The sequence below is a fragment of the Elaeis guineensis genome, chromosome 3 (assembly GCF_000442705.2).
Source record: "Elaeis guineensis isolate ETL-2024a chromosome 3, EG11, whole genome shotgun sequence".
In the NCBI taxonomy this organism is placed as follows: Eukaryota; Viridiplantae; Streptophyta; class Magnoliopsida; order Arecales; family Arecaceae; genus Elaeis; species Elaeis guineensis.
In genome coordinates, this window is record NC_025995.2 from 56,624,411 (window position 1) to 56,696,499 (window position 72,089).

At 39.0% G+C, this 72,089-nt stretch overlaps 1 protein-coding gene and 1 pseudogene across 2 annotated transcripts; both read right to left on the bottom strand.

Moving 5' to 3' along the window:
- Window positions 1-13,906: 13,906 nt before the first annotated feature.
- Window positions 13,907-57,564, bottom strand: LOC105033123 (ATP-dependent Clp protease adapter protein CLPS1, chloroplastic). Of its 2 annotated transcripts, XM_073253780.1 has the most exons (4): window positions 57,340-57,564; window positions 49,348-49,498; window positions 17,364-17,453; window positions 13,907-14,400 (listed from the first exon to the last, which is right to left on the bottom strand). In XM_073253780.1, the coding sequence occupies exons 1-4, from the start codon at window positions 57,401-57,403 to the stop codon at window positions 14,139-14,141; spliced, it is 567 nt and encodes a 188-aa protein (XP_073109881.1). In that variant the 5' UTR covers window positions 57,404-57,564; the 3' UTR covers window positions 13,907-14,138. The 2 variants fall into 2 exon arrangements, with proteins under 2 accessions (XP_073109881.1, XP_010906089.1); XM_010907787.3 differs by lacking the exon at window positions 17,364-17,453 and having other exon boundaries at window positions 57,340-57,532.
- LOC140856009 (uncharacterized) lies at window positions 20,240-22,682 on the bottom strand (annotated as a pseudogene).
- Window positions 57,565-72,089: the final 14,525 nt, after the last annotated feature.

A 72,089-nucleotide genomic window follows, 5' to 3' on the forward strand; every position in this document is an offset into this window, starting at 1 on the left:
TACTTTTATAATTCTTAACATCTTTCATTCTAGCCTCTAGATCACATATAGTTTTGTGGATAGCACAACAAACTATAGTGTTCTAGTTAAGTTGACCCTTCAATCCCATATAGTCATACTTAAACAATACTATCCTTATGGATAGCACAATAAAGCAATACTATTCAAATATGTCATAAGCATCAATATGTACTTGATCAACATCATGTCAATTTCTATAGTAAGCCTTGTGGATAGCACAACAAGCTCACTAAGATCTTGACATACTCTATCAACCAAGTTTGAAGGAAGGCCCTTGTAGTATCTACATCACTAATCAATCTAAATCTAAAATTTAAAAAGATCAAATTGGCCAGGTAAGTAGGTAGGAGGCTCCTCGTAGCTTTTCTAGATACCAATAGAGTTGGCCAGGCTAGCATACGGACCTAATTAGAAAATCATCTTTCATACTTTTTTTGACACCAATTGATCTTAAGAATTTGACTTTTGATTTAAAAGTGAATTCCAATATTACAACTTAATATAATTTTACGAGGAATTTTAAACTGATCTCGAAACATCCTAACTATATAACCACATAAAATGTACACTATAAATTATACAAATTTGCATGCTTCTACTATTCAAAATAGCAATCACATTATCATGCCAAAAAATATATAAGGGTGCAATCAAAGTCATAATATATGACTAACAAATTCATATAATATAACATACTCTAATCTAATTAGGCATGCATAACACCATTATTAGCTATTCATCGATTTAATCATCATGCAACCATGATAATAAAATTTAAATTATCATAAATTTATAATTTAATAATTAAAATTTAGAATCATGATTTATAAAAGTCAAAAATATTTTTTTGAGTTTGAAAAATCAATGCAAAAATAATGCTACATTTTTTGCAGGATATGAACAAGAACAACTCTAAACTACTATATTGCACTTATTAAATCAAATCAGACAAGGGTGACTCTGATACCACTGTTGGGTTCTGGCCACATAGTGAAAAATAATTTTTAAAATTTTTTAAAATACTCAAATCAATAGCTTTATCAAATAAAACTATCGAGCCGAACCCAAAATCCTAGAATCACCTTGCCAAACATGATTAAAGCAAATTCAAATATGCAAAGAGATAAAATATTATACTTTCATCAAAATAAAAAAGTGGCATGTTGGTGTTCTCTATAAGACCCCAAGGTACAAGTCCTCCAACGGTGATCCACACAAAAGTTGGCCAAGGTCCTTCCCAACCGATGTGCAGTTGCAGCCTTATCTTCTCAAGAACACTGCCAGATTCAAACTTACGTCACGATCACATCAACGCCCAAATCCTTTTGATCTTGCCATCAAAATGATATCAAGAAGACAATTTCAAATTCCACATAGCTAGAATTTAATTTTTAGCTTCAACACATGAAAAAACCAAATCCTAGGGCACTCTAGCAACACTTGCTGAAAATCTCACCACCCTTATAGCAAATTTTGCCACTCAAATTCTCCTTTTTTTTTCTTAAATTTTTTTCAAATTTTTTATTATGATTTTCACATCCCTTCTCTCTAGCTCACCGAAATATCTCACCCAAAAGTCATCTAGAGCATCCTCTATAAATAGGGGACTAGGGGACGTTACATGAGATGAAGGGGCACCAACTTTTGGCGCTCCAACTTCCCACGTGCCAAATAAATTCACCGAGTGAATTTTTGGTGATTCAGATACTTGAAGAAAAAGGACTCTTCCTTCTCTACATGTCATAAAAATTTCATTAATTTTTGGTGTTAAAACATAGGATTTCTAATTTATCTTCTAAGGCAACGCGTTTAATAAAGAGCCTTCTTTAAGAAGGACTCTTTATTTCTCACTCTGATTTGAGGTGGGCGGCAATTATATCTTTGTGTGGCTTTTGGTGAATGTGGAAGAGTCCTTCTCCACTTAAAACTGGTGCAAGTTGGATAAGGACCCAATCCAAATTGACCCAATCCCATTAGGTCAAAGCCAACTGGTCTATGTTAGCTTAAATACTTTGAACCAAACCAATTTGGGAACTTGGATTAATACAATCTGCTAGCATATCAAATGAACCCATAGAATTTACATTAAACTCTAATTAAATTAGACCAAAACTAAATCTCAAAGTATGTGACCCATTGAGTTTCAAATCTAGCCAGCAGTGGATCCGGACTTTCGACGTAACCCTAATCCGATGAGATTAGGTCACCCGAAAAGTCCAATCAACTTGGACTCTTCTAAATTGATTTCAGAATCAAATTCTTTCAATTTTTGTTAAGCCCACAAGTCAAGATTGATGTCTAGCAACATGTCATGATTATCCAAAAGATTTGAATTTTTGATGAAAAATTATCAAAATATCCTTCAGTGGTAAGTTTTCATGTAATTCAATCCTTCAGTTAAATAACATTCCAGATGAGCTGTGGATATGGAAATATGTCAAATTTAATCACTTATCTTTATGTATCTCGATCTAAAGGTGATGATTCAATTGATGATATATTAAAAATCTTTTTCTAATTATCACTCTGCTTTGATCAAAGACTTCCAGAATCACTATCCTATGAGATCATATAAGATGTTTGCTCCCCTTATTAGGAGTGACTGATCTCTTATTGATCACTCACAACCTCCATGCATACTTCACCATATCCATAACACCCCACACAAGGATTAGAGAATCAAGTTAGGTAGTGAACCAAAATATGGATCCATGTACACAAAGTACCATGGTAACCTCAAGTCAAAGGATCACTTACACACTCCCACTAGAGAATTATCAGTTGACATATAAATAAGACTCCATCTGATTATTCTCTCGTAGATCAATTCAATGAACTCATTCTCTAATGAGCACACATATCCTTGTATTAGTGTCACTACATAAGTGGTTGTGAAATCAACCATCCTCATTTTTGAGTATACATAAGACATGTCAGTCTTACCGGTATCATTGATCTCCAACTCAATGGACCAACGACTAGGAATATTTTAGATCAGGGCTTTTAAGGATTTAGGTCTCACTGGCGTGATCTCATCACGGCTCTAAAATCATTGTCCAGATCTATGAAGTTCATTATAATCTTAAAATTAATAAGATGCAGCATATAATGAATCAAAAATATCAATTTTATTAATAATATTAATGTCAATTACATGAGTTTGAAAGATAAATTACAATAAACACTCTATCGCATCCTATATGCGATTAGCTTGTAGGGTATAATTCTTTCATCTCCTTCTTGGTATGATATCTAGAGAGAGTCTCAGGAGATCTGGACTCTCCGAGTCATGATTCATCTAGTTCAAGTTGGATTTTAATCAGATTCAAATCGAGTCCGAATCGAGTCAAATTCGAAAGGCTGTCAAGCCTGATCCAATCACGCTTGAAATCTAAATCTAATTTGGATAATTGAACCAATTAGTATTAAATTAAATTAAATCTAATTAAATTTAATTTAATTTAAATTAAGTAAAATTTAATTCATAATTTAATCAGTCTCAATAAAATTATAATATTTATAATTAAGTCTCTGTGCTAATAATTAGCAGCTATCAAAACTGTAACGATTACAAATTACAGTTTCTAAAATTCAAACTATCAATTCGATTGATAATTTGAATATGATCTAAGCTATTGATCAGATCATGCTTCTTTTGTGTGCGATCTCTCAAGTTCTATTCTGTCTGATAGTGAGACATACCGTGATCTCTATCACAGTATCATCGAAACTCTTTTTGATGTGCTGAAACGATTCCAACTCACCTCAACAAAGATCGTTGATCGAAAATGATCTTAATAAGTTCTCATGATCCACTAGTGACGTCTAGCAACATGTAGTGGTAACCTAGCAAAACAGAAAAATGAACCCCTAAGTGCAGTTATCGTGTAATACAATCTTTCTATCATGAGTCCCGACTAGACGGAGGTCATGGAGAACTCATCAAACCCCATCGTCAGTCATATGCTAGATTAGCTTGACTCGAGTTTATTTGTGAATTTTATAGAAACTCTTTTTTAGTATTCACACTTACTCTGGCTCAAAATTTTTTGAACTAAGTCTTACGAATCGCATAGGACTTCTCCTTTTCTATCAAGATCGATAAATTTTATCTAGGTGCATCCTACTCCAAACAGCAAACCTGAATCTACAATAGCCAACATACATAGTAAGGATCCGAATGGCTAGGAATCAAGAAAATGTGCAGTCAAACTAAGTAGTCTCGCTGCGAATAGCCAACATATCATAGGTCAAAAGATCAGTCACACCACTACAGCATCAAGAAAATCACTGACGAGTGAGTAGACATCCAAGTGATTTCTCGTATTGGTCACGCTCAGTGTAAGTTATTCTCTAACAACCACCAGTACTCTCACCCCAGTGTCTCTACACCATGGACTTGAGACTCATCTGCTCTAAAGAGAGATGATCCATGCACCAATCTTGAATGGATTGATCACTATCTTTTGTGATGATCTTTCGAGCGAAAGTATTTAAAAATTAACTACTAATGATGTATGTCTCAAATTTTTAATACTTTGAAAATATACAAAATTATCTTTGTTAATTTTTAGGATAAATCATGGACACAAATATATGATTGGTTATAAAGGCTACCCATCAAGTATAAAATATGTCCTAGAGAAAGGTATGTGTCAGCCAAGATTAGCTTTTAGGGTATACATCTAACAATCATAACCTTAGGTCATATCTAAATCAGATCATAAACATCACATGCAATATAAAAAATTAGATTTTTATCAACGACCAGCATAAACTAAGACAATCTTTTCATTATAAGGGATAAATCCTACAGCAAGACAATCTTATTTCAGTTAGTGCGATCAACTATTAATTAAATTCAGATCTAAGATATCACATATCAGATCTAATAAAATTAAATTTTAGATTTAATATGCACATATAACATGTCATAACGAACCTAGGCTCTGATATCACTGTTGGTGAACGTAGGTGATTTCATATATGTATTTCAAAATTTTTTTGAATAAATTATAGTGAAAGATAATTAAATTAATCAAATTGATCTAACATGCATATGATCTAATCATCAAATCAACCTACTCTAGGATCTATAATATGATATATTGCATATAAAATCTGAAATAATCACATAATAAAATCTGTATGCATGGATGTAAGCAGTAGATCACATCTATTTCTAATCTGAGTTCAGAACTCGATATCTGAGCACAAGTCGATGATCGCCACCATTGAGAGATATAGTAAGAATGATCTTTGCTGGTTGCTTGCAGCCGCACATGCGTTTGGTCTCTACGGGAAGTTCATTCGAAGCTCCGATCTGATCGATCTTCTCAAGAGTGCTAGCTCGTGCGAAGACCTTCTTCTTGGCTAATCTGGAGCTCTTCTTCAAATCTTTGGAATCTTTTTAGAGGTTGAAGATAGACTTCTAGAGGAGATGAAGAGGTGAAAGAAAGATGGAGAAGAAACTATTTTTCTCTCTTCCCAAACTGTAAGGTAGAAACCCTAGAAGACTAGATTTTGCGCACACCTCAAGAGAGAGGACTTTCCTCCTCTTTTTCATGCCAAGAACCATGCCCCAAAGCCCCTCAACATGGAGAACTCCTTCTCTACTATCTTACACACACAAAAGTGAGAAATAGACCCCTTTTTATTGGCGTGTAATAGGGTTGGGTGAAGAGTCCTAAAGATCTTGGACTCTTCAAGATATATCACCATTCTACAAATTTCACACCCCAAAAGAAACAAGGGATGCCCCTTATTTTATTTTTCTATGTGAAATCAGATCCTAATCTAATTTCTCATGATGAGAAACCCCCATGTTGTCAAATAAAATAAGAGGAATAAAAAGAAGTGGCATAGAGAGGTTATAGATAATGTCAAACATTATCTAAAAGGTATCCTATTTCTAATCAGATTTGAATATACCATTTAAAATCATATCCCATCCAATTTTAGATGTGAGAAAGGGAAGGGGAAAGATCTTTTGCGTGAAGAAATCTTATGCAAAAAAACTTTTGGCATGAGGGGATATGGCATCTTAAACTTGGTGGCGCATGGGAGAAGAGTCCAATCTTTTATGGACTCTTTTGTTTCCTTATTTAAATCCAAACCAAATCATATTTGATTTAGCCCAAATAAAATAGATAAAATCTAATCTAATTAAGCTCATAAATTTTTAATCAAATTTTAATCAAATTAAGAATTGATTAAACCAAAATCCTGATCAAATCAGGAATAATTTTTCTTTAGCGATTAGGTCATCTCATAACCTAATCGGGTCAAACCTTATTGAATCTAATTCAATTAGATTTTATTTAATTCTCTTTGTTCAATCAAATTGAGCTAATCAATAATTTAATTATTAATTAATTCTTCATTAATTCACTAACATTTGGTGAATAAATTTATTATAACTTTTGTATAAGATTAATCATCAATCGAATTGATGATTAAGTTCTTGAATGATTTTCAATCGTTGATCAGCCATATGATCAGTCAGAAATTTTTTTTGAGTGTGACCTCATAGGTTCAAAACTAAGCCGATAGCATAAGAATAAATTTTTAAACCAATTGATGTAACCATCTAGCAATGATGATCTGACATCCAGATAGGTCGAATAATGGCGAAGTAATATTCAAGAACCTAATGACGTATAGTTATCGTATAATTTATCCCTTTGATCCTAATGATCGAGGATGGTCTAAAATTTAACTGTCAATCCTAAATAAGTCATCCACATTGTATTTCAATCTTTCAAATCCATCACATAATTATATGGATCCAGATTTTGCTAAATTGAAACACATTGATACATTAACTCCTACTAATTTGGAGGAATCAATCCCATCTTGACTCATGTACTGATTTAGCAAGTACTTGACTGCATCCAGAAATCTTTCATCACTGAATTATAAACTCAGATAGTCCGACATCAAAGTACAATGAGTTGCTTGCAAGTTATCGTGATAATCTCAAGTCAGAGGGACACTTATATCCATACCCTTCATGAGCTATCTTTGACAGCAGAATGCTCTGCAGTTTGTCATGTTCAGTGACGATGTACTCTTACATCTCACCTGTATGCCATACCATTGTCTCCACACCATTTGGTTACAAAGACAACCAATGCATATACAATGACCTATACTTGATATCGCTATCGTCCTAGTAATAGCGTATCGTTTGGTTGCGAACCAATTTAAAGACTACGCGATAAATCTTCCTTTATCAATCAAAGTAGTCCTAAGGACTTCATCACAATATAGGAGTTTGTTAGAAGATGTAATTTTGTGATGAAAAAGATCAAATAATTTTTATTATTTATCAATTCATATATATTTATAATTAGCACAATCATCAAATGATTGATTTTAGGATATATTTCCCAACATTATGACCCCAAATACTAAAAAAAGGGCTGGTGTAAAAACAAAAGAGTTGCAATGCCAAACTGAGAATTGTCCATCATCTTACAAAGTAGACTAAGTGGGTAATTACAATCTCGCGAATCAAAAGTACTTTTTCATGATCTATCATGAAAAAGGAAATAAGGAGTAACATTCTCCTAATGATTGTATATCACATATTGTTTGGGCAAACCTTAGCTCTGTGTCCACAATGCATGTGGGGGCAAGGCAAAATCTTACATCTTTTGATTGCCTAGTCTTTCCCTTCTGCATGTGGTTTTCTACTGATACAGGATGGAAGATGGATAACAAGCCTCTAGATAGGTCATGTGATTGCAATCATGCCACTAATGTTGGCAACCAAAAAGAGGTAAGGATGATAGTGGACCTTACCACTTTGAGCTTTTTTAAGGACTTTCATTGTCAAAGTGTCACCTTCACAAAGGAGATAGATGGGGTTACAAATTTAGACTACAAATTATAAACTAAAGATAAACTAAGATAGAGTAAGACAAAGCATGATGAAGATTAAAGACAAATAAAGTCAACTAGTGTTTGATTGGCCAAGGGTGCTTTTTTCTTGCATAATAATTTTGTATTTATTAGTGGCTCCTATTAACTACTAGAACAAGTGTCACACTCAATTTTGACACTTGCTTTTGCTATTTTATACCATATGGCCACTATTGCCATGTATGGTAGTTATCTTCCTTCTAATATTCTTATATTCTGGGTAGTGCTACCGCTACTCTCATATTCTGAGTAGTAAATCAAATGATATTACTTAGTTATATTAGTTTACTCATGTGTACCACTATTGTTATACATGACAATCACCTTCCTTCCACTACATATTCTAGTAGTGCTACCATGCCTCAACATACTAGGTAGTATTAACTATTGCTCTATTGAAGGCCTAGTCTTAGATCAATAACTCTTGCTCTTTTGGTCAATATCTTAGTTACTTGATCTCTACCCTTATTGTATCAGCTTCATTCTTGGTGTATTAACACACTTTTTTAATATTTACTTAGAATTTGGCATCCTTCTGGTAGTACTTGGCCTATCAACCATGTATTGAACCCACTGCGCACTACTTCATCTTGCTAATCAAGTACAACTTCAACCTGCTGACTATATACAACCTACAGGCTAAAGTATAACTTCAGTCTAATGATCGAGCACTTAAACTTGATGATTAATTCTCAATTAGTACCTAGGTACTTATCAAAGATTGATAATGTTCAGAAACCACTTATTCAGCCCACATAAAATGTCTCTTTTGAAGACCTACTATGGATCAGTTTATATAGATTGGCCTTCAAAGCCTTATTCTTAATTGGTCTTTGGGGTCATGATTATTAGTCTAGATATGGTGTAAACAATGGCCCTACATCCCATCAGTTGATGGTTAAGAGGGTGATGGTATGTATAATTTTGGAATTAGTAATAATCCAACTTGGCTAATTTGAAAGAAAGCTAATTGAAATCTTATAGATCCATCAATTACTTTCTTTAACTTACTAGTTCACCTTATAGCAAAGGTGAGTGTGAGCAAAAGGGATAGACCATGGCAAATTTGGTAGAGGTAAGATTCATCATGTGCTTGTCCCACAGCTTATGGGTATGGCAGATATGGCTAATTTGAGGGAAAGTACCCAATATGGTTAATACCTCAAAGCTCATAGATTTGGAGGAACATAGGCCATAGACTAATTAATAAGTTACCCCCAGTATATAAACTTAGCATGCCTGGTTACTGATGAAGCAGAGGTGGTTGTACTTATTGGGATGGTTTCCCCCCATCCTAGGAATAGGAGAAAGGTGCACCATGGGCTGATTGAATTATTTCCTCCCATCTACTAGTATTAGGGCATAGCCAACTCCAGAAGTAGAGATCTGTATCGATATGGTTCCATTAATATCTCTTCTAGCAAACATCTATAGATTAGGATGGTCAAAGCCTAACTTGGGCTCGAGTATCAGCTTGAGGTTGACCCAACTATTAGTGGTGACATGTTTAGTCTGACTATTTGATCCTACATTCACCTATAGAGTGACTCTCCTTTGCCTCAAACTTTAGATCTTGAAGACTCTCCAAGGTAATATTTGACCATGCCTTTCTTATAGACCATAAAATTCGAATGTCAGGCTTCTTAAGGATCTTGATAGTTCCATATTATGTGCCATATGAACAATATTGTTGGTCAAGTTCATCATAGGATATACTAGAACATATTATGGCACTAGATATTGATCTCATATCATCAAGCCAAGTCTCTCAATTTGGTTCACCATTCAGGCTGAAGATATCTCATATCGTATAACAAATGATCTCAAAATAGCAGCCAATTGGCTAATAATAATTTTCAGTAAGTCTCACTGCCTCTCATCCACACAGAACTTAAACTGTGAGACGATGTAGGGACTGCCTAATAGATAGATCATCCCTGTTTGAGGAAGATGGCTTTCAAAGCCAAGATTCTAAGTAGAGGTCTACTAGCCATGTACTTTGATTCCTCATGGAGCCTAAGGGCCTTGTCCATTCAACCCCATCTAGCAACTCTAGAGTTCTTCAGTAGTGTGGTGAAGTAGATTGCCTACCAATTTTGACAACTAAATGTTATTTCTGTTGTGCAGTCATGTCTCAGTAGCTACTCGTGCATTCCACTAGGTGTGCTAAAAAAGAACTTGTTCTCCTATGCATGATCTCCAACCATGAGGGGATGGAAGGTGGATGACAAGTCTCTTACCAATTATATGATTGTGCAAGCATGTTACTAATATCTGAAACTGACAGAAGTAAGGATAGTTATGGGTCATACTGTCTTAAGCTTCAAGTTTCACTAGCAATGTGCCACCTTTATGTAGAAGCAGGTAGTCAAGGCTACAGATCTAAGTTAAGCTATGATAAAGTAAGACATACTATACTAAAGATAAAAGACAAATAAAAGATAATGGATGTTTGAATAGCCAAGGATCCCTTTTTGCTAGTATTAAATTCTGAACTTATAAGTGGCTACCATTAACTGTTGTAATAGGTGTTACCACTAAACTTTGGTGCTTATTCTTATTATTTTATGCCATATGACTACTATTGCCACGAATGGTAATTATCTTCCTTTTATTGCTCTCATATTCTAGGTTACCACTTCTTTCATATTCTATATAGTAGTAAAATAGGTATATTTATACTATTCTAATACATATTGGTTTGCACTATATTTTTGTTATGCATGATAATCACCTTCCTTTCACTACCCCTGTATTCTAGATTGCATTACCATTCCTCCTGATAAGTGCTAGCTAGGGATATCTTAGGTTTCACTTCATCAAAGGCCTTGCCTTAGGCCAAAAGCTCTTATCCTCTCGATCTACATCCAACTTGTGTTCTTAGTGTATCAACGAGCATCCTTGGTGTATGGATCTATATCCTTGGTGTTTCGGGTTGGTGTGTCAATTTGCATCCTTAGGGTATTAACCTACTTCTTTGATACTTAGTTGAACGTTGGTATCCTTCTAGTAGTAATTGGCCTACCAGCCTACTATTCACCTACTTTAGCCTACTAACCAAATGTAGCATTGATTTGCTAATTAAATAAAATTTGGCCTGCTGGCTAAGTATAACTTTTGCCCACTGGCAATGTGCTTCATTCATGCTGACCAATTCTCAATCTGTACCTTAGTAAGGTTTACTGGTCAGTCTATTTCAGATGGCCTTCCAAGATCTAGTGTTGATCATTCTTTGGATCATGATCATTGGTCTAGATGTGGTGTAAACACTAGCGAAGGAAGTCACTGCATTACATAACAAAGAAGACCTACTTGTTCCAGAAAAGCTTGGGCAATTCTAAACCTTCCACAAGTTCTTACTTTTTAAGTAATTTGAGAAGGAAAGAAGGCAAAGACTATGCATGCACCAACTATAAAGGAGGACTCCCAAGTCAAAGATCAAAGAAACTATTAAAGGCATGTGGAAGGACTTTAACAACCTTACTCCTAAAGAACTACTTGATGGATTACCTCTTTTCTAGGATATCTAACATGCCATTGACTTCATTCCAGAATCTAGCCTGCCAAATTTTGCATGATACTGGATATGCCCAATGGCGTAGAAATAACTCAATAAGCAGATGGTTTGCTAGTCACAAGAGGTTCATAAAAAGAAATCTACATCCTTGTACAATCCTCTTCTAGTAACAAAAAAGGATGGATTATTGTGTTATGCATCGGTTGCAAAGCCATCAAAAAAGATCACATTTATGTATTAATTTCCATCTCAAGAAGTGATGATATGTTAGCTATGCAATCAAAATCAACGTTCCTCTTCAAGGTCGCCCTTAGAAGCAACTCCATATACCCAAATCTGCATTGGATATGAGTGGAAACCTCCGTCAAAACCAAAGAGGAGTTTTATGAATGGCTTATCATATCATTCGGCCTAACTAATACTCCTAGCACTTTCAGGAGGGTAATGCGCCAAGTTCTAAAATCTTTTGCTTGTAGATTTATTGCAGTCTATTTTGATGGTATCCTTATGTACAACAAATCTAAAGAAGGGTATCTGAGCATTTAAGGCAAGTGAGGCATGTGTAATTCGGCAAGAAAAGCTCTAATATGAATATGAAGAAATGCACCTTCATGCAGCCCAAGGTAATCTTCTTCGGGTTCGTAGTCCTACTACGTGGAGTTAAAGCCCACCTTTACACAATAAAGATCACTGTGGATTGGTCCATGCCAACCAACATCCACGAACAAAAGAGCTCCAATGGACTGGTTAACTTTTCTGGTGCTTCAATTGCAATTTTAGCACCATCATGGCACCTATTACTGAATACATGAAGTGAGGTGTGATCCATTGGTCAATGGCAGCAAACAAAGCTTTTGAGATGATAAAAATGATGATAGAAGTCCTAGTTCCGAACTGTTTGATTTCAACAGAACTTTGAAATCATGTGCGAAGCCTCACATATGGGCATAGGTGGAGTGCTCAAGCAGGAAGGGCATCTGTGTACCCATTTAGCCAAAAAGACTATCGCGATGCCCAGTAAAGACACCCTGCCTACGACGTGGAATTCTATTCTATTATCAGAAACTTGAAGTACTACTTTGTGCATAACGGTAATAATCTAGCAATTCCCATACTTTCCATTTAAAGTAATGCTCAAAATTTTTCAGATTCAAAGCACAATATTGTTACAGCAATATCACCAAAAATGACACTAAAATACTAAGGTTCTAATGAAATTAAAATTAGCACTGGATTCTTCTTCTCCATACACATCAGCCACTTCAATGATTTAATTGACTAAGAAAATATTATTGAAAAAAATGATACATGAGATAACAATTTTTAGTTAAAATATCATATTACAATACTTGCATAATAACACACAAAATCCATACTCTTCCCTCATCCGATGCTATCTACCATCTCTAAAGCTTTGCATATTAATTTTTACCCTGCATCCTTCAATATTTAATCCTATAAAATCAAACAACTGGCTTGAAGAAAGGATTGGGGTCTCACCTAATTTATTGCTTCTTGGTGATCTAATTAGATCCGATCTAATATAATTCTAGGCCTCAATAAGGTAGCAGCAGAGGAGAAAAGACCACAGTAGCAAGGACAGAAGGGGAGAGACCACAATAGCTGGGACAGAAGGAGAGAGAGAAAAAGAGAGAGAGACAGAAGAGGGAAAGGCGGGGAGGATGGAGGGTGTCTTTTTAACTTCCTCCAAAATGGAGAGAGAGGGAGAGAGAGAGGAGACAAGGAGGGGTGTCAGGCATGCGAAGAATTGAGAATGAGAGATGAAGATGCAGCAGGACCTCGTGTGGTGGCTCAAATATACACGACAGAGGAGACACATGAATGGAGCGAAGAGAAAGAGAGTGAAGGAGAATAAGTGAGGTGAGGCAGTGAGGATTTCTGGGTGTTTTCAGGGAGCAACAGAGACGTTGCCTCTGTTTTGCTGAAGAAGAGGCAAAACCTTACACGAAGGCCCTGAATAGACTTGAGCTGTTGGCGCAGGTTTCACATTTCCAATCTCTCTTCAATAAACCACAGCAAATGCCAAACACTATCAGCTCGGAACTCAGATTTTGAAGGATCTTTTTTTCACTCTCGGGCTCTTTGATGTCACTTGTTTCCCATTCCCTCTCTCGCCTCTTTCTCCCGATCTCCTTTTCCGAGTTTTAGTGACCAGTGCAAGAAACAATAGAGGTGCCATAAAGTCAGGCAAAACCTTACACGAGGCCCTGAATAGACTTGAGCTGTTGGCGCAGGTTTCACATTTCCAATCTCTCTTCAATAAACCACATCAAATGCCAAACACTATCAGCTCGGAACTCAGATTTTGAAGGATCTTTTTTTCACTCTCGGGCTCTTTGCTGTCACTTGTTTCCCATTCCCTCTCTCGCCTCTTTCTCCCAATCTCCTTTTCCGAGTTTTAGTGACCAGTGCAAGAAACAATGGAGGTGCCATAAAATCATCATTACGTTCATATGGCAACCATAACAGAGTAGCTGTAATATCAACCCAAAAGTACGGGCAACTTAATGCTATATACAACCTACAGTGACATGCTCCATCTCTTTTGGTACGGTAGTTTTCAAGAACACCATACCTATTCATATCGTGTATGTACATATAAGCTGACAAACCTAGTACAGGATTCACCCATACACGACTTACCACCAGCAAGTTAGCACCCACCACTTGCAGGCTCAATTGAGCTTAGAAGACCGTTGCCTCTTAGCTGCATGCAGTGTTCCTCAGCATCTGCTTGAGAACAAATGATTACAACAGCTAGGCCATTATAATGGGCCTCTTGCATGATATTGACTGCATTATCAAGAGTCATCCCAGGGATAACCTTCATCAGAACTTGGACAACATATTCGCGTTTGTTGTAGTTATCATTGTGCAATATAACACGATATGGAGGTGCAGTTTTCTTAGATTTCCTGCAAACCAGACATAAGAAATAAGAAACTCAGCAGCCAGTTTTCCATACCTTGTAAATCATGAAGATGACAGGTTAAATGAGGATCTTAATCATTTCCTGAACAGGGTATAATAATCATACTAAATCATATCTCGACATCTTTCCCCCAAAAAAGACCACTTTTTATCAAAAGAGCAAAACCATTTCACAGTAGCCAAATGAACTATAATAAATACAGAGCTGCATGCACAATGACAACATTCTCCAAATTATTGGAAAATTCACATTTTTTTTCCCTTGGCCAATAATTCTTTCAATTACTTACAGCTAATCAGTTAGTCAAGAATTATTCAATTGTTTATGAAATTTGCAATTGATTCACAAGTTATTCATTGCTAAACCAAGAAACACATGATTTACAAATTAAGGATGCCATAAAATGCTAGTGATGATGTTCTCTTTGCTGTTGCTTTTCACTGTTGTTACTTCAATGCTTGATTTTACCAATAAATGCGTTATTCTTGTAAAAGTTTTCTTCCCGCCCTTAAGTTATTGAATTCTTTCTTAACTTCTCACAAATTCTCCACATTGTACCTTAATTCCAGATCTAAGCCTCCAGGACAACTATTCCTGAGTATCAAACTTGTACCTATGTCTGCAAGGTGTCATTTTCTAGATAAACTTTAGGCTTCGATCAGCAATCAAATTCACACTGTTCCAAATCAAAGATAGCAGGACATGATAAATGTTGCAGGATTTTTCAAAGTCACCAAAGTGTAAGATTCAAGTTCTACATTGTGTTCATTATAAGACATTGTTTTGTAGCACACGTGCTAGTATCACCACACTGAATAGAGCAGCAATGATTGAGTGATCAATTTCACTGCTAATTTAATCATGCTATACATGGCATACATAGATGTCAACCACATGGATCAGGAAACCACAGGTACCTAAGCTGCTTCGTTAGAGATAGCCTTCAGCTTATCAAGGCTAGGAAGCCTTATTAATTGGAGACAAATACCTTTGGATTATAGGGGGGAAAAAGTTGTATTATGCTTGTTGAAGTGGCAGCAATGCCATGATTTTTTTTTGGCTCTCATTGTCTGATTTCTTCTCCAAGGCCTGTCATAGATGTCATTCAACTCTTAGCAGAACAAGAAGCATATTGGCTAAATCCCCAACTCTCAGTTACAAGGCCATGCAGTGTACAGGGTTGTCATTTGTCAGCTTGCCAACTTGTATCTTTCTAGTGCTTTTGCTCAACGGGAAGCTCCTATTAAAAGTTATGGCTTCTCTTCAGGAAGCTTCAATCAGCCTCTTTAAATGAGCTTTAATAGGAGCTTCAACGGGAAGCTCCTATTAAAAGTTATGGCTTCTCTTCAGGAAGCTTCAATCAGCCTCTTTAAATGAACTTATTACACAATGAATACTTTTGATCGGTGGTTAATGGGATGAAAACTTGCATAAGATGAGCTTCAAACTCAACAAAATTGAATCTTCCACAGATTAGTCAAATGCAAATCAATGAACTAAAATCAGACTGACCAGTCAGAATCAGCACATTATTCACAAAATCAAGCATTCCCCCCAAATACATACTTGCATTAGGCAAGTCCTGGAAATCCATTAAAGTCCTATGACTGCACCAACAATATAATGGTTTAAGCAGCCCTCAAATAACTTGGCTAGTTACATCTTAATTAGCTAAAGTAGACATGTTCAGACATAACCCCAACACCCTCCCATGTACCAGTTTATTTTTTCATACTTATTTTCACCATGAAACATGAGCTCTTCACAAGGAGACTGCCAATTGCATAGTTCCATGAAAATGTGCAGGGATTGCAAACTCCACTGTGAATGTGGAGCAACAAGTACATCCACCTTTGTGGCATTTGAACCTTTTTGGTCCATTTGAGATTCCTTCAACTAGTCCAATAACCATCATCCTTTTTACTGAATTAATCTAGCTGTGCCTTGACAGAGATGATCCAAACTGAATTGATCAGACATGGTAAATACACAATATTTTACACCATGATTGGTGCTTTCACTCCATATCAGCACAAAATTTCCTCATCCATGTCATCATGTTTCAACCAACTGGACGCTAGGAACATCTCTTCCTAGGAAAATGAGTCTCGTCCTTTAAATTTCATCTTTTAATAATTGTTATATTTGTCCAAAGGAAATTTTTGGGTTCATCAAAATCAAACAATTCATATAATTTTTGCTGGTGGAGGCCAATTCCTTTTCTGTTAACATTTTGCATATTGATAATTCTTATAATCTTTGATTTGTAGTTGTTTAAAGTTAAACGGTTGCTAAATGCCCATATGATGGCTGTCTATATATATATAGAGAGAGAGAGAGGGGGGAGGGGTGAGAGAGAGACAGAGAAGTATTATTAACTCCAGAAGCATTAGGAGAAAGTAATTAGGGTAAGGTGTAGAAATGCATATGTATAATTTAGAAATAGAAGAAAAGAAGAAACAAAATTTAATGCAATACATTCAGGTTATGTGGTATATTGAGAAGCAACAAGATTACACTATATAAGAGCACAACTTAATTGTTAATTTATATTATAGATGTGATGCTAGAAATATTAAATTGATATTTGATAACATATGCCCATCATTAAATGCATTGCTTGCTCCTAAAAGACCGCTTATACATTCAAAAAGCCATTTAAACAGCTAGGCAGACTAACAGAGCACTTAATGTTTAAAGGAACCACTTTAACCTCAAGGTAGCACTCAGTTGTTTAAGCTGCCTTCAAAACATCTAAACAGCCATTTTCATTTAACTTTTCTTTGTTTTGAGTTTTTCATGCATCCACTAACTTAAATAAATTATGCATAAATTCTTTGAAGATAATTTAAAAAACAATGTAATCAATCTAAAAAGAATTATCCTTAATTTGAATTAATCAAAGTGCAGTTATTTTAACCAAGGAACAGGATGTATAAACAGTACCATATGATTCCAACAAGTTTTCGCACCAGTACACAGAGTGTCAGCTGGGATGCAGTCCCATGTTGTGTCTGTAGCTGGTACCATATTGTTCTGACCAAAAAAAAAAGGTCCAAGGTCCAGTACTGGCATTTGATACCTTGGTTTAAACAGCCACTAAGGTATCAATTATTTTTGTTAATTTTGCCTTCTTTAAGCTTTTCTCACATTCATAATTTAAAATAATTATGCATTAATAAAATGGAAGACTTTTGCAAAAAAAAAATCACTAGAAATCTTTATTTTACAGTATTTTTATAATTACTTTTCATTTACCATTTCAAAGACTAAAACCGTGATCCACATACCTACTGGTCAACAATTAATGTTATTCAACATTTTTTTCGAAGGGATATAAACTATAAAACCCCCTACAGCCACCTTTTTAAGAGGGCTGCCTTGGCAATCTAGAAAGTCCACGTAGGCACCCATATTCACATTCTCCATAATGTTTAAATATGCATAATGAGATTGATTCACGATTTAGTATTGCATGTTGCCAAATTGATAATTTTATTGATTTTTTACATCTTATTTGATCATTTATCAGATCATGACAATCCTTTTAGGTTTCTCCTTTTATTGATTATCTGTTTTTGATTCATTTCTGGGCCATCTTGACCTCTAGGCACCTGCCTAGACACCCACCTAGTGCCTAGATGCTAGTAGTAGTCTCCTGGCTTCTTGGCTACCACCTACAGTTTTTCTAAGACATTGCTTTTGTTCCATTCATAACTTAGCCAAGCTAACAGCCACTTCTTTGAGTCCTCGTGCACCCTCTCACAATATCACATAACCACATAGTTCCTTGAGGTTTGCATTCTCAATCCAATCTTCATGCATGAAGAATCACTAAATCAGAAATTAAGATTTGCCAAGATTAGTTGGAATAGAAATACTAAAAAGGGAAAACCATACAAGAAACAGCATTCAAAAGGTTGAAAACAAATGGAGAGGAAAGTGTAAGATAAACTAATCTTTAAATTGTTCGAGCCTCATGAGCAGCAAGGATACCACGGGCAGGATCCCTTATATTTTGCTATCTGACATGTTCTCCAGATTTTATGTGATGAATTTCTGGGTTTGAGGTTTCTTGGTTAAAGTCAGAAGAAAAATAGACACTAGTCCCATGAGAAAAACACACAAGGATGATCGAGCTAAGAACATAACAATGAAGACTAACAAAAAGACATGTTTTGTCATCATTGCTACCCCTGAAGATTATAAAATGGCATTACTTCTCCATGCCTGGGGACCATCTCACATAACTTATTGTTGGGTGATCTCAGATAGATACTGCTGTGAGAGTATAATCCAGGAATTGGACTGCAGCAAGCCTCAAGCTACTACGCATCTAATCATGACTTGGATGGCCGTGAACAAACAATTATAACTGATTTCATAGATCTAAAGAAGTTTTTGACAATTGCTCACAAAAGCAAAATCGTTGCCTAAGCACAAAGTTATTAGCTTTCTTAAGGGCTCAGTATGAAGAAAGACTGTGGTTACTCATCTCAAAGATAGGCATCCATTTTACGGTGTAGAAAAACATGGGGCCCCTTGAAGAATGTTTTTGCTCTATTGATTACTCTTGTCCAAAGATTCCGGAATAGGTACCGAGCCCCATACCGGTTCCGGTGCAGTCCGATATGGTACCGCATACCGTACCATATCGTGTCGGTACGCCATGGCGCACTGGTTCGGTATCGGTACACCACCAATTTTTTTTGATTTTTTAGTTAAATTTGATTTCAAAAAAAAAATTTATTACTTTTTAAACTACTTTATATCCAAATTAATGTTTATTTAAGTCATATAACAATTCTACCATCCAAAAAAAATAAAAGAAGTCTAAAACACTAAAAGTCTAAAATAATACAATAAATATATCTAAAGTACAAATTATAAAGAATAATATGCTAACCTCAAGATCTCTGCTGATCTAATATCTCGTCGAATGTCTATGTCGCTCGTAGACATCCGGATCATCCGCATGCTCCGGAACAACATCAATCCATCCCTCTAACCAAGTGGCACTGTAATCCTGAATATTCATCCCATAAGGTATCTTCTCTAGATTGTAAGACATATCAGATCTCTTGCTCGTCTGATTCTAAGAGATATCCTCGAGATGATGGTATGGTTAAGGGGCCCATCTAAATGTCTGTAGCAAAATCCGATCCATAAAGTACTCTAGACTGCATAGGATGGTAGTCACTAGAAGCCGATATCTCAGATACACCATATCCATATAGATCATAAGCTGCTTACGGATGATAAGATCCATAGTACGAGGATGATCTAGATACATCCATAGATCCTACTCCACGTGCAAGATCATCTACGGCTGTATCATGCGCTGGACAATCTCTGAGAGGCCGTCGTCTGTATGAGATTGTCTTCTCATGGGGTCTATCAGGTCATCCGTGGTCCCTATGTTGTGTGGCATGTGTAAATTGAGACTCACTAGTGAATCGAGTACCAGCCTGCGACTGTCTCATGAATAGTGATCTCATATCATCCAATCCCTCCCTGATCATCAGATCCTCCAATCCCTTCCTAATCATCAAATCCATGACTACTACCATCACTCTCACTACCGCTACTCTCTGAATCTAAGTCAACTGACTCCTGCACTCTCGAGGGTGCTGCAACTACCGTTTTTTTAATCTTTTCGAGCTCCCTCATTGCCCCTCTGTGACCAGCCTCGTCTCAGCATTTCTCGCTTAAATATTTGACTCTGGGTCTTGAACATGGAGTCACGTGATAAATGACTCCCCTGTGATCCTTCAGGCTGTGGCTAATCAGCAGAAACTATGTAGAATATTTCTTTCTGCCCACTACCCTGAATCCACCCTCATCTCCCTAGCTACCATACTGGCTGGTCGTGGAGGAGATCCCAGCACATCAAGTTTCGGCTCCTGCTGTTGGCCTGCAAGCCATCCAATCATCGGATCCTCATCATCAATGGCACAATCATCTATCGTTGAATCTGTATACTTCAGCTGTACTTCATCCTGCATATATTTTATCCTCAATCTCAAATTATAGTGCACATAAATAAGATCTTTGAGGCACTTCTGACACCCACTAGAGAAGACCGTCTGAAAAAAATGCAGATAATCACACTTTTCAAATTTGGTGCAGACTGTCCAAAATGGATGCACCATTTAGCTGTCAAAAAATTAAACAAAATTACATATCAAATTTTATGATATTAGTAGGCATGTAATTTCAACAAAATCCTCATTATTGATATGTAATTTACTTGGATTCATTTTCTTTTTGCTTACGATAGCCGATGAGACTTCAAAGCTATCTGTCCCCTCTCTAAACTGTTTCGTCTGAGAAATATATTTATTTTAGTAACAAATATATTATTAAGTTAAATGATCACATCTTTAATTGATCTAACGTACCTCTTGCAGACACATAGATGCGATTTCGGGATGAGACACCATCTTATATATAACATTACGGAGAGCAGTGAGATGCTTATTATCCATATCTATCCTGGATATGCTGTATTGAAATCTCGGATTCAAATAGTAAGCTAAAAATAAATTCCACAGTGATTAAGTAAACTTTTAGTGTCAAAAAAAGAAAACATTAAAAAAAAAAATTCAGATCATTCTTGAATTCATGCTTACCCGCTAGATGCAAATTTCTACCCATCTGATAGTTTCAGCGATGCTCGATGATGTTAATATATTTTCGATCATGTTTGGGATCTATTTCACTGATCTGTTGCTTTATCCTCTCCATTATGTGATACAGGAAGCCCATCTGAGGATATCTCTCACTGTCCACGATGCGAAGCACCTCATATAATGGCTGGATAGCCTTCACTATTTTATCAGCCCGTTGCAAGAATGACTGATTGGTCACCAAATTCTCCACATGACTTTTCTCAGTGCCGGCCCTCGCATATCTACTCTCCTATCACTTGGCACTGACAAATATCTGATGCAAGACTGCTTTCTTCTATAGAAAGCTATCAAGTACTATGTAGTTTGTAGCAAACCGTGTGACACCCGATCTCAAGATCTCTCCTCCAGTATATTTTCGCATCAATGACAGCAACCATGTATGATTGTAGATAAATTTAGTAATAAACTGAGCTGTATCCACTGCTTGCTGCACTCTACGAAGCTTTTCAATATCCATCAACATCAGGTCAATACAATATGCAGCACATGGTGTCCAGTAAATATGCAATCGCCGCTCCATCAGCTAATCACCAGCAACCTTATATTGCAGCCCATTATCTGTGACGACCTCCACAATATTCTGCTCTCCAACTGAATCAATCACCTCCATCAGTCCAAGAATGTATACGGCACCGTGCATCCTATCCGAAGCATCAAATGATTTGTGAAAAAATATTTTTTCATCATAATATGTCAAAAAATTTATGATACTCCATCTAGTAGGACCGATCCAACCATCACACATCACCGTCAATCCGTATATAGACCATTTACTCTTGTAAGAAGAGATCCATCTCTCCAACTCTTCTTTATTACCGTCAAGAAGCTGACCATGGATATCTCTGGATGCTGGAGGATCTACACCGGGACCGATAGCCTGTATTGCTGAAATGGCAGACTGAAAGTACTGTTCGCTGCATTTGCTGGAATATGGCTAAAATAAAATCATGATCTAATAGCTCGCCACATATCCTTCTTCTTATCCTTTTTCAGCATAGTGTCAACTCTCTGCTGTTTTGAATCCTCACTAGAAAAAGCATGTGGATCCAAATCATGAATGGAGGTCCCTGTTAGAATATCTCTATCGGATCTCCTCCTATCGCCAAAAATCTCCAGCATCGATGAAATACCCCTCCCCCTACTGACTGACTCTCTGACAGAGGTAGTCCTCCTGAACTCCGACTCTCCTCTAGCGATTGCAAAGTCGAACCCCGACCCATATAATGATGATCCAAATCGCTTTCTATATCTGGCCATCTCCTTCAGCCTGTACTGCTCATCCAGACTTGCCTGAATGGCAACCTCAATCTTTGCCTCGTCATATGGAGCAGAGGCCTCCTCTGACTCTCTGAAATGATAGAAAGGTAGTTCTCCAGCTCGACAATCTATCTCTGCCCTCTTCTTCGCTGTTTTCTGATCAGCAAAATACTTCTTCATAAGCTGTCGGACCTCCTATGGATATTTTCGATACATGACCATATCTCGATAACCACCAATCAAATGCTGCTTCAACCTAATCACCCCTGCTTGCTTGAACTCTATGCCGCACCATTTGCATCTCCAACGATGTCGAGCTGAGAGCATCTCACCATACTCCCAGCCAATGTCACGCTCTGCATCCTTCTTACTCATTTTTACAAGTTTAACAAAATACGACAGTTTAATAATTTTTTGATATTATATTTTTTTTAATTTAATTTTTTTAAATATATAAATATATATTTAAAAAAATAATTAATAAAAATTAATGATTTTAATGTCATCATGTAGATCGTCTAATTATCTACAACATATAATGAAATCATACCAAAATCATAAATTTTGACATAATTTTTTTTTATTTTTCTATTTTTAGTGGTTATTGGCTAAAAAAATATGAAAAATAAAATATTTAATGATAGAACGAAAGATTACCTTACTTTCAATCGAAATTTGTCGCTCCATTTGAGTTGTGAAATTTTTCTTGAATTTTTTTTTTTTGGAAGGCCGTTGCTCTGTCGTTTGTTCTCGAGAGAGCATCTCGAATTTTTGAGTCTCAGACTCAGACTCAAGGGAGACAAAAGCAACCCCCCAAGCCCCCCGACCACCAACTTCCGCCCCCCACCCCCCATATGGCCGCTGTCGGTATGGCTCGATTTCGAGATGTACCGATCGAAACCGAAAGAAACCAGTCAATTTCTCATGGTTCGGGCAATTTACCGAAAATGGGTGGTGAACCGCACCAATTCCTCCTAATTCACTTTGGTACATCCCGTACCAGCCGATTCAGACCGATACGAAAAATTCGATAACCACTAGCCAAATACTGCTTCAACCTAATCACTCTTCTCTTGAACTCTGTGCCGTACCATTTGCATCTCCAATGGTGCCGAAGTAAGAGCATCTCACCATGCTCCCAACCAATATCACGCTCTGTATCCTTCTTACTCATTTCTGTAAGTTTAACAAAATACGATAGTTTAATAATTTTTGATATTATATTTTTTGAATTTAATTTTTTAATAATTTTAAAATATATAAATATATATTTAAAAGATAATTAACAAAAATTAATGATTTTAGTGTCATCATGTAGATCGTCTAATGATCTGCAACATATAATAAAATCATACCAAAATCACAAATTTTGGTATGATTTTTTCTTATTTTTCTATTTTTTAGCGGTTATTGACAAAAAGAATATGAAAAATAAAATATTTAGTGATAGAACAAAGGATTACCTTACTTCCGATCAAAATTTATCGCCCCGATGAAGGAGTTGTGAATTTTTTCTTGAATTTTTTCTTGTTTTTTTTGGAAGGCCGTTGCTCCATCGTTCGCTCTCGAGAGAGCCTCTCGGGTTTCTGAGATTCTCAAACTCTCCGATTTAACAGAGACAAAGGCAACCCCCCACTCCCCCCTGGCTGCTATCGGTACGGCTCGATTTCGAGTCGTACCAACCCAAACCGAGAGAAACCGATCGGTTTCTCGCGGTTCACCGGGGAACCGCACCGAACCAGCTTAGTTCGATGCAGTTTGGGCAATTTACCGAAAATGGGGGGTGAACTGCACCGGTTCCCCCCAGTTCAATTCAATACACTCCATACCGACCGATTCGGGCCGGTACGGAAAACCCTGCTCTTGTCTATCTAGAAAGCACACCCTCTCAATGCAGGAATTGCCTATTATCTCATCCAAGCATAAAACAACCATCAACTTTCATGCTTGTTCTGTTAGTCAAACCTAATCAACCCTCCACCTACCCGAATTAGCCACCTAAATACCCTATTCGCAGCACCACATGCACCCTCTAGGACTTGAGTAGGCTTTAGAAAGCTCCCGCCACATAAATATAAGCCTGATTGAATCATTGATGGTAGTTTGACCATTATTTACTTGTATTCATTTCAATTTGACCATGGTTGAAAGTAAACCCAAATTTGCATCATAGAGGTCTTTTCCACTCCAGAACTGCCCAAAAAATTGTCCTGACCCAACATCCTGCATCCTTGAATTACCACCTCACGACGAACTACTCAAAAAATTACCACAAAACAACTTGTAGAAGCTTCACATGCATATCCCACTTGATCCACAAACTCCGCTCATTTTTATCACACTATAAGTGTTTCCCTCTAGGGAATAAAAACATGTTCAATTCCTTATCAGCCCTTAGATTCAAGTATTTTTCTTTTCACTTCATCCTAACCGTTCAAGTTACCAATTCATGACATTTGCTCTTAGACAATCAAATTTCACCTTCTTAGTTCACTTCCTCACATCCGATCAAAGGACCAATACTTATCATTTTTACCCACCCACCTCAATGAATACCCCCCTAAATGGAAGGGAAATTAAGAGAAGAAATTAAAAAGTATAAGGGCGACTCTACCAGAAAGGCCTATCACCCATCTTCCTCCACCCCAGACCAGCAAGCCAAACACCATTGCTGACCCTTTTGTAGACTCAGCTTTATATGATTTCATGTTACCACCTCATGAGTAACTGCTCAAAAAATTGCCACAAAACAACTCTTTCTAGAATCTTCACATGCATATCCTATCACCCATCTTCCTCCACCCCAGACCAGCAAGCCAAACACCATTGCTGACCCTTCTGTAGACTCAGCTTTATATGATTTCATGTTACCACCTCATGAGTAACTGCTCAAAAAATTGCCACAAAACAACTCTTTCTAGAATCTTCACATGCATATCCCACTCAATCCACAAACTCCGCTCATTTTTGTCACACTATAAGTGATTCCCTCTAGGGAATAAAAACATGTTCAATTCCTTATCAGCCCTTATTAGATGCAAGTGTTTTTCTTTTCGCTTCATCCTAACCATTCAAGTTACCAATTCATGGCATTTGCTCTTAGACAAACAAATTTCACCTTCTCAGTCCACTTCCTCACCATCTGATCAAAAGAAAGACTATAAGGACCAATACTTATCATTTTTACCCACCCACCAATATCTAGAGGTGCAAATGGGTTGGGTCGGACTGGGTCATGAGTGACCCCGATACGACCCAGTCCCTTGATCCGATCCTGATGTTGGACCCAGACCCAACCCAATTGAAAATCGGATCGGATCCATAATCAAAAAGTCTGCCGCATTGGATCATTTGGGTCGGGTCGGATCCATGTATAATCCGGTTCCAATATAAAAATTTTGGATCCGGCTTGACTCCAAATTCTGGTCGGGCTTTGTTCATATGATAAACCAAGATATGCGAAGTTTATGACAAAAGAAAACAAATATTACTTTACTTTGACTATTACTTTATAAGTAATTTCTCAAAATCTCACAGTCAAATTAAGTAAAACTGTATGCAAAATAACAATACTACAAGACCCGGCAGTATAAAATTGTTCTATAGTTTATATGTTGGATTCAATACTGAATTCGGATCAAATCGGGTCGGATCGGGTCTAAATTTAGTAAATCCAGATCCGACCCGGAATATTGAACAGGTCCAATTTTAAAACCCGATCCGGCCCCACGAGTCCTTTAAAATGGGTTGGATCGGATCTAAGCAGGTCACGGGCTGACCCGATCCATTTGCAGCCTTACTATCAATACCCACCTAAATGGAAGGGAAATTAAGAGAACAAATTATAAAGTATAAAGGCAACTCTACCAGAATGGCCTATCACCCATCTTCCTCCAACCCAGACCAGCAAGCCAAACCCTATTGCTGACCCTTCTGTAGACTCAGCTTTATATGATTTCATGTTATCTTGATGTTGCTTATCATTTGTTTAAGGCTTTAAAGAAGAGGTCAGGGTTGAAAATCCCTGATTTATCTTCCCAAAGGGCCCTAAAGAGCCCCGAATAAATCAATAGCCCCTAGGACCCCAGGTGCAAGGCATACTCCACTAGCTGCCCTCTTGAGGAGGAGCACGACTATAAATGCCTACCTAACAACCCCTGAAGTACAGGTGCAGCTTGTGAATGCTTGTTCAATAGGCATTCACAACAGCCTATTCACAATCAGAGAGTAAGTAATGTCAAGAATCCCTTATCAGATTGCTTTATGGGTGCTAATCCCTCCCCCGGCAGTACATTTGGCCTTGTCCCAATCTTCGATATGGGGATTGGCATGTCCCACTTCCATTCTCTAGTTTTTCCTATTTTTCGCTTGAGAAATAGCAAGTGGCACTCCGAAACTTCCTGAGGCTGTGGCATCCACCCTTCCTGGAAGCCCACATAAAAAATGTACCACTGTGGAAATAATTCTGCCAGCACCCTACCCTAGATTACATCTGAAAAGTAGGCATCCATTTTATCAAACACCCACATATGCTTAGACAGATTTGAGCTCCACAGCTTTCAACTAAACTATATATATATATATATATATATATATATATATATATATATATACACATACATACATATATATATACACACACATATATATATAGATATATATATACATATATATATACACACACATATATATATAGATATATATATACATATATATACACACACATATATATATACATATACATGTATATATACATATACATATATACACACACACATATATATATACACACACATATATATATACATATACATGTATATATACATATGCATATACATGTATATATACATATACATATACATATATACACACACACACATATACACACACACACACACACATATATATATATGTATATATACACATATATATGTATATATACATATATATATATGTGTATATATACACATATATATATCTACATATATATACATATATATATATGTGTGTGTGTGTGAGTGCGCGCGCGCGCGCATGCCACTTGAGCAGATCTAGATATATCCAGTTGCAATATTTAAAACTTTTGTACCTTGAGTATAAAGATAGTCACAACTTGAAGAAATCAAACACAACATAAATTCAAATGCTTCAGGTCCGTGCCTAATAATCCAACCAATTAAACAATAATTGGTTATAGTCCCTTCAAGGAGATGACTCCGATACTTGACTCTTTTCACAATGTAAGTGTTAAGCTAGCGATTAGAAATCACTTGACATTTCACCTTAACTGAACTTCCACTATAGTCATCTGAGGTTATGCTTGAATCTTCATCCTTTATCTGGTTAAGCATGTCCAACAAGAGGAAATAGATATCAATAGCTTAACATGTGATCTTTGAAATACTGAAATTAAGGATTTTAGGTATTTTTACTGGTGAACTTGAAAAATCAAATTTGAAGAGCTCAAAATGCTAAATTTGAAAATGTGCATCATCAGCTCAAATTTTCAAGGGCAAAATTGTACTGCTGTAACCAACTTACTACCAAAGTAAACAATATGAACCACTAACAATACCAAATAAAAATTTTCAAATACCAAACTAGCACATTAGCAGGGAACCTAGACATATTAAAGGACAAACTATGAAGTTAGAAGGCACCATCATGGAAAAAGGGGAGTGAAGAATTCTAGTGGCAGGAAAATGGGTGATTCTCCATCCAACAAATGGAACTTGGAAGTTAAGATGCTTTTCTCGATGAGAATGTACATGAATTTTACATGGAGTTACAGCAGATTCGAACTCTGACGGAAGGAGATCAACAGTATGTGGATTGAAAAGTAAAAAAGGTAGACTCATGGCTTCAGACAATCACTAAGAGCCTAAGTCAACAAATTTCAATGTAGTTCACATTGAACGGACCAAGAGGTGTCATGTAGATCACTCGACAATCGGAAGCATAGATCCTACAGATTGATGGACTTAGATTTGCAAGTTGTAGTCACTAGTCACAGCTTAGCTTGATCAAATACCATTTGTTATCTTCTTGAGCATGCTATGCCAGTCACATGCTGAATTACAGGTGGCAGTCCATGCCGGACCAGTGCATGTCAGCAGTTACATGCATGCACAGGGTAGCAATACAAACCTATTCCAAGCACATATTTGCTATACAGTATGTATCATATGTACAGACCAGTTAATATTGGTAATTAAATACTTGATATAATTTGACATCATATATAGGTGGAATGGATGCCAACAGACATTGAACAGGTTTTGTCACCAATCATTTTCAAATGAAGGACCTCGTCAAACTAAAGAAAATTCTATGAAATCAAACCATCCAGGTGGACAAACTTATGCCTACGAAATACTTTATGTGCATCTTTTTTGAGGCTAGAATGCCTAAAAGCTAGGCCTTTGGATACTGCAATGAATACTGATTTGAAACTTGCAGTTGCTCATCTTATCAGCCAATCAAGCATCATTAAATTATTTAACAACATATAGGTACTGGTGAGCTGATTTAATCTTCCATAACTCATCCTGACATCAATTCACACGAGATATTGTTAACTTATCTAAGACATTATCAAGAAACCTCACCTTGATGTCATGGATGACATTTGAAGAAACTCAATGCCAAGACATTTATACTAGCAAAATAATCATGATAAATTTAACTTCTTTAGCAAACTTGGCTGGTTTTCTCATGGATCATAAGTTCATTACAAGTAATTGCATTTTTGTTAAGCAACCAAAAATAGTAATAGGCTGAGTGCTGTTGCACATTGCCCAGATTGAATATTAAGTGATGTCTAAATACATGAAATCATATAGTTTACGCCTTTTATAGTCATGTTGGTGTTGTTAGTTGTCTGAATTGTACTTTGATAATCAAGCAGCAAGACATAGAAAAGAATATGGTCTTCATAAATGGTCTAAAAATATGGAGGTAAACCGCCACCTTATTCCAATACAAAACACAGAACAAATGATTGCTCCACTTCCACAAGCATGTCCAAAAACCTATTAGATAATTCATTTGACAAAGCTGTTACAATGAAATGACTAATTGAGTCCTATTCCTAAGACTGGACAGTATGATATTCAAGATTTTAAATACCATGGGACAGGTTTTCCTATAGAACTTGATGTCGTGTCCCGACACTCAAGAAGGTGAATGATTCATCCTATCCTAGTCCATTTCCTAACTCGTCTCTTCCCAACACTCGGCATGGTGACCCATCTTGATGCTTGGGATTGCGAAACACCAAGCAGTCCCACCACTATGTAAAAGAATATGGTCTTCATAAATGGGCTAAAAATATTGAGGTAAACTGCCACCTTATTCCAGTACAAAATGAAGAACAAGTGATTGCTCCACAAGTATGTCCAAAAACAAATTAGAGGATTCATTTGACCAAGCTTATACAATGAAATGACTAATTGAGTCCTATTCCTAAGAGTGGAGATTATGATATCCAAGATTTTAAATACCATGGGACAGGTTTTTCTATAGAACTGCATGTCGTGTCCCGACAGTCGAGAAGGTGAATGTTTTGTCCTGTCGTAGTCTATTTCCTAACTTGTATCTTCCCAACACTCAGCATGGTGACCCATCCTGATGCTTGGGATTGCAGAACACCAAGCAGTCCCACCACTATGTAAAACCTTGATGATATTTATCCTCCAACTTGTGGGAAATATTGACGATCTATGAGTTCTTCTAGAAGAGTTCTAATAAAATTCACATTAAGCAATATGAATTGTGTTCATGGATTTTCTAACTATAATATTTCATAATTCATATAGCTATAACTAATTTGCTTTACCCACTTACTAGGAAGTTACATTATACAAGCGGTAACTGCTGTAACCTAAACACTAGTGAGTCGTGACCATTTCAGAAGCTCTGTATTGACATCTATTTTCCAGTCAGACATGTGAAACACTTTAGATGACCATCAGTGTCTTGAAAATTCCAGATATCAAAGACTGGTGAAGAGTTGGATTAATTCTATGACAATTTGTAAAGACTCTCAGAATCCCATCATTGTTTGAAATGGGCTTTGGTTGTTCTTGGTGCTTGTTTAAGTTTTCGAGACATTAAAGACAATGCATTTTTCGTCCTTAAGCTAATATTTATATTCCAATAGGGAACATGTATATTCATAAGAACAGCATTGACAAGCCATACAACATTAACATTTTAGTTTACCTGAAACATTTAAAACAAAATGCATCATTTATAATGCAAGTGTTCTCTATAATCAACCTTGACACGAATGTCCTTTAGTTATAAACAAAAATAGCAAATGAACTGTTGTATATTTCATGATTTAACACATGACCAAATTCTATTGTCCATGAAGCATCACATATGTATTATTGTAGCTCCTTTTCCCCCATATTTGTCACTAATTTTTAATATATGAACTATTGTCCAGAAATAGCAAATGAACTATTGCAGTGGTGATATGAGTCGACTAGTTTGTAATTAATACCAACATCTAAAAGCACAAGTAAATTATACATGTGATGAGACATCATACTAACTATTAACTTTTAATATTTTGTAATTCATAGTAATAAACAATCAATTGTAAAGTACTTTATTCCTACATTTCATTGTATCTCGTTCTTTACTCCTGAAAATTAGATACCAGAACATGCATCTATCAAATTAAAATGTCTATTTCCTTGCAATGTGATGGTCACCAACCCATCTAATGGCACTTTAGACACTTGGTAACAGATAGGGGACGTCTGAAAGTAACAAACAATCGTGAATGTGAGGCCTGGCCTGCTCCCTTGACTAGCAAGCCTAGCTCACATGAGGCCCAGCCCTTTGGCTTCAGCCTAGAGCCAAAGCGAGGCCCAAGCCCACTCCCAAAATACACCAGGTAGAGCCGAGGCCATTTCTGGCTCCTCAGATTCCGACGGGCTAGGAAATCTTAGCCTCTGCCAATCCCCTCCACTCCTCGTGAAGCTGCATCCCAAGCCCTCTCTCTCTATTTTCTTCTCCCTCTTTCTTGAGTTTCTCTATCATCAGCCACCGTCACTTTGCTCACCATGGCCGCAGCCAAACCTCGCTGATGACAAGGTAAAGACACTTTATCCTCTTCTCTCTCTCTCTCTACCCTAATTGTCATTGCCGGCTGGATCCTTGTCGAAAATCAATCAAAAGTTCTATCCATTGTTCCCCATTCATTGGCCATCTTTCCCCATTTTTTGAAACCAGCTTTTGTTGCTGTTGTCGCAAGGCTCCGAAGGGAAGGCGAGATTGGTGCTGGATCAAGCTGTGCTGCTAAAGATCAGATTGATGTGAACCATGAGTGAACCTGCAAAAGAAATCCTAGGACCGATGGGATACCCTCCGATGCTTAAATCAGCCGGGGCCTTAAGAACAGATAGTGGAAATCAGAAAACTGAAAGGCAAGAAAAGAGATTCTGGATGAACCAAATGGGGGCTCTTGTTCCCTTCAGTGGGAAGCTGAAAAAGATTCAGTAGAGTCTTGGCTCTATGTATTCTGACTTAACTTATGGAGGATATCCTGCCCTTCTTTATATAGAGGGGGCTTGCTTAGGCTGTTAGGCCGTTATGAGAGTTTGTTAGGCCATTATGAGAGTTTGTTAGGCCGTTAATTTGTTATAATAGAATGGCCAACTGTATGGAGATCATGGGTTGTTTACCCAAGTGGAGATTAGCTATAGCATGACTAAAAGACAGCTGTTGTTGAGTTGGATAACAGTTGTAAGGTAATCGTCTGTGTTTTAGGGTCACGTCGCTTTTGATCCGATGTCCCTTATGGTAGATCGGTAAACAATCGAGCTGATCATCATATTTTATCAGAAACTAGCTCTGGTCAATTCAAATCGATACAGACTTGAGCTGAGGGTTGAATCAGATCGGTATCTAGCCGATCTGACCTATAAGTGTACTCTAATCAATATAATTCTGAGATGACTAATGTTGCCACGTGGCTTGATACGAGGTCGGTTTATATGTAACAACAGTTGCTTCCCTCCATCGCCATCTCTCTTTGACAACCTACAACTAGCTTCAAAGCTCTAGCCATTGGCAAGCGGGCTAAGGCCCCATTCAATTTGAAGCATTGTTTTAAGAAGCCGACCCCCTGTTTATTTATTTCATTTTTAACTTTTCCACTTTCATCAACCACCCACCATCGTTGCCCACCACCGCCATTGCCTGTTACCAATCCTCCAGCCAACACCACCACTAGGCTCCGCCAGCCCTCCTCTTCTTCTTTCTTCATAAGAAAGGCCAATGAAAACCATGTTTTTCGTGTCCTCTTTGCTGCCATCTCTCTCTTTCTCTCTTAATTTCTCTCTTTCTCTCACTCTCTCGCTTGTGTTGGATGGACACCAGCAGAGGGACCCTCCCGTGTGTCTTTTGGTTGACTCCAGGAAAAGGGTCATGAATTGAGTTAGCGATCGCCCGACATGTCAGCCTCCATTTCACCCTTCGACTATTATGAGACCCCACCATTAATAGCCCCTATCACATTATCTTTTTCCTAGTCTAACTCTTGTTTCATGATTTGATCGATTGGATCATCCTAATTAGACCAACCCAAGTCGTTCGATGCTGCCACTTACTGGCCTTGCCCTTCCTCCACCTCTTCCACATATTTTTCTACCATTACCTTATTTCCTTTACAACCTCATATAATTGTTGGTCTTGACTCTATGTAGAGGTGCACTTATCTAGACAAGAAGTCCAACAAGGGGATTTAAACATTTAAGGTTTTGAAAAAATATTCAAAATTAGTTAGATTTGTTTCTGTTCACAAGTAATAATTCATCTTCTCTAGATTTTTTTTATTAAACTAATACGAATAAATTTTGACATCAAATAAATTATAATTTAATTAATATGCAATTTATGGATTTTATGATACTGCATCATGAAATAAATTTGTAAATCAGAAGTAATATTTTTATTATCAAATATTATACATGTGGTTTATATATCTTATATGGAATATACATATTTTGATTGGGATATGACACATATGATTATGTAAAAAGCTTTAACAAGGTTTGAATTTGGACTCTTAGTCTGACTATATTTTCGACCCTACCAATGGGGGTTTATACATTGGCATTTGATTGTTCCAAGACTTAATTACTTTGGACCCACTCCGTAAGAGTTAAATGTTGTACTCCAAACCTACCCTAAGGAGTTGAGAGTGTATTTGGTTCATAATCAGGATGGGAATCAAAATCAAAATGGCTTGAAATGGGAATCGGAATGGCCATATTCCCCAACGTGTATGGTTCATGACCAAAATCGGAATGAAATTTGAATCCGAGGGGAGGGTAGGGATTGGGCTTTGGAGATTAGGGCATTCCCATTCCCTCCCAAAATCGGAATGGGAATGGGACTCATCCCAACCATGGTTAGAATAGGAGTCACTCATTCGCGTTCGCATTCCAAAGTCCAACTACCCCCACCAAACATGCCCTAAATGTTGTTCTTCTAAACCTACTTCAGGGGGTCAAGTATGGTACTTCCAAACACACTTCATGGCATCAAATGCAGTACTTTGGACCTACTTTATGGGGTTTGAATGCAATAATTGGAGCCCTACCACAAGGAGAGTGCGGTCATAGTTAAAAAAGGCTTTGAGTTGAAACATGATACTTTTTAAGTTGAACTTATAAATGTAATATGAATATTTGTGCAATACTGGATATTTTGAGTTTGTTTATTAGATTGTAATGATTTTGTTTATATGCTTATTATCGATAAGATAATTTATTTAATTTATTACAAGAATTATCTAAATAAGGTATTCATTACTTATTGGATTTTTGAACTTATTATTTAGCCTCTTCTTTCCTTACAAATCCAAAGAATTAGTTGCTAACAGAGTACTGATATGGGAATGCGACCAGAGGCAAGAATAGAACGCTTCAACATAGCCTAGAATCAGTATTATTTGCCTAATATAATATCCGAAACATTTTTAAGATATCTTTCATTGATTTAGAACATGAGAATAGTTGGTGCTTTGCAGACAAAAATTTTAAAAGTTTATTGAGTTTTAGATTTATTGATTTTTAAATTTGAATTTTAGTTGCACTAATTTGACTCCACTACACTGTTTATGATATCAAGATGGATGCCTTGCATGCTTGTGGGGTAGTGTCGTACGAGTATGCGGCACCTGCCACATCTCTGGCTCATGATTTTTGGTTGGGGGCATGACAATGCACCTCTTTCTTCCTTATCTTTGCTTCAGATCTCACTCCTTTCTTCTACACTATTTCCTAGTTTATATTATTGCTAATTTGCTATTGCAGTTTAACTCTCAACTACATTATGCTTTATTAAGTTATCATTATGCTTTATTAAGTTATTATTTTATGTTCAAAGAACAATAGACACAATATTGATGAACTATGAGAACCCTTGTGGGCATGCCATTTGACCGTCATTGGTTGTGCATTAGTGAGGTATTGGGGATTTAAGCAACGCCAAGGATCTCAACTAATAACCTCTAGCTAGCCTTTATGAGGTGTTGGATCTTTCTAAGCTAGTATCAAAGCCAACCTAGCCCATGATTGATGTGTGGCTAAGGGACATTGTAGCATAGGCCCTTTTGGGGCTAAACGCAGGCTGATTTTGGTGTTTCTACTTCTAATTGGATCCTTCTCGAGCAAAGACTCCAAGGCTTAAAGGGAGGAGTGCATAAGGACTTGTGAGCTGTGACAATGTATATTTAGTCCCATATAGATTGTGCTTTTGAGAGGGCTTAAGTATTTAAGTAGGGACTACAGATCCCAATTGATAACTTCTAGCTGGCCTTTTTGTTGAGTTCTTGGGTCATGTTATGAACTCCATTTAAAAGGTTATAGAGGATGTTCTTAAATCTCAATCACTATGTGAGATCTAGAGTCACTATAAAAGAAAAGAGAATCACCATTACTAAAATCTTAAACCCAAGAATAGGAAAATTGAATATGCATATTGTAAGCTATGCCCCTAGCTCTAGATTTCAACAGTCACATAATACATAGATATTAAGATTGTAGCACAGTGATATTTTTTTTCTTTTATCAATTAACATTTTTCTTTTAGACAAAATATATCTTGTTTAGACAAATGGCAAATTGGAATGCTTCAGTTGTTAGTTATTGTAGTAACAACATTATAACATCAGGTTAACACAAAGGCTAGAGAATCAAAGAAAAATAGCACTTAATCTTCCCAATTCTAATGTTAGGTACAAAGTGAGGACTTGATCCGTCCTGATATGTTCCAGCAGACCCTACCAAATTTGAGACAGATAATGTCCTAGGACATATTTGGAACCCTAGATCTCTCCAAACCAACGCATCCAAGACCCTAGATCCCTTCAAACTATGTCATCAGAATCCATCCCAACCAAGACACAAACAGAGATCGTTGCATCCCAACACTTGGGATGGCCTAGCATCCCAAGAAAGCAATTTTTTATTTATCTGTCTTTTACTTTATTCACTTTGTTCTTAGCTTTAATGGTTGCTCTAGCTTGTCTAGGTACTATTCTGACACCATACTGACATGACCCTGGTACTAGGATTTAAGGGTGTATGTGGTCTCCTAGAAGTTAGCAGGCATGAACTAACTTCAATTACAGTGACTTCATTGCCCTACTAGTTGAAGTCACTTTGGATGTCTAAGGGTAAGTTTGGCTCAAGGAAGAAACTGACTTTGGCACACTTTGGGCCAACCAATTGCACGAAGTGGTGAGTTCTACACTAAATTCAATTACCTCCAACTTGCAAGCAACTAAACAGGCCCTAAACACATAAGTGCACTCAATCATCTAGTTGTTTGGATTTTTCTAAATTTTCGCTAAAGTAAACAATTTTATTAGGAGATCATAACACCCTCCCTAATGAACAATTAGAAAAACTTTTATATCCTTACCAAGGTTTTAAAATTGACTTTTTGTTAACATGGATGTTCACCTTCTTATGCCAATGCTAACATGCTATTTTTACTATCAGAACTTATTTTGCACGGGCTTGCATTTATTTATCAAATGCTAATGTTCATTTCAATGTTGGACTCTTTTAATATCAAAGAGTTCTTATAAACTATATCCAAGTGCCATAGCAAAACTCATATGGATAAAAGAATAGTGCTCTGCAAGCCAATCGCATGTGTGATGCAATGGGATTATTCTTTATATTATCTTCCTACTCATGTACATAACATTGACTAATTGTTAATAAAATAGACATTTTGATTCATTATTTGCTGCATCTTATTACTTAACTAAGATTATGATGAACCCCTTAGATTAGGACAATGGTTTTAGAACCCTAATGAGATCATGCCAGTGAGACCAAAACCTTGATAGCCCCAATCTAAAATATTTTCAATTGTAGGATCATTGAGTTGGGGATCAATGATACTGGTAAGACTGGCACATCCTATATATACTCTATGGAGAGGATGATTGATCTCACAATCACTTCTATGATGACACTAATACAAAGATGTGGGTGCTCATTAGAGAATGAATTCACTGAATTGACCAACAGAGAGAACATCTAATGGAGCCTTACAAGCATGTCAGTAGATGGTTCTCTAGTGAGAGTGGTGCAAGTGATCCTTAGACTTGAGATCACTATAATATCTTATGTATATGAATCTGTGTTTTGATTCATATCCTAACATAACTCTCTAAGACATGTGTAGAATGTTCTGGACATAGTGAAATATGCATAAAGGTTGTGAGTAGTCAACAAAAAATCGATCACTCCTTGTAAGAGAAGAGAACATCCTATGTGATCTCATAGGATGATGACTCAAGAAATCTTTGGCCAAAATAGGATGAAAATTAAAAAAATTTCTAATATTTCATCATCCAAGTCATCATCATTGGATCAAGATACATATAGATAGGTGTTTGCGCTTGACATAATTTCATGCCCATAACTTATCTGGAATATTATGTGATCGAAGGATTGAATTACATGATAACTTGCAACTGAAGGATATTTTGGTAATTCCATCAAAATTCTATATCTTCTAGATAGTCATGACATATTGCTGGACGTCAATCTTGACTTGTGGACTCGCATGAATTAAAAGAGTTTAATACAGCAATCAATTAGGAGTTCTAATTGATTGATGCAATTGGGCTTGACCTAATTCGATTGAGTTAGCTCGAGTCTATTGCTAGCTAGGTGTGGAACCCAATGGGTCACACCCATAAGGGATTAGATCTTGGACCAATCAATTTGGATTTATTAGAAATCCTAATGGGTTTAATCAACATGCTAGTACATGGGTCAACCCAAGTTTCCAATCTTGTTTGATCTATATTCTCATTGGACTGGTCAAACCCAAGGTGCCCAAGAGTTTTGCGCCAGATTAAGATGGGTGCCTATGTGCTTTGGTTTCCTAAGTTGGCCAATTGTTAACCAAGTCCAAGTGAGGTGGCATCCTAGGATTACTATTTTGGCTTTTTACCAAGTCAAGACTCCTCATGCCTTGCTTCCCAACGCCCCACTCTTCCTTGCATGAAAATGTTTCACATATTCATAGGAGGCCATGCCTCTTAAAGAATTAAATCTAGGTAAAGAGAGAAAGAGTCCTTATCTAAATCACCTTCCTTCTCTCCAACGCCCAACAACTAATGCCTTTATAGGCAAATTTATTTAGCCCAAACGTGGAATTGTTTCACATGGATTCTATGTCTAACACCTCAGATTTATTGGCGCCAAATAATACATTTTATTTCTAGGTTTTAATGCCCATATTCCTCCTTTATCTCCATGCCCCATGAAAAAAAACATTGGACATTTTCTTGCACCAAGGAACTTTATAAAAGGGCGACGTTCTGGATGGATTTTGAAGCAAGGCAAGCAAGCCAAGCTAGGCAAATCCAAGAGTGGGTTGTGGGAATAAGAGGAAGGTCCAAGGGTTGGGCGGCTAGATAGGGAGAAGAAAGGAAAAGCAAATTTTGCTTTTCTAAAAAGTTGGGTTTCCAAGAGTTGGGCATCCAGAAAAGAAAGAGTTTTATGGCAAACCTTTTGGGAAAAGTGAGGCCATTGGATTTGATCCAAGAAGGGAATCAAAGGCCGAGGTTCTTCAGAAGAATAGCATCAAAATTCAAATTGGGAAGGTCCCTAATCGAGCTCCCATATAAATCACCGTTGGAGGGCACACATTTGGGTGTCTTGTGGAGATCTGACCGAATCAGATAATGTTCTGATTCAAGGTAATTGACTAACCTGTTTTACCATTCATGTTATTTGATTGATCATCTACAAGGGACACCTGGGATTGGGTTTGAGTTAGCAAATGTTCTCATAAGCTGATGCATGTAAAAATTTTTGAAATCTATATTCCGCTGCACAACCCGAACCTCACAGTGGTATCCGAGCCTGCCTTGTTAGATTCAGTCAAACATGCATGTTATTGTTGCAATATGGACTAGGTCTAATTCATATGTTATGATGACTGATGGATTAGTAGCATCTATTTATGAAAGGCAAAATTGTTTTGACCATGATCAATGTTTTAACATGTTAGATATGTTATGACTGAAATTTTGGTTGCTGAAATTTCTGATTTCAAAATTTAATGATTACTAAAATTTGATTAATGCATGAATTTTCTGATTGATTAAATTTCATATTATCAAAATTTAGCAGCTCTTACTTGAATCATGATAGATAGATGTTACAAATCAAACCTAATTAGATTAGGATTTGAGTAGACTTAAGTCAAACCTAATTGAATTAGGGTTTGATTCATGTAATCCTAATCGGGATAGGGTTTGCATTAAGATTGACTCAAGTCTTATGATTGGGCTGGACCAAGAGTTAAGTCCAAATCACAATCTAATTGGTTCAAGAGTTGAACCATTAACTCGAACATCGACATTATGACATATGAATGATATTTTTGTGCATGATGGTAGTTTCACATTGTATACTTGTTAAGGATGTGCCTAATACCAGAAATCCATCAAAAATCATATTAAGCTATAATGGCGAAGTGTTAAGAACACTATCTATGCATTCCTTCATGCTAAATCAATAGAGTATATCGAAACCTATAGTTAGCTTGTTGTGCTATCCGCAAAGCTTTTTATAAGGATTAATATAATCTTGTCCTAGTGCATAGAGTTGCTTATAGCATATCTAAATGGTGTTGCCTTATTGTGCTATCCAAAAGGATAGCGTTATTCGGGTATGACCATATGGAATGAAGGATGGAACTTAACTAACACATTGTAGTTTGTTGTGCTATCCACAAGACTATAAGTGTATTAAAGGCAAAAAGAGATGTTGGAAATTGCATGAGTTGCAATTGATAAGAGTTACTTACCCTTAAACTCATGATGCTTGTTGTGCTATCCACAAGGCCTTTACGAAGGATTGGAATCTCAACCCTCCTATGAAACCGAAGATTAGGGTTTTTCGTTTTCCATTCTTAAAGGCTATGAAATTCACTAAATTAGTGTGAGATGCAATGACCAAAAGACCTAATCTAGTTGTGCATATCATCATGAGTAATCTGCTTATAGTTTGTTCTTGGTAATTATAGATTATTACTACGCTTATGCCATCTTCACTATCCCTGCGTGACATACTTGATGCCAACAAACTAACCGAACCCAACTATGTGGACTGGTTAAGAAACTTGAGAATCATTCTCAATCAGGAGAAAGTCTCTTATATCATAGATTCCTCCGGTCCCGATGTGATCGGAGACAATGCTACTGAGGAAAAGACCACTTACGAGAAGTGACAGTCTAACAGTATAACTATCAAATATATCATGTTAGCCTCTATAAACAATGAGTTGCAGAGGCAACATAAGAGCATGGATCCTCAATCCACACTTCTCAATCTGAAAGAGTTGTATGGAGAACGTAATAGGACTGCTAGATATGAGATATCTAAGTAGTTATTCCATAAAATGATGAGTGAGGGCTCTTTCATACAAGCCCATGTTCTGAAGATGATTGACCTGATCACTCGATTAGGTCAATTGGATTTTATGATGGATGGTGAGCTGAGTCGGGATCGATCCTGCAATCCCTCCCTGATCCCTCTCAGTTTGTTATCAACTACGATATAAACAAATTGAACTTAAGTCTGCCAAAGCTGCTCAACATGTTGAAAATAGCTAAAAGCCATTTCAAGAGAGAAAAGGCTTCTGTTCTTCTTGTGAATAAGATCAACAAAAAGACAGCAGGCAAGAAGGGTACCAAAAAAAAGATAAACCCTAAGACTAGCATCATCAAGAAGAAGAAGATGAAAAATGTCTCCACCTAAAGTACATGTTTCCATTATGGCAAGGATGGGCATAGAAGAGAAACTACAAGGCCTACCTTGCAACCGTGAAGCAGCAGAAGGAAGCAAACGTTGCCCAAGGTTTGTATATAATACAAACATACTTATCATTAAATACTTCAACTTCAGATTCTTGAGTATTAGATACCGCCTGTGGTTCTCACCGATGCAAATCGTTGCAAGGCCTACAGGGAATAAAAAAGCTGAATGAATGTGACTTCCAACTTTTCGATGCTAGTAGAGAGTCCATTGAAGCCGAAGCTATTGAAATCTATCTATTAAAGTTGCCTTCAAACAAAATACTGGAGTTGTTAGACAATTATTTTATGCCTAAAATAATTAGACATATAATTTCTATACCTTTATTGCTTGAATATGGTTATGAAATAAAAAGAAAGGACAATGGTTGCTCTATTTATCGTTCTAATGAATTTTATGGCAATACTTTTGTAGATAATGATCTTTTACTCCTATCACTTAATGAGAATGTTCTTTATGTTGATACATCGAAGAAAAGAAAGAGATAAGATGTGAATGTCACATATCTCTGACACTGCCGACTTGATCATATCAATAAGTCAAGGATTAATATATTATACAAAAAAATATTCTTTGATACACATAATTTTGAATCTTATGAAACTTGTGAATCTTGTCTCGTGGAGATAACCAAATCTCCATTTACTGGACATGAAGAAGGGTGAGTGACTAATTAAGCCTACTACATACGAATGTATGCGGCCCAATGACAACTCAGGCCAGACTCCAGAGGAGCATACTCCTACTTCATCACATTTGCTGATGATTTTTCAAAATTTGGATATATTTTTGATGAAATACGAATCCGAAACCTTTGATAAGTTCGAGTACCAAAGAATGGTTCAAAAACAAACTAACAAAAGTATTAAAGCTCTTTGATCTGATCGAGGTGAATACCTAACTAGTGAGTTTCTTGATCATTTGAAAGAAAATGAAATTTTCTCTGAATAGATTCCTCCTTATATACCACAGTTAAATAGTGTTGCAGAAAGGAGGAACCATACCTTATTAGATATGGTGCAGTCCATGATGTGCTTCACAGACCTTCCGATCTCCTTCTGAGGAATGTCTTAGAGACTGCCGCATATATTTTGAACAAAGTACCTATCAAGTTGTTTCTAATATTCCGTATGAGATATGGAAAGAAAAGAGATCAAGCCTTAAACGTATGAAGATATGAGACTGCCCAGCTTAGGTCAGAAATATTCAAAGACATAAGCTAAGCACTAGATCAGATAAATGTATATTTGTAGGTCATCCTAAGGAGAGTACAGAATACTACTTCTACCATCCTACTAAACAAAAGGTATTTGTTAGTAGGCATGCTATTTTCTTGAAAAAAGAGTTTATCCTAAAAGAAGGCAATGGGAGGACAGTTGAACTTGATGAAGTTCAAGACCTACAATCTATCCCACAATAACTTGTGGATAATCCACAAGTTGATCCTTAACCAGAAGTACCTATTGATGAGGTACAATCACAGCATAGTCACACACATCCTCTTCGAAGGTCAAAGAAAGTGCAAAATGCACCTCTCAGATATGGATTTGTCATTGAGAATAACAGCAAGCCACACATCATTGAGAATAATGATCCCATGACCTATTCGAAAGCGATCATAAGTAGTGACTCTAACAGATGGCTTAAAGCTATGAAATCCAAAATGGACTCCATGTATATCAACCAAATATGAACTTTGGTTAATGCACCTAAGAATGTGAGCTCAGTAAGTTGCAAATGGGTATATAAGAAAAAGATTGAAGCAAATGGCCTAGTAGAGTCATATAAAATCAGGCTGGTGGTGAAAGATTTCGACAAAAGCAAGATGTTAACTATGATGAAACTTTTTCGTTAATAGCCATGCTCAAATCTATTCGGATTTTGCTTGTTGTAACTGCATATTATGATTATCAGATCTGACAGATGGATGTAAAAACTGTTTTCCTCAATGGATACTTTGAGGAAAAAGTCTACATATCTTAGTCAGAGGAATTTGTCTTTAGTGAGAGAGCAAATCAATTATGCAAGCTAAAGAAATTCATTTATGGATTAAAACAAACATCGAGAAGCTGGAACATCCATTTTGATGAGACAGTCAAATCGTTTAACTTTATCAAAAATGTGGATGAACCATGTACAAGAAGACAAGTGGAAGTGTCATTATCTTCTTAGTTTTGTATGTAGATGACATATTGCTCATTGAAAATGTATCTCGATGCTACAATCGGTCAGAGCCTAGCTATCATAAAAATTTTTCATGAAAGACTTCGGTGAAGCATCTTATATACTTAGTACAAGGATCTATAAAGATAGATCTAAAAGGATGCTAGGCTTGTCCCAGTCTAGGTACATAAATCTTGTGTTGAAGAGGTTCAACATGGATGGAAGTAAAAGAGATTACTTACCTGTGCATGAAGTCATGGCATACATCTCTAAAAAAGATGTCTCCTAAAATACCTGAAGAGAGAAATAGAATGGGTTTTATTCCTTATATTTCGACTACAGGATCGATCATGTATACTATGCTATGTACCAGGCCTGATATGGCTTATGCTTTGGGCATTATAAGTAGATTTTCAACAGATCTAAGAAAGAATCATTGGAAAACTGTGAGCATTCTCAAATACTTGGAAAGGACTAGAGATGCTTTTCTTACGTATAATGGTTTAGATTTGAAACTAGAAAGATATACAAATTCTAGTTTTCAATCTGATCCAGATAATAGCAAAACTATTTTAGAGTATATATTTACTATAAATGGAGGAGCAATGAGTTGGAAGAGTTTCAAATAGCAGACTGTAGCCGACTCAGTTATTGAGATAGAGTACATTACTGTGAGTGAGGCTGCTAAAAAAACCGTCTGGATGAAGAAGTTCATCTCCAAGTTGGATGTAATTTCGGAGATTGAACACCCCATACCACTTTATTGTGCCAACACTAGGGCTGTTGCTCAAGCAAAGAAATCGAAGTCTCATCAGAAATCTAAATATATCCTGAGGCGATTCCATCTCGTTCGAAAAATTATCGAAAAATATGATGTGATCATAGAACGAATTCACACCAAAAATAATATAGCGGATCCATTTACTAAGATCTTATCACAGCAGCAGTTTGACCACCATCTTGACTGCATGGGCATCAAGTACAGGGGCGATTGGCTTTAGTGCAAGTGAGAAATTAAAAGAATAATACCCTATAAGCCAATCGCATGCGTGATGCAATGGGATTACTTTTTATATTATCTTTCTACTCATGCACATGAAATTTATTAATTATTAATAAAATAGATATTTTGATTCATCATTTGCTGCATCTTATTACTTAACTAAGATTATGATGAATCCCTTAGATTAGGACAATGATTTTAAGGCCCTGATGAGATCATGCTAGTGAGACCTAAAATTTTGATAGTCTCAATCTAAAATATTTTCAATTGTAGAATCATTAAGTCAAAGATCAATAATACCGATAAGACTGGCACATCCTATATATGCTCTATAGACAGGGTGATTGATCTCACAATCACTTCTGTGGTGACACTAATATAAGGATTGGATACCTATTAGAGAATGAGTTCACTGAATTGACCAACAGAAAAAATATCTGATAGAACCTTACAAGCATGTCAGTAAATGGTTCTCTAGTGGGAGTGATGCAAGTGATTCTTAGACCTAAGATCACCATAATACCTTGTGTATATGGATCTGTCTTTTGGTTCATACCCTAACATGACTCTGAAACGTGTGGAATGTTCTGGACATGGTAAAATATGTATGGAGATTATGAGCGGTCAACAAAAAATCAGTCACTCCTTGTAAGAGAAGAAAACATCCTATGTGATCTCATAGGATGATGATTTCAAGAAATCTTTAGCCAAAATAAGATAAAAATTGAAGAATTTCTAATATTTCATCATCTGAATCATCATCATTGGATCGAGATATATATGGATACGTGTTTGCGCTTGACATGATTCCATGCCCATAACTTTTCGAAATATTGTGTGATCGAAGGATTGAATTGTATGGTCACTTGCCACTGAAGGATAATTCCATCAAAATTTTATATCTTCTGAATAGTCATGATATGTTGCTAGACATCAATCTTGACTTGTAGACTCACATGAATTAAAAGAGTTTAATTCAGTAATCAATTAGGAGTTTTAATTAATTGATACAATTAGGTTTGACCTAATTCGATTGGGTTAGCTCAAGTCTACTGCCAACTAGGTGTGGAACCTAATGGGTCACACACACAAGGGAATTAGATCTTGGACCAATCAATTTGGGTTTATTAGAAATCCTAATGGGTTTAATCAACATGCTAGCACATGGGTTAACCCAAGTGCCCAATCTTGTTTGACCTATTCCCATTGGACTGGTCAAACCCAAGGTGCCCAAGAGTTTTGCGCCAGATTAAGATGGAGCGCCTACATGTTTTGGTCTCCTAACTTGGCCAATGGTTGACCAAGTCCAAGTGACTATTTTGGCTTTTTACCAAGTCAAGACTCGTCACGCCTTGCTTCCCAACAGCCCACTCTTCCTTGCATGAAAATGTTTCACGTATTCATGGGAAGCCCCACGCCTCTTAAGGAATTAAATCCAGGTAAAGAGAGAAAGAGTCCTTATCTAAATCACCTTCTTTCTCTCCAATGCCCAAGAATTAATGCCTTTATAGACAAATTTATTTGGCCCAAATATGGAATTGTTTCACGTGGATTCTGGGGTCTAACGCCTCAAATTTATTGGTGCCAAATAATGGATTTTATTACTAGGTTTTAATGCACCATATTCCTCCTTTATCTCCATGGCCCATGAAAGAAAGGCAAGCAAGCCAAGCTAGGCAGATAATCCAAAAGTGGGTTGTGGGAATAAGAGGAAGGTCCAAGGGTTCGGCGGCTAGACAGAGAGAAGAAAGGAAAAGCAAATTCTGCTTTTCTAAAAAGTTGGGTTTCCAAGAGTTGGGCATGCAGAAAAGGAAGAGTTCTGTGGCGAACCTTTTGAGAAAAGTGAGGCCATTGGATTTGATCCAAGAAGAAAATCAAAGGCTGAGGTTCTTCAGAAAAATAACATCAAAATTTAATTTGGGAAGGTCCCTAATCGAGCTACGTGTGGATCACCATTGGAGGGCACACATTTGGATGCTTTGTGCAAGTCCAACTAAATCAGATAACGTTCTGATTCAAGGTAATTGACTAACCTATTTTACAATTCATGTTGTTTGATTGATCATCTACAAGGGACCGCTGGGATTGGGTTTGGGTTAGCAAATGTTTTCATAAGCTAATGCATGTAAAAATTTTTTAAATCTGTATTCTGCTTCACAACCCGAACCCAACAGTGGAAATGTCAAGTTTTAGCATAAATGATAAACGCAAGAATCAAATCTTGTTCCAACTTATTTAGGATCGACTTTGTAAATCCTAATTAGCCGATTTGGAGCCACTCTGATGTTGTTGTAAACTTTTCTTACAACTACCACTCATGTTAGGCTAGGTCCTTTCCTATTCCTAAATCCTTCAACAAATTAGAATGCTTCTACTTATAAATTCCTCGTGTCTTCAAGTTACATGCCCATTGTCATCCCAATCGACCAAAGATCACCAACTTTACTTGGCACAACTCCTACATTTCATCTATTATATTTATTCCCCATTCTATCCTCTCTTTTATCATGTATCCATTACAATGAAGGTTAGCCAAACCGTGCCAAGCTGACCAATTCAGAACGTGCCAAATTGGACCAGTCGGTTATTGCATGATTCAACGCATCAATTCCAAATATAAAGCTCGTGCCCCCAACCCATACGCATCCCTTCACTTTGCCCCTCCAATATTTCAAAACCCTAATCTTGAAGCACCTCCATCCCTGACTTATTTGACAACAATGTTGTATGATGATAATGACAAGATCCCTAGCCAAGTAAGTTTCTCTCTCCCTCTCTGCCCCCCTAGCAATGACAATGGCTCAAAACTCTCTCTAGCCCTCTTTATCTCCCTCCCTCTCTCATCCTCAACGACAGCTCAAATCTCTCTCTCAGCCTCCCTCTCTCTCCCTTTCCTCCTCCCTCCCACTCTCTCCCCCCTTTTTCCTCTTTCTTTTACCTCACCCCCTCCCTCTCCAGCTTTTCCTATTTCGGTACCTCCAAATTGGCATGGTACAAACCCAGACCATACAAACCAATCACTGGCCGATACGACTTCCAATATCAGTTCGGCAAACCTTCATTACAATATTCTCATTTTTTCTTAAATTTACTTTTTTGGTGGGCCCTCTTTACTACCAAAATTCTATGCCATACATCATGAACATTGTCAGTTTATGAAGATTTTCATTATGTTGGCAAGGTAGGTATTGGTTGAATATAAGGTTCACAATCTTGGTATTGGACCCTCTACAGCTACCATGCTAATATAGTGTTCGTATGCCCTGCACTAGGATCAATTTAGTGAGATTCCGTATGCTCCCCCAGTACCGTCTCGATTCAATAACATTATGGTACATTATGCACCAGTATGGTTAACCTTGGCTGTATAACACACTAGAATCACCTCATCATTTCATTCAACTCCAATTCTCTGACTTGTCTTCATCTTTCTCTCTCTCTCTATTCTTTCTATGGGGTGTTAGTGGATGATTGGCACCCGTCATTCGATGGCATTTCTTGTCCATGAATCTTGCTTGATCAAGTCTCATCTTCAATTATTTTTAACTAAAATTGGACTCCATATATGTTCTTTTATTCTTCGAAGTCCTTCTTCTAGAAATCCTATTTAGCATTTACTTGTCTCTTCCTCATCAATCAACGAAGTATTATGTGCGGATAGCCTACACCATCAATCAAACATCTCCCATGATATGGGCTTAGTATTGAATACAGTCATGCCATAGCTACCTGCTAATGCTTATCATACTGCAGCATACAAGTCTCCGATGATTTAAAGATACCAGTTATGCACATATTGTCTTCTTATAAGCGACCAAACTACTTCTCCTGTTACTTAAGTTTGCTCCAAGTTAGTAGAGAACAAGTGTAAACTCCTTTTCCCTATATTTTTATGAATTGCTTAATTAATAAGAAAGCTTTTGCTGTCCACTTTCCTGCCATAAAAATAAATTTGTGGACTCTAAGGTAGTTTCCCTTTTCTTAATATTCATTTTATTACCTTCATGACTTCTTAAAGTGGCTACTAAATTTATTTACATGATATCAAAACTGTTATTTAATAAAATATTTCTCTAATCATCTTGGTTTTTTATTGGTTTTAGAATCTTGCTAAGTAATCTAGAAAGCCAAGATAACCAAATGTCTCCCATGATTTTGTTAACCTCAGTTGGCACGTTCAGCCATGGTGCCTCGCATTTTTCATTCTTCAAAGCTATCATTACTTTGGTTTGCTATATTTAATTTATTAGAAAGCCTATTTTAAATTGTATATCATACACAAGAGACCTATTTTCTCATATAACTGGATACTTTAAGACACATTAACAATTTACGTCCTCTTTATCAACAAACTTTATTGAGACATGATGGTTGATTATTGTTCCCTAGAACTATTATTGTGTTAGTTGCATAACTTCATTTATAAATTATAAGCATGATATTTCAAATGCTTCTACAACCTTGTTCTCATATCACAAAACATCCCTTTATAACGCTGCCCTAGAGGCTTGTACACCATATGATTCTGTCAAGTGTTGGTCAGGACATCTTTACAGGAATATGCATACATGCAACAAATATGCCTGCATTTAAGCTTGCCTACATAAATCTTGAACCACAAGATAATTTCTCACAACTAATAAAAGAAATAGATAGGCATTATGTTTTATCATTAATAAAATCTTTCATTACTGGAATATGAGCATGGCAATTATTAATATCAGAACCATAAACTACTTGGAGTCTTTTTCTTGTGTTGTCCCCTTGGCACAGAGCTCAAATCTAGCCAAGCTGGTGGTCAAAGGTAAAAGTGCATAACTATGTGGATTGGCTATAATAATGATTGTTCCTCATCATGACACAAAACAAAAAAGACGTTACATTGGAAAATATTTCCGAGTTGTACATGTGGATTAGTCACTTCCTTGAGGCAAATTGTTTCAGTGATGTTACCCTTCTCAAGGAATTTGTTGGAAACTAGTATTTTTATTCCTTGTGTGTAACATTGTTTTGCAGCCTCATAGTAATGCTTTTCCATGGTGTAAATCTGGCACTTGCTCTGTTCCATTTGTTATTGCAGCATTGTCCTATTTGTTGGTTTTGGCTGTTATTGAATCACATAAATCTCCAATTTGACCACAAAAAACTATTAAATAGTCATGATTACCTATGCATCTATCTCGAAAGAAGCAATGGGTTAACTTGGTCTCTGAATTTTAATAGTGATAATATGAATAGCACTTCTCCGGGTGCTCTACTGGTTCCAAATACTTATTAAGAGTCCTATGGTCCAAGATGCCTTTATGATGACCTAAAGCTCAAAGCATCCTGGAGAGTGTAAAACTGAAATGCATATAAATCTTGCATAATAAGGAAACATTTTGGCTAACAGGTGCCAACAAATTGAAAAGAACCAAGCTCTCTTTCAGTGCACGTACCTCAAATCAAATTCAGATTCACGACCAGGAGTAGTTTTTTCTATGGTTGGCCTTTCCAGCAAACCACCTCCTTTGCCTGGTCCTGCTGCCAATACTGCCACAAGAATGCCACGGTTTGCACAATGTCCTTTATAGAGAGAGAACCTATCCCCTGTATGACATGAGAACAAGGTGACACAAACAACTAGCATGTACTACTAATCCATGAATAAGACTTGATTTGTGGAATTAAACAAGCCTTTATCTCATTCTCTTCTATGAGCATTTTCAAGAAGGTGGTTACTGTCATAAATCTCAGATCAATGGAGATTATTTATGAGATATATTGAAAATCCAAATGATATAAAGATAACAATCTTCTGAAATTGTTCCCATTAATTCCATCTTTTATTCAAATCCACCTGATTGTGCAGTGATAACCATCTTAATTTTTTTAGCATTTCAAAAACATTCCTTGATTAATGAGACAATTGGAGAATATATCAGGTAAGAATTGTAATTATGTCTGCAAAATACAAAAATTAGCTTTTTCTAATATGGATGATAATCTGGGATTGGTGCCAAAACAACAAGGTTAATAAAGATATTCTCCCTGACACAAAAGGGATAGAACCCCATCTCAATCAACTCATTTTAAGTAATCCATTTTGGTGTAAGTCAAAATCCAATCAACTATATTTATTGGATAGTTAATAGCTACTGGTTTAGCTTTAAATGTGTCCATGAATGTGCAAAGTGACTCACGATTTCTAGGCTTTATTAATTATGGTTCATGCATGTGTCTCTTAGAGTGTATAAAAGCAGTTATTTTATCATTTGGAAAGCTGTAATATATCAATATAAGGTATATGAAGAGACACACAATCTATATGTCAAGCCATGTCATTGAGAAGGAAAGCAACAAAGAATTGATATGTTTGAGTTTATGTCTATCAGAACCTAGTGATGGGTTTCAATTGTCACCTCCATTCTCCTACTTTCTTCTTCTCTATCCCAACACATTCTCTTCTTGTGTTCAAAGACCTATAGTTTTGGCCTCACTATCAACACCATAAGCTTTAAATACATAGAAGTCCGAAGGCATACATGCAAATTCTTGCAGATATATTTCATAACATAATAAATAACATTCTTGCACTAATTATATCACATATATATTTGCATGCACATACACACATACATACATATTTACACATACTTACCTATGCATAAATGCCCAAGGCTGAGATAGAATCGATGCCAACTTCAATCATCCCAATGTTGAGATGAGAATTAATGAAGGTAAATCGATAATAGGGTCAATTACGGCGACACCTCTTTGACTTTTCACGATCTGCACTCATCCCCTAAAAGTTCTAACTTTTTCAATCAGACTTGAAAACTCAGGTTTTTGTTGCAATGTGGCCCAACCATCCAACACCATCAAGATCTATGAACAAATGACAAACATGTGAGATAAACTTAAGCAGGAAATACCAACAATACCCTTATTGGCTGGATTATAGGAATGTTATATGTTTTGGCAGGAACAGCAAGAGATCACGTGGCAATCATGTGACCCCTTCCATTCCTCTTTCTTATTTACTAAATAGCGGCTTTGGAAATTGCTTTCAGTCTGATTAAGAGAGAGAAGAGGAGAGCACAAAAGAAGAGGAGAGCACAAAAGGAGAAGAGAGCAAAGGGAGCAGAGAGAAGGCAAAAGAGAGAAATCTGGAAGCTCTATGGCTTCAAGAATGAGCTTTGCACAAGGCCCGTTCTAAAGCTCCTTCCCAAATTCCAGCCAAAGCTCCCATTGAAGACCTCATGGACCATTTTCTACAACTGTATTTTGGGAGCTGCATTGAAGACCTCATGGACCATAGCAAATCCCGGGTGCCAGTTCTATGGGTGCTTAATGTACGAAGTAAGAAAAGAAAATTTTTTTTAATATTTTTTTTAAGCAAGATCTCTCACAAAAATTTCGAATATGGTCATAAGAGCTTTGTTAGCATTGAAATGGAGTGCCGAGAAGTGGCATGGGATGGTTAATATGAAGGGTTTCATCCCATAAGCAGCTATAGATATAGCAATCCGAGAGGCCAAGTGTAACTTTTTGAAAGTTTTGGGATGTATATGAAAATCATGAAATATTGAAGGAATGTCTCTATAATTTTCCAGCAGTTTTTCAATTTTAAAATAAGAGGGTAAATTACTAATTTGACAGTCACCGTTAATGGCGTTAGACCTCAGCTGGACAGCTTTTTTTGCAACAAAAACCTAAGTCTTAAGGTCTAATTGAACAAAATTAAAGCTTTTGAGGTGTAAGCGAATCATAAAACGTTGAAAGGGTGTGTCGCTATAATTTACCCTTGATAATAGTATGGAAAAATCGAAACAAGCAAAAAGAACAAGATAAAACTCGTAGGACTTCATTCATTTTTTTTCCTTCAACTGAAAATCACAATTAGATTTATTGCCCTTGGTCATCAAAGTTTGCATTTCTTTCCAAAAATTATTTTAACTAAAACTGACTTATAGAATATACATTAATCAAAAACAGAGAATTCCATAAAAGCTGCCAATATGATCATCACTTCAGCTTTAAGCAGATTAATTTATAGTCAAAAGAAGCTATTTGGATGTATCAATAAGTCAAAAGAAGTTATTTATAGTCCAATCTATGTAGCTAGGGATATGTGCCACAAAATCATGTTTATGTGTTACGTAGAAGCTACTAAAAGTTAGCCTCTTTAATCAACTGAAAAACAAGCAGACCAGATCTTTCATTATTGTAAACTCCAAAATTGTTGCCAAATGGAGAATTAAACTAAGCATAACATCATTAGATAATGTTTACTCTATCAAACACATATTTACAAATTAGGATCAGAGAGAGTGCATGCAATATGATATAAAACTATTTAAACCTTTTCCAATGAGAATTCTCTTGGAAATTGTGGACTTCTAGAATAGGAGCTAAAAACCATCAATAGGAGGCATTTTGTCCAATGACATTCCCATGAATTGAGGGGTATGTAGCTTTGGTTGGGTTTGAAGAATAGCTAGGTAGAATTCAAATTATGGTTGAAAAAATCAAATTCATGCTATCCCATCTCCTTAATAATGCATTCAAGCAAGAGTACAGCTGTCCAACATCAGAAGGTGTCTCCCTCACAAGCCACAATTGTAATTGTACCATCTAGAATTGAAAGCTCCAAGCCTTGTTCCTCATTCCCCATTTTCAATACTTATTTCCAACCTTTGATAGTTTCAATATTTTAGCAATCAGCTAAAACACCAATTCTGTACATTCAAAGCTTACAAACAATATAAAATACTCCAAAATTATCTGATACATGCTTTCATTACCTTGTTTAATATTTTTACTGCCTATAATCTTTTTTTCTGATTGTTTGATCAAAACTAAAAAACTTATTGAATATAAAAGTCAACATGCCAAGCCTAACTAAAACCAGATTTTCAAACCTCGCTACCTTTTTATATTTCTATATTTGTTTAGGTTGACTTTTGGTCATTATTACAACCTTTGGATGGGGTATTTTTAATTTTTATTCCTTAAATGCAAATTGATGAGCGCAAGTCATGGTCCAAATGTAAAAGTTGATGGCAACAATGAAGGTGCAGCCATAGCAAAAAGGCAGTAATGAAAAGAAATCTTCACCAAAATCAGACCATTAAAAACTTGAATATTAGACCAAGACTGCCAATTGAGCAGTTATGATTTCTCATGCATCAAAAAACATCAGAATCAAAGTCAAGACAAAGAAGTTAGATAGGCATTTCTTGTGATCCGTCAAGCAACAGAAACAAAAGTACTAGAAAATTTTGAGTTTGCTACCTATGTTGGATTCAAGTCTATATTAGTATATTCTGTTCACAAATTCATTTTGGTAGCTTATAGGTTAAAGTTGGTACCCATAGCTTTAGGAACCAAGGTTGTCATGCCTTGAGATTGGAATTTTCTCAAATTTCAAGGAGCGTCCATCATAATTAATTCAAAATGTCCTAGAAATTTAGCATCCTCAAAAGAAATATGATAGAACATGTATAACTAAACACAGCTATAACTTTTGAACTTCAAGAAACTAAACATAAACTGAACTACTAAGGAGACCACTTCAACAGTCAATAAGTCCAAAAGGCAACTTTCAAACATCCAAATCCACCTTATCGGAGTAGGCCTACTGAGGCTCTAACTAATCAATTATATAAAAGAAAAGGTACACCAAAATGCTCAACAAGTAAACTTCGACCATGGTCAAGAATTTAAGTTTCTACAATAAACACAACTCCCAAATCATAGGATATTAAACAAATCATCACCAAGAGTCCAAGTGTGTTCACTAAAATAAAACCAGAAGTTCCAATAAGATAAATAATTACTATGAAAGCATTAAGACACACGGCTTATAAAGAAGAGATAAGATGATTGATCTTGGATCATAAGTCGAACAATTTTCCAAAAGTCTAGGATAAAGTTTACCTAAACACTTTAATAATGAAATTTTGAAAAATCAAAATTCACCAATAAGGAAGAAACTAACAAGGTCAAAGTACATTTAACATTAAACTCTGTATTTTTTCACATAGTTTCACATTTTCTTATAAGATTAACTTGATCCCTCAAGGATACTCATTATCCTTGTTGATGAAGCCACTCATTATCCTTGAGGTCCACTCATACCACCTAGCCAACATTTCACAAATACCACCTAGCCAGAGGTTCCCCATTGATATCAAGTGAGACAAATCACATACCACCTAACTACAAGTTCACATATATCCTCATTATTAATCAAGACAAGGCCACAATTATCAAACAACCAGAGATTCCTCATAAATAAATTGAATGAGGCCACTCATATGCAACCTGGATAGGGGTCCACTTATATTCTTTAATTAAGACATTTATATTATATTTGAAACTATACTCACAAGTATCAGATGACTACAAATAGCAGATGGAACACTAATTAGAAATCCAACAAAAATACATGTACCTAAAATAAGTTATAATATGAAAGAAAATCTCAAGTCGAACATGAGTTAAAAAAAATCAATTAGAAAGTTCTGTGCAATTTCATAATTTCTTATAAAGACTATAGCATATTTCAAGGTAGCATGGGACCACATATGAAGTCAAAATCTTCAAAATATCAGTTGTAGAGTAACTAGAGTTCAAAATTCAAGGAAACCCTAATTTTAAAAAGTGCTAGTATTTTGGAGTACCAAAATATTACTGGATTCAAAAAAAGATTTTGAAGAATTGAATTACCTCCAAATTCAGATGTGAAATAATATTTCTAGGAAAAATTCAAAAAGTAGCAGAGTTTAGTGTTTCAAAGTATTTCTAGGCTTGAAAGCATGATCACCTCGAATTGAAGAGGCATGTCATCAAGGAACCCTAAATATTAAAATTGACAAGAGAAAGGTCCGCATAACCAAAATCGGGATTTGTGCCGATCAGCCGGCGATACAAGTCAGTACGGATCCATACCAAATCAAATCGGCGCGAACCAATAGAAAAGAGAAGAAACGAACCGGAGAAGAAGAAAAGAGAGAAAGAGGGGAGGGGGAGGGAAGGAGAGGGTGGCCAGAGAAGACGTTGGCAGTGGCCACAAGTTGGGCCTCAGGTGCGCTCGGAGGGTCGCCAAGACCTCTGCTTCCTTTATCAAATCTCAACTGAGATAGAGAGATAGAGAGAGAAAGGAAGGAAAAGAAAAGAAGGAAGGAAAAACCAGTGATAAGGCCGTAGGAGACCCTCCGACTGGCCACTAGACAGCAAAATCGTGGGCTGCGGCTCTGCGGACATGAAACAGGGACGATCACCCCTGTTTCACAGATTTTTTTTAAATTCCGACCACAGTGAAGCCGATAATGGATTTGCCAGCTTCACTTAACCCATTGCTAGCTTCACTGTTTCTCTGATTTTTTTTTTAAAAAATTCTGAAACAGTGAAGCAAACAATGAATTTGTCGGCTTCACTTAATTTCAGTGTCGGCTTCATTATTCATCATTGTTTTTAAAAAAAATGATGAACGAGGGAAGCCGCCCCTGTTCCGCGGCCGCTGCACCTTTTCTGCTACCTGATGGCTACGGCAACCTCTCCGTTGGCTGTCTCCCTCCAGTATCGTCGCTTCCGCTCTCTCTGTTTTTCTTAATTAAATGCCCTATTGAGCAACATCAAGCCGCGGAGGCCTCCGTGGCCCTCTTACAGCACCATCCCCTCTTTCCCTCCCCTCTCTCTCTTCTTCTCTTTTCCTCTCTCTCATCTGGTGTTCCGATTTGGCCTGCCGAACTGTCCTAATTTACGACTGGTACAGCTCGAAATGCATTGAACCACCCGATTTGGGATGATTCGGCGAACACTGGACTAGAGATTGGAACAACATTTAAAAAGATTGGAAACAATATGCAAACTTGAAAAGAAATATAAAACTCAAAAAGACAAAGCAAACTTAAATTCAAAATATGGAAAGAATCCCTATGAAAGAATCAAATATGTGGGCTCAAGACTAATTACAAGACTCAAAAAAAAAAGACTTCAATTCAAGATGCATAGAAAAGCTACTTACCATTTGATGCCACTGAAATCCAAACCATGCATCCTTACTCTTCTCAATCTTCTCTTCCTCAGGCCCATGCACCTTTTCCATTGTCTCCCTTAGGTTGCCCTCCCTTACCCATATTTATAGGCAAGGAAAGGCAGTCCAAAATAGGTGGGACCTATTAGGTTGGTTGCTAAAGCAAGTCAATTCCCCCCATTAGTCAGTTAAGGTCAGCTGGGTTGGGCCCAAGGCATGTGACTTGTAAAAGTAGAAAGGAAAACAGGCATAAAGGGTTTGTTTAAACGTAATGTTGTTTATTTAAATGTCAATATCAAAAAACAAGAAGGAACCCTTCATTTGAGTTCAACAAGAATACTTAAAAATTCAAATTTCTTAAGAATAAAAAGTTGATTCCCTAATTCATTCAAATTCTGCATTTTTGACATTGGAACAAAACAGCACCACTAAAAGATAAGGCATATCTCAAATCACAAGGTCACATAAATTTTATTATGCCAAAATCCAATGCTTGGATAAGAAAAGTCACATAAATTAGTCACCAAAGCATGTCACTTGAAAGGATGGTAACAACACTTAGCATCTTGATAGACCGATTCAATTTCCTTTTTTTTATGTACATCACATCTACCAATTTGCCTATGTATAGTCACTAAAAGAATTTAGTTTTTATTCTGGTTTTTGCTAGACCTATTGAATTTTAATTTCAGTAGTTCTAGCAAGTTCAACTTTAGTTTTAATAGTCATAATAAAAAATTAATAAAAATGGAAATAGAAGTAAGTGTTCAAGTAACTTGTGGAAGTTGATGATGGGCATCTTTCTATCATCAAGAAAGTGGCTTGAATCTCACTATAAGCAAAGAGATCAACGTACTCCTCATTTTATGTAGAATTCGAGTGATAGAATCGGTCATCATTGGAGCAGTGGAGATGATGTTTTCCTTCCCCACTTATCATGATTAATTCTTTCATCATATTGTATCACAATCATTCTTGATCAAATCAATTTAGTATTTCCCATCTCTTTTTATTTCCTTCTTATCGATCCATCAGCAAATTCTGAATTATCTTACATGAAGCATGAAGAAGAACCCTGGCAAATCCATCTAAGCCATGATGGATTACGAAGAGGGAGTATTTAGAATGTGCAAACTGCAGACACTACCCCAACTACTTGGGTCCGCTTAATCAATCCTTCTTCACCATTCATCTTTCCTATTGAGGGCTACCTCCACTCTCGCCACAAGTGATCATAAAATATGGTTAACGGTAACATAGTAGATCCGGAGATTATAGTACAAAATATATGCTTACCATCGATTACAGTAGAAATGGGTAGAATGAATAAAGAATCACCAGACAAGCGCCGAAAAGAGAGAAATTTAAATGCGAAAAAAGAAAAGGTGGGGAAAAGGCGGAGGATGACCTGATTTGGGGTTCAGTACGTGACCAGGCGAGAGAGCGATTCTACTGCAGATAGCCGTCTCCATTAAAATCGCCGTTCCCACCCAACGCCAACCTTCCTCTCACTTTTCTCGCTGCTCGCTACCTTCGCGGAAGTAGCAGCGGAAGGAAAGTGGAGAACGTGTGCTCACAAAAATTAAAGAGGCATAAACAATTATTGAGGTTACGCCACTCGCTTGCGGCAGAAATATCGGTCGGCTCCCGAGGGTCAGACCGATTGAAGAACGAAGGAGGTCCTATCGGACTGGAAGCCTAGAGCCAATATGTTGCCCATAGGGTTGGGGGCGCGGAACAGAAAACAAGTCGGGCCGTGCTGCAATCTCAGGTCAAAAAAAATTTTGATTAGTCATAACATAAGTAACTAATATTTTGATATATTCACTTGATCATAAAAAAATAAATAGCTTATTATAAAGTAACATCTATTTTTTCAAAAAAAACTACGTAAAATATCTATTATATCCTAAATAGATATAAAATTATACATTTTTACTCATAAAATTTATATAAATATTAATATTATATTTATATTAATATAAATATAATATTAATATATTATAATATAACATTAGATCATAATAATTTATTATGTTAATATAATACTAATATATTAATATTATATTAATATAATATGAATATTTTAATATAATAAGTTTATTAATATAGATATAAATATTATATTATATTAATATAAATATTATATTAAAATAATATTAAAATATAATAAATATTAATATTATATTTATATAAATATTAAGATAATATTAATATTATATTATATTACTATTCAATATTTTATTCTAATCATCTATTGATATTTTACTAAATTTTAGCTATGGATCTTAAAAAGGGTATTTTAGGAAAGAAAAAAATACTACAGCTTCTCATGTCACGAAAAGTGCCAAAACCCACCTCCCCTATGAGTTTCCACTTTTCATAAAATGTGAGAAGTGACTTCCCATGAGAAGTACTTTTTTCACTCTCTCTTCTCTTAAAATTCCAACCAAATAAGAGGCTCTTTTTTCACTTCTCAGGAAGTGCCTCTTCCTCCCTCCACTTCCCATCAACCAAATGAGTCCTAATTGATCTCAAGCAAAATTCTTTGTACACTGTTGGCGGTGTATAAAATCTGATGTGGAGCACATCGCCTCACCCGATTGATCCATATGGTGTCTCTGTGGTTCGATGTGATCGAACGTTCGAAAGTGCAAAGAAAATGGAGGTGGTGCACTGTTCCGTCATCGAATATATTTAATGCGCATCATAATTTATTTTTCAAAATTAATATGATGAAAATACCCTTTCCCTTCAAAATGATGTTTTTACTATTTTGTAATCTGGTTGGACATTTCAAATGCTACTCTTCTCTCTTTTCTTCCTCATTTTATTGAGCTTCTGTCCGTCTAAAGAAAACTTTTCAGCCACAATTATGTGTCCGAGATGGAAGAAAAATTTTACTACTACAATTGTGCGTCCGAGATGGAAGATTTTTAATTAATATCTAAATAATATTATCTATCCAAACAACATGTCCTATCCGTTAAGGAATAAATTGCCATTTGCAGATCTTTTATTAAATTTTTATGGGAGTTCTTTTTTTAAAGCAGCTTCTTTGAAGTTAAACTTGATGTGTTACGTAGGTTCAAATGGAGCTTTTTTTTTTTAATTTTGAATATTGCATGTATAAAAATTTTAATGGGAAGTCGTATAATAAGTCAAGATGTTATGACTTTTACGACATCATGTAGTTCAAACGTCTTTCGAAGGTAGTTTTGATATAATTATGACATCTAAGATTAAACTATAATATGTTAGGTTAATATTATGATATCTTATAAGTAAAACATTATGCATGTATACTTTTTTGATATTTTTAAGATATCCGAGGTAAAAATTATGTCATTCTAGGTTAGTATTATGAAATCCTGTAGATAAAATACCTTCTGAAGTTAGTTTTGTTAATATTACGATATCCTACACAAAATTTATGACATGCTAGGCTAATATTAACAATATTTTGCAAAGAAAACACTCCTCAAGTATACTTTTGATATTTTTAAGATATCTACATTAAAACTATGACATTCGATGCTTAAAGCATGACATCCTATATCTAAAACACTTTCCGATGTTATTTTCAACAATATCATGATATTATAGATCTAAGTTATGATATTTTAGGTTAATATTATGACATCCCATAGGTAAAATAAAATCGAAGTACGTTTTTTGATATTTTTATGGCATTTTGGGACAAAATTGTGACATCCGATGTTAAGATTATGATATCGTATAGTTAAAACATCTCCAAAATGTAATTTTGACAATATTATGGCATCCGATATCAAAATTATGATATACTAGGTTAATATACAGTATCTTGCAGGCAAAACACAAATCAAGTATATTTTTTCGATATTTGTATAATATCTTATATCCAAATTATGACATTGTATATTAAAATTTTGACGTCCTATAGGTTAAATACCTTTCGAAGCTAGTTTTGACTATATTATTACTTAGCTATGTTAAACATCTCAAAATAGATATTTTTTGATATTTTCATAATATTTTATATCAAAATTATGATACTATATATTAAAATTATGACATCTTGCAGGTAAAAGGCCTTCCAAAAATAGTTTTGAAAATTGTTATGATCTTTTGGTTCAAAATAATGATATTTGACATTAAACTTATGATATCCTATGGTTAAAAAGATTTTTTAATATAATTTTGACAATATTGTGACATCATAGATCAAATTTATGATATGCTAGGTTAATATTATGATATTCCGTAAGTAAAACACATCACAGATAAATTTTTTTATCATTTTTATGATATCTTAGGTTAATATTATGATATTTTAGATTAATATTATAATATTTTATGTTAATATTATAATATTCTATAGGTAAAAATCTTCTAAATATACTTTTAGATAGTTTTATGACATTTTATGTCAAAATTATGATATTTTATTTAAAAATTATGACATCCTAAGGGTTAAATACTTCACGAAGATAGTTTTGATAGTATTATTACATCCCATATCAGAATTATGATATTATAGATTAATATTATGATATCTTGAACGTAAAGGACCTTCAAAGTATACTTCTCAATAATTTTATGATATATTGGGTCAAAATTATTACATTCTGTTGGTGCAAAAATTCGCCTGCGTCGGAGAAACTGGAGTCGAGGGAGTCGCGGTCGCCGTCGGGACCTGCAAAGAAAGTCTAAACCGGAGTTGGGGGTGCTCCGGCAAGACCCTCCGACGCTCAAGTCAGTTCTCTGTCTCAACAAGAATGGAGTGCTCGAACGGAAATTTTAGCAGAATTTTGGGATAGAAATTAGAGCTTAAAGAATAACGTATTTGGGATCTCCCTTTTATAGGCGGAGGGTGTAACAGACTGATAGCGATGTTTGTAACCATCTGGCAGTGGACCGCTCGAGGTCAGGAGGAGTTTGTTGTGAAGAGTAGTGGGGTAGAATCGTGGCCATCACCGGGACCTGCCATGTGGAGTCTGTTGCGGGGAGTGGAGCGGCGTCCGTTGTCGCGACTTGCCAGAGGGTGGAGAAGCCGTGCGGTATCCATCGCAAGAAGTGGAGCAGAGTCGTGGCCATTACTGTGGTCTGCCAGGGAGTGATGGAGCCACGTGGGATCCATCGCAGGAACTGGAGCAGAGTCGTGGCCGTTACTGAGGCCTGCCAGGGAGTGATGGAGCCACGTCGGATCCGTCGCAGGAAGTGGAGCAGAGTCGTGGCCATTACTGTGGCCTGTCAAGGGATCCGGGCCTGTCGGTCGAAGTTCGGTTGAGGTGCCTGGCGGAGAGAGGTAGCCATCCATCTGAGAGGAGCTCGGATGTTGCAAATCCTGTTGGGTGCCTTGGGCGTTAAGGCTGCAGGTGAGGACCACTTGCCGTAGGAGCTCGATCAGAGGCTTTCTGCAGACGCAGTCCGGTTTTGTGCAGACTTCGACAGAGGATCGACCGGCGGTGGATGTCGGATGGCGCTGGAGAGGTTCATCCGCCGGAGGGGTCCAGCTACTGGATTTCATGAGCATGGCATTTGCCCGCTTATAGAAGTTCGATCGGAGTTCGATCTCCGTAGAAGCCCGGATGGGGATCATTTGTCAAGGAGTCTCGGCCAAGGCCTGTCTGCAACAGAAATCTGAAAGAAATTCGTCCATAATGGAAGCTCGGGTGAAGGCTTACGGTGGGAATCCGGCACGGACCGCTTGTGTTAGAAATTTGAAGTAGATCGTTTGTAGCGGAAACTCGGAGTGGGTCGCTTGCAGTAGAAGCTCGGAGTCTAGCCCTTGTAGGAGTTTGGGGTGAGATCTACCTGCAACATAAATTTAGGGTGGAAGTCTGGCTCTCGTGGGAGCCCGAACGAAGTCTACCTGCAGTTGGAGTCGGGGGCGAAGTTCGGCTCCCATAGGAGTCCGGATGAAGTCTTCCTACAGTTGAAGTCGGGGACGAAGTCCGACTCTCGTAGGAGTCCGGATGAAGTCTTCCTACAGTCGGAGTCGGGGACAAAGTCCGACTCCCATAGGAGTCCGGATGAAGTCTACCTGCAGTTGAAGTCGGGGACGAAGTCTGGTTCCCGTAAGAGTCCGGATGAAGTCTTCCTGTAGTTGAAGTCGGGGACGAAGTCGGCTCCCGTAAGAGTCCGGATGAAGTCTACCTTCAGTTGAAGTCGGGGACGAAGTCTGGCTCCCGTAGGAATCCGGACGAAGTCTTCCTGCAGCCGGAGTCGGGGACGAAGTCCGGCTCCCGTAGGAGTCCGGATGAAGTCTACCTGCAGTTGAAGTCGGGGACGAAGTCCGGCTCCCGTAGGAGTCCGGATGAAGTCTTCCTGCAGTTGAAGTCGGGGACGAAGTCCGGCTCCCGTAGGAGTCCGGATGAAGTCTACCTGCAGTTGGAGTTGGGGACGAAGTCCGGCTCCCGTAGGAGTCCGGGCGAAGTCTTCCTGCAGTCGGAGTCGAGGACGAAGTCCGGCTCTCGTAGGAGTCCAGATGAAGTCTACCTGCAATTGAAGTCGGGGACAAAGTCTGGCTCCCATAAGAGTCCGAATGAAATCTACCTGCAGTTGAAGTCGGGGACGAAGTCCGGCTCCCGTAGGAATTCGAGCGAAGTCTTCCTGCAGCCGGAGTTGGGGACGAAGTCTGGCTTCCGTAGGAGTCCGGATGAAGTCTACCTGCAGTTGAAGTCGGGGACGAAGTCCTTGGACGAAGTCTTCCTGCAGCCGAAGTCGGGGACGAAGTCCGGCTCCCGTAGGAGTCCGGATGAAGTCTACCTGCAGTTGAAGTCAGGGATGAAGTCCGGCTCCCGTAGGAGTTTGGATGAAGTCTACCTGCAATTGAAGTCGGGGACGAAGTCCGGCTCCCGTAGGAGTCTGGATGCAGTCTAGAAGGTGGTCGATCATCGTGGAATCTTGGGTGGAGTCCGTTCGTCGTGATGAATCCGACCGACGCTGGTGGGAGCTTATCCGTCGGCAAAACTTGGGAGTGTTACGGAGGCTCGGCCGCCAGAGAGGTTCGGAAAGATGTCGCCGAAGGTCGGAAGTCGGGAGAATCCCCGGAGGGTCACTCCTATCACGAACTTCGACTGGGGGGTATTTTATACCCAACACCAGTCCCTCTACTTCCGAGTTCGAGTTTCGAATGAAGGAAGTACAGAGAAATTTTCACAGTCGATGTTGTCCCCTTGAATCCTGTGCACGATCGCCCTCAGATATTCTGGCATTTAATGCGCGCATGCTGGAGTCTTTTCAAATCGGGGCGATCCGAAGGGACTTTTCGAAATTTTCGCTGGAGCGTTGGCCCAGGTACGATGCAGTAATGGCTCTGTCAGCTGTCAGCCACTTTTAGCCGCCTGCGGTGGCGAGTGGGACACATGGCGAGCGTGGGTCGGCCTGGGGAGATCCACGATCATTATAGCGCCGAATCCCAGGGTCTATTTAAACCCGCCTTTCCGCCTTCAGGAGTCTCATTCCGCCTGAGAGTTCTGTCGGTGTCTGCCTTCTCTCCGAGAGCTCTGACCCTCTTTGGCATCCATCTTGGCCCTAAGCGTTCTTCGAGTCATCCCTGTCCTCGCCCCTCTGCATCCTTCGGAGCGACCTAGGTTAGTCCCGAAACTTTCGTTTCTCTTCTTGCCATCTAGGTGCCCTTTCTCCTCCATTTTCCTTCTGCCGCATTCCTCTGGTTTGGTCCCCCGCAAACCTTTCGCCTCTTGTCCCGCCTGATTTCTCCGAGATTTTTAGGGTCTTTGTTTGAAATATCTTCTGGCACCTCCGCCTCTAGTGGTTTCAGGAGTTCGTCCGCCTCAGCCCCCCAGAACCCCCACACTATAGCGAACCCACATCTAGGGCTGGGCCTCGCCCGATTTTTGCACCGGGCGCCATTCCCTATTCTCTGACTCCGGATGAACTTTTACTGATAAGGGTTCAGTATGGAGTTCCTCCGGAGTACGATCTGGAGCTTCCTGGTCCCGCCGACCGGGCTAGCACCCCTCCACCTGGCCGTTTCTGTCTGTATCAGGTGGCCTTCCGTGCTGGACTCCGACTTCCGCTTCCGCCCTTCGTCGTCGCCCTTTTCTATTTTTTAGACATTTTTTTAGCTTCAGTCACGTCGAATTCCTTTAGATTTTTGATAGGGTTCCTCTCCCTTTGCCACGTAGTCGAAGTTCAGCCATCTCTTTCTTTGTTTAGGTATTTTTACATCTTCAAGCGCCACCACTCGACGAAGGACTGGTGGTATTTCTCCCCCCAGTTTGGCAAGAAGGGGTTGTTGAAAGGTGCTCCCTATTCAATCCACAACTGGAAGGAGAAGTACCTCTTCGTCCAATGCCCGACCTTGAGGCTGGGATTGCCCCCTTGGGGCTCCCTAAGGGACTCTGTCTGCAGGGCTCCTAGCTTGGGGGAGGATGACTTTCAGGCCGTCCGAAAACTTCTTAGTTACTCAACTCCTTCCCTTTCCAACCTTCTGAAGGAGCAGTTTTTGTTCAACATCGGCTTGAGCCCCCTGGACCCTGCGAGTATCCCATCTTTTCTTTTCTTTTCTTTTCTCCCGCTCTTCTTCTCTCTTTTTTTTTTTTTTTACGCGTCACTTTTTCCTTTTTCACTCCATTACTGATCTCTTTTCCTCTCTCTTCTTTTTTTTCTTTCTTTTTTTCTTCTTTTTTTTTATTTTTAGGAATGGATGCCGAAGCAGCACGGATGCTCGTCAAGGGCCTCAAGGCTCACAAAAGAAAAGGCGCCGCGACCTCCAGATCAGCAAAGAAGGCCAGAACGGGGGAGACGAGCTCGGCCACGCCTGTCCAGGCGGCCCTCGCGGTCGACGTTCCTTCAGACGCCGAACCTCCGGCCCCCCGGACCTCTTCAAGGAGTTCCCCTGCTGAGGTTCCCGCTTCGGGAGCCCGCTTCGAGGAGGTGCCAGGGGTTGAGAGGGGGAGGAGAAGGAAGTCGGTGGCCCGCAGGGTGAGTAGCCGCCGAGCCGCCATCGAAGAGTCCCACGATTTCGAGGAAGAGCCGGGAGAGAACTCCTTTAATAATAGGGACCTGATAAAGTGGCTGGTCGACGACTGCGTCCTGCCCGACGTCGTCCAGAGGATCATTCGTGCCGATCCCGAACAGCGGATTTGGGACTCTTTAAGATCCTTTCTCGAGGTAAACAGGTTCACTTTCCTCCTTCCCTTCGCACTTTCATTTAATTAGCTTCTCGACTTTCGTTCTGACCTCCTAGCCGCCCTTGTAGATCGGGCACCAGCTTCTTGCCAACATCGAGGCGATGAATCGGGCGAGGAGGGATGCCATCCAGGTGGAGGAGGGTTGCCGGGCCGAAGCCGTCCGCCTCAAAAAAAAGGCTGCCGAAGTAGCCAACCTCGAAGAGGCCCTTGAGAAAGAAAAGCAAACCTTGGAGGAGATGGTGAGGAAGGCGGAGGCCGAGGTCACAAATTTGATGGAGCAGATTTCGATTCTGATCTCGGAGGCCAAGGTCTTAGCAGTGGAGGAGTTCAAGGCCTCTGCGGAGATAAGGGACCTGAACGTCAAGTTCGGCCAAGAAGCATTCATCAAAGGGTTCAAGCTCTGTCAAGAGAAGGTGGTCAAGAAATATCCCGAGCTCGACCTCAGCTTCTTGGACGAGGCGTCTGAAGATGAAGCCGGGCCCTCTCCCACTGCCACCGCCACCGCAGCGCCCCTTCTAAGAACACCGAGCTCTCCAACTCCTATTTCAGAGGTCTGAGACCTCTGACCTTGTATTTTTCTTTTATTACAATTTTTCTTTTCCTTTTTGTCTTTAAGAAACATTCAATCAATAAAATTGGGTTCCTCCTTATGGAGGGCTTCTCCACTCTGCTTCCCTTTTTTTTTATTTTTCTTTCTGCAATGAGACGTGCCTTGACGCTTTTATCTCCCGATGGCAGTGTCCTGCCGAAATGCTTCCCCTGCCATAGGGGATTCCACTGAAGTCCACGATCCAATGTCTGAAGAAGAAAGTTCATCATTTAACAAAAGGGGCGAAGGAGACGGAGGGCGAACTTCGCAAGTTGAGGGAGAGCCACTCTGAGGCCACCACGGAGGCCACCTACTTTCGGAACCTCCACGTGAAAGGGATCATGGAGTACAACCGGAGGAAAGCGAACTTCGAGAAGGAGCTCGAGGAATATAAGAAGCGCGCCAGCGATCGATCTTGGACCCAAGCTGCCAAGATCAGCTCTCTCAGAGTGGAGCTGTCGGCTGCACAGGAGAGGATTAGCCAGTTGGAAGGAAGCTCGTCCCGGCTTTCGACTCGGACCGACTGTGATCGAGAATGGTCGAAGAAGTTCTCCGACCTTCAGCAACAGCTCCAAGATGTCGAGGTGAGCTATAACGCATACCAGATTGGCTGTGCAAGTAGGTGGATGACTATAGGGGAAAGCTCAGGATGGCGACCGACGAGGTTGTCCGCCTTCAAAGGCAGCTAGCTGAAGGAGCTCAGTTTGCTTCCGTTCGGGATCCCGACGAACTCCAATCCCTGAGAAGAACCATAGAAGAGCTATCTGTTGCCCTTGGAGAGGGGAAGGTCGAACTACAGCAATTGAAGATCCAGCTGGTATACGAGCAGTGGGCAGTCAAGGACGTAGAGGCAGAATCTGAGGTCCTGAGAAAAAGGCATCGAGAGGCAGAGAACGAAAGCCAGCGGCTTCATCGGAGATATATGAAAATGCTAATGAGAGAGAAGGAATTAGAAGAAGAAGTTGAAAGCTTAAGGCACTCCCTGATGAGGGTCGAAGCCGAAAGTTCGAAGCCGGAGGAAGCCGGGCCCCCTTAGGGCTCTTTTTGTCTTTCGTCCCTTTAAGTGTCTTCTTTTGCCGCTTGTCTGTTTGTTGTCGTCATCGTTGTTGTTGTTGTTGTTGTTTTTTTTTCGGCCTTCCAGGCTCTGTAACGCATATTTTGCTAATGAAATGAAAAGGTCTTTGTTACCTTACCCGTACGTCGTGTTGAATTGTCGTGCGTCGGACTTCTTTCATTTTTATTCTGTGCGATGTTGATGTTATTCGAAGGTTCCTTGTTCATCTTTGTATTAGGTCATCATTACCGAGTTTCTTATGCTTTTGATTGATTTGGCATCGACATCGCTTGGAGGTTTCTAGCCATCGCCGTGTTGATTTGCCTTTTTGTTCGTGACCGTAGATCTTACTTTCTCTTCCTCCTTCTTCATGGAGATGAGGTCCTTTGTGCTTTTAGTGTAGTTCGGCCTCCATTTTTCGTTGGGGTAGCCCATCGCTGTTCCTTCACATTTTTCTCCTTTTTTTTAGGCAAGGGTTCTCCCTAGCTTTTTACGGAGTTGCGGTAGCGTAGAAGGATCGCAGAGAAGGTTTTCTTCTTTCTTGCCGGGTCTCGAATGATCGGACCTTAATTGATGTCGAGATGAGGTTCTTCTCCTATTTCTGATGTGATCGGTTTCAGCTCAGGTTAGGACGAGGTTCTCCTTCTATTCCTAACAGGGCTATGGAGGCACATATGGGTGCTGTGTGGCCTCTCCCCCTATCCGGTCTACAAGTAACCGGGCCTTCGACCTTGCTCATGTTAGGGCGAGGTTCTCCTCCTATCCCTAACATGGCTGTGGGGGCGCATATGGGCGCTGTATGGCCTCTCCCTCCATCCGATCTACAAGTAACCGGGCCTTCGACCTTGCTCATGTTAGGGCGAGGTTCTCCTCCTGTCCCTAACATGACTGTGGGGGCGCATATGGGTGCTGTGTGGCCTCTCCCCCCATCCGGTCTAAAAGTAATCGGGCCTTCGACCTTGCTCATGTTAGGGCGAGGTTCTCCTCCTGTCCCTAACATGACTGTGGGGGCGCATATGGGTGCTGTGTGGCCTCTCCCCCCATCCGATCTAAAAGTAATCGGGCCTTCGACCTTGCTCATGTTAGGGCGAGGTTCTCCTCCTGTCTCTAACATGGCTGTGGGGGCACATATGGGCGCTGTATGGCCTCTCCCCCCATCCGGTCTACAAGTAACCAGGCCTTCGACCTTGCTCATGTTAGGGTGAGGTTCTCCTCTTGTCTCTAACATGGCTGTGGGGGCGCATATGGGCGCTGTATGGCCTCTCCCCCCATCCGATCTAAAAGTAACCGGACTTTCAACTTTGCCCACATTAGGGTTTGTTTTCATTATCCGACGGGGTCATCCCCTATCATTACAAGTCTATGCCAAAAAGAGAAAGATGTGCAAGTCTGAAAGGAATCTTGATTTAAAGCGGGATCGTTCGCAATACATTTACAAGTTTTTCAAAGCTCAGGGCTGTTAAAGGTCTGCTTCTGTCAAGGTCCTCTGGAGACGGAGTTGATGATCCCAATTGGAGGCCGATCTCCGGGCTGCTCTTCCCTCCTCGGTGGTTTAGGCTGCGGCAGGGCCCTTGGTCGATCCTCTCTACCCTTAGGCCGGCGTCGAATGAACCTGTCGAGCCGACCTCATCTGATGAGCTCCTCGATCTCGTCTCGAAGCTGAATGCATTCCTCTGTGTCGTGGCCGTGGTCACGATGGTAGAGGCAGAATTTATTAGGATTGTACTTTTCGGGGTGCGTGCGCATCTTTTCTGACCTTGGGAGTTGCTCTCTGACTTCCATCAGCACCTGGGTCTTCGATGCGTTGAGGGGGGCATAGCTGCGGAATCTCCCTGGGGGAGACCCCCGACGGACTCGACACTTCGGGCTTCTCTGTCTGCACGCTCGGGGAGGAGTCTGGGCGCGCTTGTGCCCGGAGGGAGTCCGAGAACGTGGCCGAGCTTCTCTCGCCCCTTTCTCGACTGCGGGCTTACTCGAGTCTCCTGCCTGCCACTCTCTCGCGGTCTCCTCGTCCTTCATCTTGAAGGCTTCTTCTGCTCAGGCGTACCCCTCAGCCCGAGCCAACAAATCAGTAAAATTTCTGGGGTACTTCTTTTCCAGGGAGAATAGAAGGTCATTCTTCTGAAGGCCACCTTTCAGAGCGACCATCGCGACCGATTGGTCCAAGTTCCGGACCTCCAACATGGCGATATTGAAATGGTTGACGTAAGTCCGAATGGACTCTCCCTCCCTCTGCTTGATGTTGATGAGGGACTCCGAACTCTTCCGAGGATGCTGGCTGCAAACAAAATGAGCCACAAACTGGTGGCTCATCTGATCAAAGGAAAAGATGGTACCCGACTTCAGCACCGAGTATCAATTTCTCGTCGCTCCCTTCAAGGTGGATGGGAAAGCTCGGCACAGGATGGCGTCGGGCGTGCCATGAAGCAGCATCATTGTCCGGAACGCCTCCAGGTGGTCAACTGGGTTCGAAGTCCCGTCGTAGCTTTCAAACTGAGGGAGCTTGAAGTTCGGCGGGATCGGTTCCTGCATGATCATTTGAGAAAAGGGAGGGTCAGTACAAATGTCCTCACCATAAGCGGGGGGAGCGTGGCGGAGTTCTTCGATCCACCGGTTCATCTCCTAGAGCCTCCGATCCAGGAAATCCTCTCGACTACGGGTCTCGAGGGTCTTCTAGTAGAATGGAGGTAGAGATCTTCCAGGGGTGAAATCGTGATCAGACTGAGGGCTCTCCACCCTCGGATTCGTCTTTCCGGGAAAGACGGGGTGGCTGGCCCAAGTGGCCCGTCCTACAGTCGAATTTTGGAGTTCTGGTGATGCTCTCTCCAGTCGCACTGATGCCTGTGGCTGCTGCTGCTATTGTATGGCCTGCACAGCTTCAGTGAGGCCTCTGACCTGCTGTACCAGTAGGTCGAATTGCTCCACGCCAACTGCCGTTGCCGGAGGAGCGGGAGGAGGCTGGAAAACTGGAGGTGAGGTTGGAGCCTGAGATCTGACCGTGGAGGTTGTGGATCACCGCATGGATGCTTTGCGGGGAGGCATCGGGCGAAGACCTAGTGGGGGAAGGAGGAGTGGACGTCGGAAAAGATGACCGGAGGCGGTCCCGTTGAGCGCTCCTTTAAGAATAAGGGTACTGCGAAGACACAGGACCCTTCCTCTAGCGCCAATCCTGTTGGTGCAAAAATCTGCCTGCGTCGGAGAAACTAGAGTCGAGGGAGTCGCGGTCGCCACCGGGACCTGCAAAGGAAGTCTAAACTAGAGTTGGGGGTGCTCCGGTAAGACCCTCCGACGCTCAAATCAGTTCTCTGCCTCAACAAGAATGGAGTGCTCGAACGAAAATTTTAGCAGAATTTTGAGATAGAAATTAGAGCTTAGAGAATAACATATCTGAGGTCTCCCTTTTATAGACGGAGGGTGCAACAGACTGATAGCGATGTTTGTAACCGTCTGGCAGTGGGTGGCTCGAGGTCAGGAGGAGTTTGTTGTGAAGAGTAGTGGGGTGGAATCGTGGCCATCACCGGGACCTGCCACGTGGAGTCTGTTGCGGGGAGTGGAGCGGCGTCCGTTGTCGCGACTTGCCAGAGGGTGGAGGAGCCATGCGGTATCCGTCGCAGGAAGTGGAGCAGAGTCGTAGCCATTACTGTAGTCTGCCAGGGAGTGATGGAGCCGCGTGGGATCCGTCGCAAGAAATGGAGCAGAGTCGTGGTCGTTACTGAGGCCTGCCAGGGAGTGATGGAGCCGCGTGGGATCCGTCGCAGGAAGTGGAGCAGAGTCGTGGCCATTACTGTGGCCTGTCAGGGGGTCCGGGCCTGTCGGCCAAAGTTCGATTGAGGTGCCTGGCGAAGAGAGGTAGCCATCCATCTGAGAGGAGCTCGGATGTTGCAAATCCTGTTGGGTGCCTTGGGCGTTAAGGCTGCAGGCGAGGACCACTTGCCGTAGGAGCTCGATCAGAGGCTTTCTGCAGACGCAGTCTGGTTTTATGCAGACTTCGACAGAGGATCGACCGACGGTGGATGTCGGATGGCGCTGGAGAGGTTCATCCGTCGGAGGGGTCCAGCTACTAGATTTCATGAGCATGGCATTTGCTCGCTTATAGAAGTTCGATCAGAGTTCGATCTCCGTAGAAGCCCGGATGGGGATCATTTGTCAAGGAGTCTCGGCCAAGGCCTGTCTGCAACAGAAATCTGAAAGAAATTCGTCCATAATGGAAGCTCAGGTGAAGGCTTACGGTGGGAATCCGGCACGGACCGCTCGTGTTAGAAATTTGAAGTAGATCGTTTGTAGCGGAAACTCGGAGTGGGTCGCTTGCAGTAGAAGCTCGGAGTCTAGCCCTTGTAGGAGTTTGGGGTGAGATCTACCTGCAACATAAATTTAGGGTGGAAGTCTGGCTCCCGTGGGAGCCCGAACGAAGTCTACCTGCAGTTGGAGTCGGGGGCGAAGTTCGGCTCCCATAGGAGTCCGGATGAAGTCTTCCTACAGTTGAAGTCGGGGATGAAGTCCGGCTCTCGTAGGAGTCCGAATGAAGTCTTCCTACAGTCGGAGTCGGGGACAAAGTCCGACTCCCATAGGAGTCCGGATGAAGTCTACCTGCAGTTGAAGTCGGGGACGAAGTCTGGTTCCCGTAAGAGTCCGGATGAAGTCTTCCTGTAGTTGAAGTCGGGGACGAAGTCCGACTCCCGTAAGAGTCCGGATGAAGTCTACCTTCAGTTGAAGTCGGGGACGAAGTCTGGCTCCCGTAGGAATCCGGACGAAGTCTTCCTGCAGCCGGAGTCGGGGACGAAGTCCGGCTCCCGTAGGAGTCCGGATGAAGTCTACCTGCAGTTGAAGTCGGGGATGAAGTCCGACTCCCGTAGGAGTCCGGATGAAGTCTTCCTGCAGTTGAAGTCGGGGACGAAGTCCGGCTCCCGTAGGAGTCCGGATGAAGTCTACCTGCAGTTAGAGTTAGTGACGAAGTCCGGCTCCCATAGGAGTCCAGGCGAAGTCTTCCTGCAGCCGAAGTTGGGAATGAAGTCCGGCTCCCGTAGGAGTCCGGATGTAGTCTATCTGCAGTTGAAGTCGGGGACGAAGTCCGGCTCCTGTAAGAGTCCGGATGAAGTCTTCCTGCAGTTGAAGTCGGGGATGAAGTCCGGCTCCCGTAGGAATCCGGACGAAGTCTTCCTGCAGCCGGAGTCGGGGACGAAGTCCGGCTCCCGTAGGAGTCCGGATGAAGTTTACCGCAGTTGAAGTCGGGGACGAAGTCCGGCTCCCATAGGAGTCCGGACGAAGTCTTCCTGCAGCCAGAGTCGGGGACGAAGTCCGGCTCCCGTAGGAGTCCGGATGAAGTCTACCTGCAGTTGAAGTTGGGGATGAAGTCCGGCTCCCGTAGGAGTCCG

Coding starts and splice junctions, on each gene's coding strand:
- LOC105033123 (XM_073253780.1), bottom strand. CDS start 57,403: ATGGAGACGGCTATCTGCAGTAGAATCGCTCTCTCGCCTGGTCACGTA. Junction 49,499..57,339: donor CGTACTGAACCCCAAATCAG/GTCATCCTCCGC, acceptor CATGTCATACAG/GGGATAGGTTCTCTCTCTAT. Junction 17,454..49,347: donor GAATCTGAATTTGATTTGAG/GTACGTGCACTG, acceptor TTTTTTGGTCAG/AACAATATGGTACCAGCTAC.